Genomic DNA, 69,743 nt, shown 5'->3' with positions numbered 1-69,743 from the left:
ACAAAGGTTCCATCTCACAAAACATAATGGAATGTAAAAACTTTGAAGCTCAATATCTCTGAACTGCCCTAGACGGAGATAGAACCTTATCATTCTAAGCTCACGATATTTCTTCTTCTTCTTCTTCTTCTTCTTCTGTTGGGTTTTCAAAAAACATATTTCCTAATTGAAATCCATCTTAAGGAGAATCCCAACCAGAGGACTACCGTAACGCCGTGACCGTATCGCTACCATAACATTAATCATAACCATAAACTTAAAGTAATTGTCATCATTATGTTATTTATGTGCATCAAACTGCTTTTCCACTCTACTTTTTTACTTTTTTATTTGTTATAATGGGAAACATGATTTATGACTCAAATAACAATATACCGGTAATGATTATGAATATTACAAATTAATTCTGTGATCAAAACCGGGTAAGTGTTGAGTTATTATTATTATTTCCAGTGTTGAACATGTCACCTCTGTTTCAGCCACTAGTCGTCGCTGTTTCACACCTCTTGGTCAATATAGCCACTGTCATCAGTCTATCCAGAATAAATGGGAGAAAGAGAGAAGGTCCTGGGCCTTCATGCCTGTATGGCTAGATGTATGCAGCTGATTGCTAGACGCAGCTGAGCACAACTAAATATTTTGGTGATGATTAAGCATGTAGAATGACTCTTGAGAGTGGGCCTGTCGCCTAACGGTGTTTAATTAATTACAACTCCAGGTAAAACACATCCAGACTGAGGAGCTCATTAGAGGATCCATAAAAGTCTGGAAAATAAAATTTCAGAATAAAAGTCAGAAAAATTAAAAGATTTTGGGTGTATGGGTGATCTATGTATCTGAGAGCTCATGTAGTGGGGTCACAGTACAGTCAAGCGACCATCTTTGCTTGCTGCCGTTAAGGGCAGAGGCAATAGAAATCACTTGTACTAGTCTTTTCTAACAGACCAGTTATTTTGTATCTGAACAGGCACCAACATTAGGCTGTATCTTTTGACTTTTCAAGCTCTTTCGTTGAGGTAGAACCGTCCTCTTAGAGGTGGAACCTTTCTGTAATGTAAGAAAAAACTGGGAAAAGCAGGGAAGTTGGACGGATGCCGGTGGTATTCCGCCCTGCAGCTGTGCTGCAACTGCTTACAGTTATTGCTGTAGAACTTGTTACCTTTCAGAAGGACGCAACAAGGTGACCTCAACTGACAACTTACTGTAAATTGAGTACGCCTACAGGTGAATGATTGTAGATAATCATGATGAGACTCGTCATGCCGAGGGCTCTTGTGTGCAGCGCCGGTTCAGCCCGTGGATCAGTATAAGGTGTTTATCTTCCTAGTTTAGACACCGTGTAACCTGGGTATCTTAATATAAGGTGTTTATCTTTCTAGTTTAGACACCGTGTGTGGCAGACCCCTTCCATCCCGGCCACGGCCTCCTCACCCTGCTTCCCTCTGGAAGAAGGTTGCGGCTGCCTAAGGCACTGAAGGCCCGCCACAGGCTCAGCTTCTACCCCTCAGCCGCCAGGCTGATAAATGACTCTGGCTTCCCCCTCCCCCCCGCCCCCAAGTCTGCCCAGGACTGAACTGGACTCACTGTAAAAACTCTGCACTGCACTTTACTTTATACCGCACTATCCAATGCACTGTTGTCTGTCCTGTGTTGTTGTTGTTGTGTTGTCCTGTTTTTTGACATGTGAAAAAAGTATAAACGCACTTGCTGTGGTGACGAAGCAAATTCCTATATGTGTAATGCATAGTGGCAATAAACGTTATCTCAATCTCAATTATCTCAATCTCAGTGTAACCTGGGTATCTTAATATAAGGTGTTTATCTTGCTAGTTTAGACACCGTGTAACCTGGGTATCTTAATATAAGGTGTTTATCTTGCTAGTTTAGACACCGTGTAACCTGGGTATCTTAATATAATGGAATGGAATGGAATGGAATGGAATGGACTTTATTTGTCATTGCTACAGTACAGGTACCAAACAACGAAATTTAGGAGGGGTGGCTCCCCTGGTGTTAGGAAAGGGAAAAAAAAAACATTTTAGAAAAAGCATAGATGCATAAAATCACAAGGTAAGGAGCTGGTTTACATCAATAAAGGCTATGTACACAATCCACTGTACTATACTGCACAGATAGTCAACTAGGGTTGTCATATTGCACAAAGAGTATTTTTTCACATTATTTAAAAGTGTAGCATAAGGTGTTTATCTTGCTAGTTTAGACACTGTGTAACCTGGGTATCTTAATATAAGGTGTTTATCTTGCTAGTTTAGACACCGTGTAACCTGGGTATCTTAATATAAGGTGTTTATCTTGCTAGTTTAGACACTGTGTAACCTGGGTATCTTAATATAAGGTGTTTATCTTGCTAGTTTAGACACCGTGTAACCTGGGTATCTTAATATAAGGTGTTTATCTTGCTAGTTTAGACACTGTGTAACCTGGGTATCTTAATATAAGGTGTTTATCTTGCTAGTTTAGACACTGTGTAACCTGTGTATCTTAATATCCCAAATCACTATCATTCTCGTATCTCCTGTAAGAGCTAATAGTTCCTCTGCTGTTTATGGTTCTCTCAAAGTAAACAAGCTTTTAGAGAAACAAGTTTAGTTGACCCATGTCTACAGAACAAGCAAAGTCATAATTTGCCATCAATCCACACATAATACCCCAGAATGACAAAGTGAAAAAACATTTTTTGACATTTCAGGACATTTATTGATTTGCTCTGACAGTTATTTAAAATGCAAAAATTATCTAAACATTTTTAGGGTTAGTGTTAAGCCTAAGCCTAGTGTTAACCCTAAGCCTGCCAGCTTTGCTGTCCTTACTCTTTTCTCCATCTCTCCCTCCTCTTCTTTCCTGACTCTCTCTCTCTCCTCCTCTTCCCTGTTCATCACCTCCATCCTCTCTTTCACTTCATTCACCTCCTTTTCTTTATCCTCCAGGATTGTCTGACTCTCTCTCTTGACCTTTTCTAACTTCTTCAGCTCCATCTTGTTTCTCTTTACCTCCTCTTCTTTCCTGACTCTCTCTCTCTCCTCCTCTTCCCTTTTCATCACCTCCATCTTCTCTTTCACCTCCATTTTCATCTCTCTCTCCCTATCCTCCAACACTTTCTTCCTCCTCTCCAATTCATCTTGAAGATCCTGAACTATTTTCTTCTCCCTGTCCAGCTCTTCTCTGTCCTCATCTACCCTCTGTCTCTCTTCCTTCAGCCTCTTCTCTGCATCGCTGTGTTGCTTCTCCTTCTCCTCCCCTTCTTTCTTTATCTTCTCCTTCTCTGTCTTCCAGACCTCTTGCTCTACCTTTCTAGCTTTTTCCACTCTGGCCATCTCTTTCATTTGCCCGTCCTGAGCTTGCTCCACCTCTTTCTCTCTCTTCTCCGCCTCCCTCTTCAAGATCTTTCGCTCTCCCTTTCCTTCTGCCACTCGGGCCTTCTCTGCCATGTACCTGGCCTGGGCTTCCTCCATCTCCCTCTTCCAGACCCCTTGTTCTTCCTTTATTTCTTCTGCCACTCGGGCCTTCTCTGCCATGTAGAGCTCTTGCTCCGCCTTTCTTTGGTTTGCCTCCAACAGCAGGGCAACCTGGGCCTCTTTACACTCCTGTGGACATACAGTGAACACACTTAAGGTGCAATCTCAAATGTATTTGGCAAGAGGGGTCCCTTGTCTTTTCTGAGAATAAAACCAGTCAGTTGTCTCCCCTCATCTTTGTGTATTGTCTATTTTTAGCAATCCTAAATAGGGTGAGTGGGCAGTTATCAAATACAGTACCATAGTCCTTTGAAACTCCCCGATGGAGATAACAGAGCTATCACTCTGATAAACAATCCCCCCCTCCACATACCCCACTGAACTATTGCCCCCCTCTCAGTACCCCCCCCCCCGCCCCCCCACCTTAGGATACTATAGACAATGGAAAATGCCTACACTATGATGACAATGACAATACTTAATAATGGCTGCTCATCCCTGGTTAATGTGATCACTCTATAACTTTTGCACTACTGATGTACATTACTACCTTTGTACTACTGTATATTGCACATTACACATGTCTCCTGACATGGGGTGGGTCTTACCTTCTCCACAGAAGCATATGAAGCCTGGGCTGCCATGTACCTGGCCTGGACTTCCTCCATCTCCCTCTTCCAGACCCCTTGTTCTTCCTTTCTTTCTTCTGCCACTCGGGCCATCTCTCTCGTGTGCCTGGCCTCTGCTTGCTCCCGTTCTTTCTCTTTCTCCTCCATCTCCCTCTTCCAAACGTCTTTCTCTGCCTTTTTTTCGTTTGCCACTTTGACCATCACTCTCATGTGGCAGGCCCACATCACTCTCATGTGGCAGGCCCGTCCGTCTGTGCTCTGTGGGACTGGGGTGTCCTTCTGCACTGCCTCATTCTGCCGCACCTCCTTCTGCAGCACCTCCTCCTTCTGCAGCACCTCCTTATGCACTGCCTCCTTCTGCAGCACCTCCTTTTGCAGCACCTCCTTTTGCAGCACCTCCTTTTGCAGCACCTCCTTCTGCACCGCCTCTTTCTGCAGCCTCTTTTCCTCTAGCCTCTTTTCCTCTGCCAGGAGAGCTGTGGTGGTGCCGTCGTCTCCGATGAACTCAAAGAAGATGTTGACATCCTCCATCGCCAAACAACTCACCCGGTGCTCTTCTAGGCTGGATGCGTACTGGTCTGGGACACACTTCCCTACGGCGATGCCCACCAGAAAGGCGATGTTCCTGTAGGCACTGCCGTCACCTACTCCTCTCTTCAGCGCCTCCTTGCTGTAGGCCAGCTTCTTCAAATTGGAAATGACATTCCTGATGACTTCCCACTTGTCATTGTCTCGGAGGAGGACATTCGCCAGTTCCTCCACCTCTGTCACCTGGACCCATGGCAAGAAGGTTGCCATCGCCTTCACGTCATTGGTCAGAACACTGACCTTTGACTTGCTGCCCCGGCCAACAAAGGCCTCCTGGTTGAGCAGCAGGAGTACTACATTAAAGAGCTGCCTGAGTGTGGCATCCAGGACTATGATCTGCCTGGGGATCTGCGGCAGACGAGAGCCCACCCTCTTCACCCTCATGTCCATGTCCTGCACCGCGTCCATGGCGATGAGCCTGGCTTCGGACGACTGCCCAGCAAAGCTCAACAGGTGGAAGGTTTCAGCTCCTGCTTTGAGCTTTAGGGCGATGGCACGGATCATATCTTGGGCCATGCTGTTGGTGATGGCAGAGAGATGATCATTCCCAGATTCCACAATTCTCCCAGACTGGGAGAAAAAAGAGGCAATTGCATTCTCCATCAGCCCACTGATGTCCCTGGCAGCAGCAGCCTCCCATGTCTTCTCCATGGTGGAGGTCTTCAGTTTGGCCTCTGACCTGTTCTCTGTTAAGGATTCAGGGTTAGGGTTAGGGTTAGGACACTTCTATAAAATAAAAATAAAATATCTATAATAAATAATATTTAATAATATAATATATGCATGTATGTTGTCATCTAAAATCCTAACTGCAGTAATGTGATGCCTTGTTCTGTGATGCCATTCTTAAGTGAAATAAGATTTGACAGTATGGGGCGGCTGTGGCTCAGGAAGTAGAGCCGGCGTCTAATGATCGCAAAGTTGCCGGTTCAGAGATTTAATCTCTGATTGGCCACGTGTCGAGGTGTCCTTGGGCAAGACACTGAACCCCAAATCGCTCCCAATGAGCGGGCCAGCGCCTTGCATGGTACCTTGCCGCCATTGGTGTGTGAATGTGTGTGTGAATGGGTGAATGAGAGGCCATTGTAAAGCATTTTGGAATATGGCACTGTATAAGTGCAGTGCATTTACAGTAGGCATGATGCTTCTGTATTACCTACCCAGGAAATGTTCATAGGCCATCTCTACGATCTTTGGGGAGAGATCTCCAACCATTTGAAATACCCTGGAGGGAGCGACCTCCTTCAGGAGTAAGCGAATCACAGGAAGGAGGATCTTCTTGACCGCCTTCTCCGCAGCTCGTCGGGTCTTGCACAGGAACAGGTCCATCCCCTCCATGGTTACCTTCATGTGACAGACAGAGAGTTGACTCAAGCGAGCACTTTGAGGTTTGTCTCCAGGAAATAGCAGTGTGTTGTGTTGTCATACCGTTCTGCCCATCAGCAGTGAGAGGCGGTGCTCATCCTGGATCTCCCTGCGGACTTCCTCCTCCATCTTCTCCATTCCGAGGAGCCTCTCGGCTCTCCAGAGCTGTGCACAACATTACACATTATTTCTTGCAGGAGAGTCAGGGCACTAATATGTTAATAAAATGAATTGACTGTCTGTTATTGCTGGGTATGTCAGTAAACATGTTCATGTGTTGTCCTAGTAGGCTACTTACAAGTTCAAGGAGATGGAGCTGTAAGTTGGGCTCTTTCTCAGCCATGTCATTATACCTTCATGTGAATAAAATAATGTATCAGACTGCTATCCATAGAATAACCTATCTATACAGTTTGATAATGTATCAGACTGCTATCCATAGAATATATCAACCTATCTATACAGTTTGACAAAATCTCTCACTCATCTTTGACTATGCAGAGGTGGATCTTAGACTTCATAGACATAGCCAGCAGGTTTATGGGAATTGTGTATTTGTACTTGAATTTTGTCATTGTATTTCTCTCCTGTGTTTAAGTTTTTGTTACCACTCCCTTGTATTATTCCCTGAAATAATAATACAAAATTGATCACAAAAAAAGAAATCACTCACTCATGAATCAGGAAGGGCCTGTCCGTGTACAGCCAGTTCCTCATGTCCTTAGCTGTTATATAGGAGGGGACCTCCACCGGACGTTTCAGCAACATGAACGCCTTCATGAGCTTTTTCTGCAAAAGAGGGAGACACACATTAAAGTTGTAACAGTTTATCTCCTGAGCATTTGTGCCTGACTATTGTTTCAACTTACCTCCCCGTGGAATAGGGCTTTATAATCATAACCACCCTCCATATTAACTGTGGTCATGGTAACATAAGGGAGGGAGAAACATGAAAAACCAACGAGTTAAAACAGCAAGTAACTATAAAATATAGACACATATAAAAAATATTATACTGAATTTCTGATACATTGGAGGAATAAATACCGAATGAAGAACAATCAATAATGGTTATTGATCGTGAATACTTGTGAATACTAATAAAACGCAGTGACAAACGGATTTCGCTAGAGAGTCGAGTATATTCTGCCAGGTCAAAACTTCTGTGACTGAACCATGTGCGGAATGTTAAAACATTGTTTGTGACTACATTATTATACGTTCTGAGTCAGAACTTCTGATACATTATTGCGTCGGGTCGCTGAGAGATGTGTTCTCATTGGAGGGTGACAGCGCCACTCAGTGGTAGAAGAATGTTACTGCACCGTAACTGGACTGAGATGCCATCTGTTTGAGGGGGATAATAATGACCATGACTCTTGAGAGTGGGCCTGTCGCCTAACGGTGTTTAGTTAATTACAACTCCAGGTAAAACACATCCAGACTGATGAGCTCATTAGAGCATCCATAAAAGTCCGGAAAATAAAATTTCAGAATAAAAGTCAGAAAAATTAAATTTCAGAATAAAAGTCAGAAAAAAATGTTTCTGAATAAAAGTCAGAAAAATACAATTTCAGAATAAAAGTCAGAAAAATACAATTTCAGAATAAAAGTCAGAATAATTTAATTTCTGAATAAAAGTCAACATTTCAGAATAAAATACAGGAAAAGTTGCCTACAAGTTTGCTGATGAGGGCAAATGATAGCGATGAAAACAAATGGATTATTTCAGCTTTGCAAAATGTTCAGGCCCTGTATGTTTTCCTTGATACTGTTGCTCTACATGCTATTTGGTGTGACTAAGCTTGAGTTGTGGACTGTGGAGATTTTACAAAAGATGAAAAGTAATTTTCATGTTAAGATTATATTGAGTGATTAGAATGTTGAGTATTGACTACTGCAATTGTACCCTAGTTGATCGAGGCATACAGTTATTAATTTAAGTTATTAATTCCCACTCTGTATTATTTTATACAGAAGAGTGGAGCTTCCTCATGCTTTCTCTTATTCCCTCTCACTTTCTCTCTTTCTGAACTAGTTTTGACCCAGCCTCGGTGTACTGCTTTCTCACAGTCTTCAACCCCTTCATCATGGGAGGACTGATGATGTGGAAGGTACCCCCCCACACACACACACACACCTATCAAACCACACACATATCCAACCACACTTACGCTAACATCACATGAAAATAGGTTTAAAGAAAACAATGCTCTCCATCTTCAGTTGTGTCAGTGTGCGGCTAACCAATATGTATTTTTAAGGTTAGATTGGGGTAGGCCTACATACTGTGTTCTCATTATGGTAGGTATTGGAACCCAGTTACTTGTTGGTAGTGGTTCCAAAATGGCCTTAACTGACTTAATCGAAACATGTTGGAACTTTCGAACAAGCAGGGGGAAATATCAAATGTGTGACTGAAGATTCACAATGACAGCTCAATTTTGCAAAAGTTCATTAAGGCCTAGGAGTTTCCATTGTATCTTTGGTGGTAATGTATTGAAGACAGCTATGCAATGAGTCAAGTAACCTAATGTGCAATATTGTTAGTATTTAGGTGTATTAGTGTGTGTTTAGGTTGATGTGATGAATGTTGTTGAATGTGTTGTTTATTAAGCTACTTGTTGGATACTAAAAATGAAGAATATAGTTCTGAGTAGTTTAAGACTATTTATTGAAACAAAGTACAGGTACTGAGAGAGAGAGAGAGAGAGAGAGAGAGAGAGAGAGAGAGAGAGAGAGAGAGAGAGAGAGAGAGAGAGAGAGAGAGAGAGAGAGAGAGAGAGAGAGAGAGAGAGAGAGGGGGGGGGGAGAGAGAGAGAGACTACGGTAACTACTAACCAATGCGCTTGTGATCATGAAGCGGATGTTATCACGTTATCATTATAATCATGATTAATCATAGTCTATTATTGTGATTAACTTTATTACAAGTTTTATTCGATTGACAGCACCAGGGACGCGGGAAGGGGGGTGCTGAGGGTGCTGCAGCACCCCCTAGCGGCAAGCAGAAGGAGCTCCTCCTGCCTGAATTTTACAAATAAAAATATTATTCAAACAATAATTTAAAACAATATAATAACTATTGTTGCTTTTGGGAATAAAAATAAATGTGTTTTTTGTAATAAATGTAAAAATGTGTTTTAATGTTAGTGATCACATGGTCATATCTTGCTAGGGACTTGACATCCGAGTCTTGACACCCCCACCCCCACCCCCGTTTGACGAGCCGTGTCGACCAGACATACGTTTTCCTGGGAGGAAAATTGGAACAGAGACATTCGAGTTTCATTTCATTTAAAAAAAGCTGGTTTACCAGGTGGAAATGGTTGCATTATGTCACTGAAAGAGACCCTGTTCTTTGCTTCTCTTGCAGTAAAGCTATATAGAGAAGGGGTTAAGGCACCACGACAGAAAGACAAGTGCATTTACAGTAGGAGGCTTTTGTAAGTTTAGCCAACACGAGATGTCTGACATACATTCAGAATCGGTGAGATTGCTTGCTTCGCTTAACAACACTCCCATTAATGCTCTACTGTCGGACGTTGTTGAGAAAGAGCAACAGACGGCCAGAAACGTATTAGAACTGATATTCAGATCCATCCGATTATTCGGCAGCGAAGGGCTTCCGTTAAGATGCAATACCAATCGACATGGAGTGCTGTCTGTAATAATGGTCAACATCATGTTTGTGGACATTGTGGGACACTGTGAGCTGAGTGGAAATTACTGTAAATTCCAACACATTGTTGGTAAAATATTTAACGTTACGTCTTTGTAGTGTGTGGGTGCATGCGTGCGTGCTTAACTATTATTGCCCGTGCATTGGGGCCCGTCGTTATGCCACTGTGTGCGTGTGAGCGAACGAGCAATCAGCGAGAGGGAGGGAGAGAAATCGTTATAATTTTTTCCCTGGCAATTTTTTCCCCTGTAGCGTATATAGACAGCACCTCAGCACCCCCAGTCAAAATACCTTCCCGCGTGCCTGGACAGCACTCATTTTAATGTAAATCAGTGAACGTGAAATAACACTTCAGACTCTGTCTGAAAATGACCTGACACCATCATGATGATGGCTACAAAAACATAACGTTACTGAATAATTGTTAAAGCACTGCGTGTCTAGGGGGTAAACGTGATATTTACCTAACAATTACCTCATTGTTTGTGTCATTTACTTTATATGGATTTAGATGGAATGTGTTCATGCCTAAATTAACTAGATCTAGTAAACCACATTTATGCTGCTAGTTTAATGCACTGGCTGCACCATTCACCTACATGCCAGAAGTAATTCTGAGATGGCCTTGTTTTTGACAAAGGTTCCCAAAAGACCCTGGGCTAAGAAAAGCTTGGGTCATAGCTGTCAGATGGAAGGATTTTGAGCCCAATGATACTACAGTTCTCTGTAGCTGTTCTCAGGCAGTTATTGCATGCAAAGAATTATCGACCAAATACTAATCATGAGTCCTTAATTTGGACATTATAATGAATCTGTCTGTGGGGAGCATGCATGGCGCGTTCTGGCCTGCAGGTAGAGCCAGACGGTGGTGGAGTGGGGATGGTGGAGCTGATTGACGCAGGTGTCCTCGATCAGACTCATCATCCCAGCTGGTCTTTTTAACCTGTGTGTGTTTGTTCCCTCGAGGCAGTGACTGGCAAGTGAGACGCGGGCAGACGGTCGGCTGAAAAGCTGTAGCGGCGACACGGCAACGCCAGGACGTGTGGGATCACACGTTATTATTATTATCATTATTATTATTATTTGTCCCGTGCCGGGGACTATTGAATAAACGGGCAGTGCCCAGACCCAACCCTCGTGTCGACCTCCCTCTGTGCCTGAATCTGCTACACCACTGTCCCATTACCTTTGGTGCCCTGAAATAGGGAGACTGACAATAAAAGTGTTGTAATTTCTGAATGGTGAAACCAACCCTTACATAAAAGCTGACAATCTACACTCACCAAACACTTTATTAGGAACACCTGTACACCTTCTCATTTATTCAAGTGGTGCAATGGTGTGGGGAATGTTTTCTTGGTGCAATTTGGACCCATTAATACCAATAAATCATTGGTTGAATTCTACAGCCTATTTGAATATTGTGGCTGACCATGTGCATCCTTTCATGGCCAATGTACCGATCTTCTAATGGCTCCTTCCAGCATGGTAATGCACCATGTCACAAAGCAAAAGTCGTCTCAAACTGGTTTCATGAACATGACAATGAGTTCAGTGTTCCTCAGTGGCCTTCCCAGTCACAGGATCTGAATCCAGTAGAACACCTTTGGGATGTGTATAATGGGAGATTCACAGCTTGAAAGTGCACCTGATCTGCAGCAATTGTGTGACGCAATGATGTCATCATGGTCTAGAATCTCAAAGGAATGTTTCCAACATCTTGTGGAATCAATGCCGCGAAGAATTGAGGCTGTTTTGAGAGCAAAGGGAGTCCTACCCAGTATTAGTATAGTCTACCTAATACAGTGTGCAGTGAGTGTATACTTCAACCTCATAATATGTTTTTATTTCAAATCCAAAGTTTTGGAGAAACTTCACTGCTTCACTGTCCCATTACTTACGCAGGGAACTGTATGTGCAATCAATACATCTCTCAAATATATTAATGATTTATATCCTACCAGAGTCTACACATCGCGGCATATAGGGCTTTTCCTGATTCAGGTATAGGTGATATCAAGAAAACATACTTATGATTGGTCAATAAAGTGCCTCCCACTATAAAGGCACTTGCTGTTCGTGGAGGTGATGAGGAGCAACCTTTGGGCTGCACAACGCCTCGCTCTAAAAACTGACAGAGCATCGGTCTTAAAACTCTAAAAAACACATCTCAAACAGTCATGGCCCCCATCACCCAACAGTAAGTTACGCCATGTCAGTATATGATATGGTATGTGGTGGTGATTGCCGTTCGCAGCTCACATTCAACAATTAAATTGGTTTGTACATGCTGTTTCAAACGAGATGGTAAAACCAACATTGTGGAAATATTCTTTTAACATGATTTAGGCACAACAAAATGTGCATCTTCATGTAATGATCTCATTATGCAGAAGAAAGCCACTTGATAAAGCAGCAGTCAAATATGGGTTTAAAACACAAAAGGCTCTCCCAGTTCAAGATGCATAGACTGCAGTAAGTAAATCAAAGACATTTTTATTTCATAAAGTTTCACTTCTCCAAGAAATTATTTATTTGCCTATTCTGTTTTATTTTCCATTGTGCTTGTATGTCCATTGCTGGCTGCCCCACAGGTACACTTGTCGTATCCTAGGTTGTATCCTCGTCGTCACGGGTACAAGGGAAGGCCTGGACCACCTTTGCGATCTGATTGGCTACAGCAGAGCTGCTTGCGGCAATAACTTTCCTGGACATCATGTCAAACTCAGTGCCTGATAAGAAAAAGACAACATCCTCAATGTATGGTTTTAAACTAGTTAAGCAATGTGAAGTGCTTATGTTTGTCATTCACAATTTAAGATTCCATGCACAATATGCCTCTGGCACACATTCAGCGCTACTGAAAATACTTTTCAACCTATAGGACAAGGTGTGCTTTACAGGCAACATACCGTCGGTGTCAATGACAACTCCTCCGGATTCGCGGACTATGATAGCAGAGGCAGCGATGTCCCAGCAGTGCATACCGATGTGGTAGTAGGCATCAGCACCACCTGTTGCCACCAGACACATGTCCACCGCAGCGGTGCCCACCGCACGGATCCTGACCAACAGAGGGACAAAGTTCAGGGGGTGCATACGTTCATATGAGTTAAATGCAATGAGTAAGGCTAGTGGTTAGACCATGTAATCTGGCCAGGAAAAACGAAAGGCCTTTGCAATGAGGAAGAATAAGGAAGAAGGCAAAGGCTCTTGAGCAAATATGGTGCAGCACTGATTTGAGACACTTGCACTTAATCCGCCAATTGCACTTATTGTATCAGTGCATTGGAGAACACTTAAGATTTGCAGATACATTTGAGAAAATAGTGCACATGTCAACTTAGAAAAAAGACCTCAGGGCAAAGGTAGCTGGTAAAAGATTGCTCATATGTACTGGAATCGTACCAGTTACTCTTTATTCTGATGATACCAGTGGTGATCTCCTTACCCGTGAATGGGGAGCTTCAGAAGCCTGAGGATGTTTGAGGTCATGGTGGAGAGAGCCAGGTCATCTCGTTCAGATCCTATCTCTGTTACCACCAGGGACTTTGTAATGTCTGTTTGGAGAAGGTTGAATAGAGTTAGAGTTCTCATTGGAACAGATATTTCAATTGGTAGCAATGTTACGAGAATTGTGGACTGGCAGCCATAAACCCTTCATGGTGATGTTTGATTCACTTGACGGACAGAAGATTGATGAAGCATGAAGTGAGATTGTCTTACCTTCCTGACCAGAGGCATAAAGCGATACACCATTGAGGAAAGCCCCTTTGCCCTTTTGGGCACAGTAGAGTTTGTCTTCTACGCAGCTGTAGACAATCCCAAATTCAGTCTGAAGAATAAATGTGAAATGTTACAAAATAACACAACTTTGGTGACTGCTTTCTGAGTGCAATCTGCTCAAACGAGTGCAATCTGCTCAAAATCTGCACAAAAACTAGATGGAAACTGTGAATGACATAGGATAGATTCTCTAAATGCAATGGCAATTCCTGCTCAAATGATACATAAAAGAAAATATTAATACAATGATTGAACTTTGAGAGAACTTTTAGAAAATTCTCAAAGGAAAAAACATGTGTTATACAATACATAGTTCACCAGAATTACTGTTAATCTGGGCACTGTAATTAACAGCTAATTGTTAGCATTAAACAAACCCCAGTGCAAGTTAATTGACCCTAAGTTAGCAAATGTCATGCCCAAATCATGAAGAGACTCTATTACTTGATTTAAATTACTGAGATTAATTTACTTTTCTTTTCTTTTTTTAATTAAGGTCCATTGACTTAAACTGAGTTTAGGTATGCTAAATGCTAATAATTCGCTTTTAGTTACAGCGCTCAGATAAACAGAACCAAAGTGTGGATTGTAGCCTACTCCTTTCAGGGTAATGTACCAAATATGTGATTTTGTAATTTGGGTGAACTATTCCTTTACTGTAAATAATATGCCATGAGATAGTTTGTTGTTTCTTCAATCAAAAGTCATATCCTCTTATTTACCTCCTTGTTGACTGCAAAGGCAATGGAAATGGCTACAAAGGGGAACCTGTCGGAACAGGCAAACGTTACCTCATAACAATAAAGCATAAGTATAACATATAACAAGTACATATCTCATTACATTACCAGACCTGGGCCGAAGATACAGTATGTCAAATAGTTTCAAATGCTTCAGCTTCTCTTTATTTAGTTTGCCAAAACCAAGCATGCAGAAGAGTGTTTTGACAAAATGACCCAGATACCTAACACATATCACCTAATCAGCCAAGATGGACAGACTTATGTAATATGTACCTAATGAGGTCCTCACCTGTGCACAAAGTTGACAGTTCCATCAATAGGGTCAATAATCCATGTGGGGCTGTCTGTTAGCACTAGCCGCTCACCTGCAGCCACTGACTCCTCCCCGATGAACCTGAGAGGTCAGGATGAAAAAGGAAAAACTAAAAAGGGCAATTTTCACTCAAGTTGCACATTAAATGTCACATGACATGACCACACCTCTTCCCTCTCCCTGATCTGCGTCCTGACACAGTTTGAACTTGTTGACCTGAATAGGAGCCACAAAGTTCCACATTAGATTGTTCAGAGACTTTTGTGACATTTTACCAGGCTGTGTACACCATCTGTATTAAAATGATGTATTCTCATTGCAACTGATATCACAATCTACATTACAGACTTTAGGTTTGAGGCAGTTTGGCGATAACTGCCTCCCAAAATGTCTCCTTAGAGTTTTTTTAAATATGTTTATATTGACCTTTTGGCATACAGAAGGTGGTAGCATTACTCTTTTGAGATATCAGCCAGTCACAATAGATATGAGATAGTAATATTGAAGAATAAAATGATTTACTTGTGTGTAGGATATTTGTCTCTGATGGCTGAGATGAGCATCTTCTCTACCCTCAGGTCTGTCTCTGTCACCAGGTCAGCCGGAGAACTCTTCAACATCACCTCCTTCTTGGACTTGAAGGCATCCAAGACCACCTGAAATACATTGACTTGATCTTTATAGTGCATAATCTTTCAAACCACACATAATGGCACAGATAAATCTACTGTTTATGTCTTGGTGTGAAATACCAGATGGTTATTCATTGCAGCCCATCATGTAACAATTGAACTTCATCAACTCTGCTGAACATAATTCTTCATTTGAATTTCTGGATATTGAATATTGTGGACAAAAGGTAACTTGCAATGCTAGCTTGTCTGGCGATGGTGATCCCAAAATCCATGCATTCTGTCCATTCAGCCATGATGATTGATGATGATTGATGATGTTAGATGACGGAGATTTCACCTTGATCAATTTGAAAACGGTCACAGTTTAAAAAAAAAAAAACGTTATTTTGACACCAATGTTTAATTGTATCAATGTACACTACCCAAAAGTCAAAGTAAATATGCTACTACTGCTAATAGTGGCCTACTGTGTACAGTTCAAAGATTCACAACAAGACGAAACCGTTTTAGAAATTGCCGTTACCGTTGCTAGGCTTCTCAAAGGTCAAATGTCTACTCGGCACGTGCCGTTTTAGAACGTGAGACGGCCGTTATTTCTCTTCAGCCAATCAGGAAACAGCACAGACCGTACTAGTATTGCTGATATGGTGCGATAGCCTATAGGAAACAGTTAGGATATTTATAGCATAGCATAGAGTACAGCACAGTGTTTTATTGTATAGTATAGTAGTATAGTATAGTTGATAGTGTACATAGCCTTTATTTATGTCAACCAGCTCTTTTCTCTTTTTTATTTTACCCTTGGCTCTCTTGTTTTTAGTCTTTTTTTCCAAGCACCAGGGGAGCCCCCGCTCCTAAATGTCGTTGTATGGTACCTGTACTATATTAATGACAATAAAGACCATTCATGCATTCATTCATGCATTCATTCATTCATTCATATAATCTGTTTGGTCAAGTGGATCTTGTGTTGAGCGATCCGTTAGATTTCACAACAGAACGGCTTCCATAAACCCTGTCTCTGCCGCTGCAGTAGCCAAGACGACTTCCAGATCCTCGGTTTCCTGTCTTCGCCGTTTATTGACAACTTCTTGTATTAACACACTTCTATATTTAGCCTACTATATTATAACTTTAATCAGATGTGTTGAATTATGTATTATATTTATTTATATTTCAATTATAACCAAGCACGAGATCGACGCGACATGGGTGAGATAGAAAACATGCAGGATAAAAATATCTAACTGTATTTTGACTGGGGACACACAACCCAAAGCTCCAGGAGGTTCGTCTTGTGCAGTCATGCTGTGAGTCATTTCCAATGCGTCAGTTTTGGAACAAGTAGTTCTTTTTTGTGATCTTTGCCTTTATTTATTTATTTTATTTAGCCTATGTTTGCTGGTAAAAAAAAAAGCAATAAAAAGATCAGAGTGGCTGGTGAATGTTGGCAACGTTAATGTGATCCCCTTCTCCACACGGTCATCTGTGTCTGTACGCGTTGCATTGCGTTGCTTTGACGTGAACTGCCCTGTTTTAGAAAGTCTGTCGGTTGCAAGTTTCGTTGCGAATCTTTGATCTGATAGGCTGTGACGACATGATATTAACGGTAAATATAAAACTATATTAAACGAACACAGTGTTAAGCATGTAAATAAAAAGACATACTTTACCTCACAATGAAGATTTCCCGACGAGACTGGAGTGTAAATTCCAATAAATATACAATTCCACATTTATACAAAATGTTTCCACAAAAGTACATGCCCTTCTCAAACTATGGACCAATGAAAGAGTCTCATTATCATAATACTGTACCTTTACTGTTCCATTATATCAGATACAACACGTTATGAAATTGCCTCATCCCTGGCGTCCCAAAGTCATGGGAATCAAAAATAAAACATGCGACAGCCAGTCTGAGTCCACTTATCGCATTTGCCCGTCTAATAGACTGGTTTGGTTTTACAGAAACAAGATACGAGAACGAGATGAACACAGCGACACTGCGTATCTTAAAACAACATTCGCTAATTGATTTGATATTGTGCAGCAATATTTTTGTTTAAATTATCTCACGATTAACGTCTCTGACGTGCCACTATACATACAGTACTTTCAAGCGGATAGGTATCATCCTTCTCTGGGCACGTGCGCGCGTGAAATTGTCTCAGTGTGAGCTCTCCTCTCGTGGTCGTGGTGATCACGAGAATTCTAACGTCATTATTGATTTACTGCTGTACAAAATGTGAGACAAACGGCGTTTCACGTGATTATGCAATTATATTATGCTGCTGTATGCTATATTATATATATATATATATATACATATATTATATATACTATATCTGGAACAAATGATTGGTTATTGGTGTTCAGCATTTACACTGGCGGACTCATGGGGGGCGACCGCCCCTCCTGGTGCCCCCACGGTGCCCCCACGGTTGAATAACGTCTGTCTTAAGTGCCCTTTTGAGTGGCAAAAATGAGAGGACGTGCCCTATTGGTGCCCCTCCAATGGTCTAAACTTGACCATGTGCCCCCACAGTTGAAAAACGTCGCACTAAAGTGCCCTTTTGAGTGGCACAATTTGAGGATGTGCCCTATTGGCTGCCCTTCCAATGGTTTAACCTCATAGGAGCCAACGGACCCCGATGGGCATCCGAAGTGATATAAAGAGTTTACCTCGATCAATTCTCTTCATCGATATCACATTTTTTTCACAACTTTGCATGCTATACGATGCCACCATTTTTCCCCCAAGACGGTAAACACGGCCTAAGTCACATCCAGTTTTCTCCAACTGGAGAATGTGTCATGTCCGGTTTCAATGCCGAATTTCAATACCATTGGTCGGCCAACCCCAAAAAATCCCCCCCCCCCCCAAAAAAAGAAAAAAAAAAGAAATCTGATACATGAGAAAGGTCAAAGGTCAAAGATGGTGCCAAAATATCTCCAAATGGCCTAAACATATAGGTGTCCGCCTAAACATACCTGTACTAAAACAGGTACAAAGTTGCATTTGCTCACATTACTAGCATCGACTTTGGCACAAGTACTAATAAGACCCTGGAGTACTGATTCCTAGATGATGTGGGCTTCGTTATCAGGTTTCCAAGGTGATATTCACTGTAAAAGCTGTTGTTTTTTTAGGCGGAGACTGAATTTGAGATGTTTTATAATGTTCTAGCTCTATTTGCTCTGACACAGTAACATAGATTTTGATTCTGACACTTCTACAGCCACCCCACAGGTGTTAGCTTTCATTTGATAACAATATCATTATGAAGGCCCTTGTGATTGTGGAGATATTCTATTCACTGTGGGCATGTCATTTCGAGCAGAAAACCAGAAAAATGAGGTGGATAAGAAGAGGCTAAACTTGACCATGTGCACTGATGGGGTCCCATGTTGTGCAGTAGGTGCCCTTTTTTTCTTTTCGCCCCTGTCCTTCAAATAGCCTGAGTCCACCACTGTTCAGCAACATTCTTTCTTTCATTTCTGTGTAATTCGATTTTTTTGGGTGAATGAGTGTGACCTAATCATACTTACTCTTACAGATCATCAGGAAGCACGTCCGAAGCTGTGCACAGACCTTATGTCATGTACCTTAACACTTGATCTAGTGTACATTGATATGAGATTGAGAGTACACACACACACACGCACGCACACACACACACACACACACACACACACACACACACACACACACACACACACACACACACACACACACACACAGGGTCACCATGCATGACAAATCCTGGAGGGAAAAGATAGGGGCTCAAATCAGTGTTTTATGAGGTCATTCTTTCATTCAGGATGACCCTGAACACCATAGAGAGAGAACAAAACAAAACACCAGCAAAGACAACATCCGTCTTTTCATAGATCTTAAATCATTGCCTTTCCCAGTCATATATGGTTGTAACCATGTTATTAACAATCAAACTAACCGCTCTGCAGATTATTTATTCCAACTTCTGTCTATTTATTTAGTTTTATCTCCAGTACGGAAGAACATATATATGGTTATTCATTTATTGTTCTGACAAGTACACTTTTGTATGGGCTAGTAGGCCTACAAGTAGAACTGTAACATTGCAATATACTTCACGCACTTGGAAAGTCACACTGCCTCAAAATCACACCCCTCTGGTGGCCAAGAGAAATCATCTATGAGTTCAATTTAAAACAGGTTTGTATGAGGAATTCCCATGTTCTATAACCTTTATTTTGAAGGCAGTCCTTCTAAATAGTAAAATATAAATACTGAAATCTCATCATTATCATCATCATTAGGTTAGGGTTAGGGTTATGAATTGTGCTTGAGGGTGGTCTTCAAGGCAGTGCAACATGTGTGTGTCCTCTCTATCATTTCAAGGATCACAGGATTTCAATGAAATTGAAAAAAAAACAGAGGCACAGAAAGATGTATGTGCAAAATAATGTTTGGTCCATGGTGCTATCAATCAATCAATCAATCCAATTCATCCATGTCCATGACATTCATTCATGTTGCGAATAAGAATTTAACTGTACTGTCATAAACTCTCCTGTACCCCAGAACATACAGTAATATGGCCATACAACTTTGAACTGTATGTGTTCTATTATTCTTGGACCAGATTTCATCCATTCTTTTTAATTGGTAGGCTTAATGATATACATTAAGGCTATTTAATAGCAACTGACCCTGTCATGGTAGGCTAAATGACAAGACCACTAAAAGCAGTGTTATTTGCTATTTCAATGCTGCTACATATTTGTTTTTCAATTATTTTCAGTGTCATTTCAACAAATGGCCATGACATGAGCAGTGTTACATTACCTGCTTTGCAATTTATTTCAAACCCTGCCAATAGGGTTGCTGGACTTAATTCAGCTTCTCCAACGAGCAGGGAACATGGAGATTGTGCATGTAAAATATCATATGAGGATGCCTATCTATGATATTCATGAGACACACCTCTCAAATGTGAGTCTCTTGACCCAAATCTTCTGCAAATACAACCCCTCTGTTACAATTACGGATGAACAATTACTCCTTTGTTTATTACATACTCATCTTATTTTACAACTCTGAAGTACAATATTACGGAGTTCTGTCAGTCCCATCTCACCATTAAAACAAAGTAGAGTAACGGGCCACTAGAGAGGGCTGAAGTTAACAATAACAATCAGGAACAAAGCAGGAAGTGAAGAAAACCGGAAAGAGTGATCTTGTGCCTTTTCAAGTCAAACATTTTTATTCTCTTTGCTGAAAAGAACCACATACTGTGTTTGTTACAGATCTTTCACTATATGTCGGCAATAGCAACTGCTTGTTTATCTTGTAGGCTATGGGATTATGGACGAGATAGGGTGACGTCAGGCCGGGTAGAAGAGGGTGAGGTGAGGGTGGAGGGGAGAAGGAGAGAGGTGAGAGGCAGAGGGGGATGTGAGGGACAGAGAAGGGGGAACGGTGGGGGTGAGACAAGGGGCAGATTTTTTGTATTGTTGTGCACAGGAGACCTGAACCCCATCTGTCACTTAGCACATTCCTCAGTATACAATCAAATTAAGTCAGTCACTACCTAGAATAAAACAAGTTGGTACACATGAACCGTGTGAAATCATTTCCGCTGATGATTTCACTACCCTTGAAACAGCCTGTTGAGAAAAGGACTGAAACAGAGGCATGCTAGAATGCCTTTAGATTCAAATCTGAGTGGTATTTTCCAGCAGAAAACGTCAACGACATGTTTTGGGGACCCCAGAGACCTACATTAACTTGTGTAAAAAGAGCATAATAGGTTTTCTTTAAAGCTGGTGCTTTAAAGTTAATTTAGATGACATTTTAATGAGTTCATATTAATGTCTATCAAATCAGAGTACAATCAAAATTGAACACTGATATTCATTTACACATTACCCCTTTTCCCATTTCCAGCCTCCTTCCTGTCTATGCAACGTTCTGATGAAGGCAGCTTCACCATTGCACTACTGGACGGCAGCCATTCAGCGTCATAAGTGTTGCTATGCAGGGCCGGTCCTAGGCCTAGGCGAACTAGGCGGTCGCCTAGGGCGCCAAATGGCCAAATGCCTTTTTTATTTATAATTTTGTCTCTATGAATTTCATGTCTCTATGAGAATATGTCTCAGCCTACTGTCTATTTTTGTCTTGAAACCATTGTTGTCCATATTTTTACTGTTGAATGTGTGGGTGGTGATGAGGCAGTACTGGTGGCTTAATGTGGTGGTGGTGGTGGCGCCCCTACATTTTTTGGGGGGGGGCATCAAATCATACTCTCGCCTAGGGCACCTAAATGCCTAGGACCGGCCCTGTTGCTATGCATACAGTAGGGATACGTGGTAATACTTGGGGAGAGTATATCTTAAATCAGGTGACCTGGCCAACAAAAACTATAGGCTATCACTAGGAACCCAGGGTTTTTCCTTGTTGTGTGTGTGTGTGTGTGTGTGTGTGTGTGTGTGTGTGTGTGTGTGTGTGTGAGAGAGAGAGAGAGTGTGTGTGTAGTCATTGTGCACAAGTAACATTGTTACAAGTAACATGGTCCTTGCTCTCCTCCTCGTGGACTAATGTGTGTCACCTGTGTATGTTTGGCACTTATAAACTGTATTTATGTCCTCCTTTCCTGGCACTCCCTGCTGGTCGATGTCTGTTTGTTCTGTGTAAGTGTACGTGTGTGCCCCTGCTTGGTTATTTGTCTGCCTTGCACAGGGAGTTGTGAGCTGCTCTAGCCGTTGGTTCTGGGTAGAACCTGGTGTCAGTCCGGTCTACAGTATTCGCAGCGGTTTTGAGCAGCATTCTCCCTGTGGGGCTTCTGTCTGTTTTAGTAAAGTATCCGTAGTTGCGCCAACCACCGCCTGCTGTTGTCACTTTGTCCTGCACCGCACCTGGGTCCACCGCACACACCACCCTTGTTACAGTCCCTGAGGGTGGGGGTCTGTAGACATATACAAATTGATTTCGAACAATACACTTGCTGATACACACTACTATTATTTTCAGAGAGAGGCTTTCCGCATTTGATGATAAAAATACAAATGACAAAGACTACTATGCAGTGTTTGATGTCCAAACAGAGTTCAGCTTCGCAGAGAGTACCTCACACATTTTTTAAAAACAGTAAATGTATAAGTAATTTCCCATTACATCCATTATTTATTTCTTTTGCATGGGCTTATATAAAAGACAGACTCTGTAGTCATTTGTAGCTGTTTCTGAAACAATTTCACTCCAATGACCAATATAGTCTGACAGTAAACACACCATCATTATTTATTTATTATTTATTTTATTTCAATTGAATGTTTCTATGTACTTGTTCCAGTGATTGTCGAAGTAGGGTAAGAATGTGGTGGAACTCTATACATTACTTTCACAAAATGGCACTGAGCATTGAATTCAACACCCCCCCATAAAAAAGCATTTAAGAATGGGAGAATATGATGTAAACGTAAAATATTTTCATTTTCAATTGACAAGCCAACCATTTCAAACCTAATGGCTTAAGCACTGTTGCTGTTGGTACTATCGTACGAACACTGCTATGATTGGTTGAATGAGAGGCCGTCGTAAAGCGCTTTGGAATAAGGCGCTATATAAGTGCAGTCCATGACTGTACAGAGGAAAAGGAAAGTCTTTTCAGTGGAATGTTACATGTGAAACTTTGACACAAATAACATCGTCGTGGCATTCCATTTTAATTCCTTGGCGTAATGCAGTGAAACTGAGAAGGCTCCTATAGAGGTGCATTTCATGCGGTTATATTTTTCCTTTCAAGTGAAAAGATTAATACTGTGCAATTATATTATTATTGCTTTCCTCTGCTCAAAATGTATCCCTTTTGATTTTAAATATGCGCTTAAATGTTTTATTTTTTCTGGCGACAGGTGGTGAGGGAAGGAGAAAAGAAAATAACTTAATAACAGTCTTGTGTGAAATAATCCACCGCAATAAAAAGACATTCAGAATTTGAATGTGAATAGGTCCCCTACCCCTTACCCCTCCCTTGTCTCAGAAGAAGGCAGGATTTGTATGCTCGATAACGCAGCGCTTGCAGTGGCGCTTGACGAAGCGCAGTGCCTCCAGTGGTGCGTCGCAGTCTTGCACGTTGAGCAGTTGCAAGTCAAAACAATTCGCCGCCACCACCTGCAGCCCTCGGCCAGTGATGCTCTCGCACGACTTCAGACTGAGCCGCTTCAGGTTGAAGCAGTTTAGAGCCAGCAGCTCTAGGCCGGCATCCGACACCAGCGGGCACTTCCCTATATCCAGCGACTTCAGCTTGGGGCAGCTCTTTGCCAGATACTCCAAACCGTGGTCTGTGAGGCCCTCGCAGCCCCTCGCGTTCAGGTAGCGCAGCCGCGCGCAGTACTTAGCCACGTAGCGCACGCCGACATCCGTGATTCGGCTGCAGTGTGCCACGCTAAGATAGCGTAGCTTTCCTTCCAGCTTAGCGATCTCGCGTAAACCGAAATCGCTTATGTAGCGGCAGTCGCTGACGCTTAGCTCGCGCACGGAGGGGCAGTAAATGACCAGGTAACGCAGGCCCTCGTCGGTTAGCCGCATGCAGCGGCGCAGGTAGAGGTGGGTGAGCTGAGTGCAGTGGGCGGCGATGGTGTGCAGGCCCTCGTCTTCTAGGGCGAAGCAGTCTGTCATGTCTAGGTAGCGGATGGAGATCTGCTGGCCGTGCATGGGCGAGAGCTTGAGGGAGGCCTCCCGGGTCAGGCTGATGCAGGTCACTTTAGAACAGCCTTGTTGAGAGAGAGAGAGAGAGAGAGAGAGAGAGAGAGAGAGAGAGAGAGAGAGAGAGAGAGAGAGAGAGAGAGAGAGAGAAAATATGTTTAGGTCAAGCTACACATCTTCAGACAACTTTCAACCAAAAAGTGTGATATTTATTTACCACCTACTGTATATATAAACGTGAAAGGAAGCCCGACATTGAATCATACAACTACGAAGTGATGGAAGTTGTATTTATTTATTTAAAAAATATAAGGATCCAAACAATAATGCAGCATATACAGTACTGTATATGGACACAATTTCAGACTTCAAAGGGAGACCTTACTGCGCAGCTAACGTAGCTGGCTCTCTCTCAGACGAGCTGAATCACTTCTACGCCCGCGTTGAGAACAACAGCATGGACCTGCCTGAGAGGGCACACACCTGCTGGCCATTACCTGAGAGGGCACACACCTGCTGGCCATTACCGAAGCAGGCATGCTCAGGCAGCTCAGGGGCGTCAACATCCACAAACCGCTTGGGCCAGACGGCATCCCAGGCTGGGTGTTCAAACTGTACGCGTCACAGCTGACTGGCATATTCACGCACATACTCAAGCTCTCCCTCTCACCCACCTGGACAAGAGGAACTCCTTTGTGAGGATGCTGTTCGTAGACGACAGTTCAGCATTTAACACCATTGTCCCCTCCAGGCTTGACACCAAGCTCAGAGAACTAGGCATAAACCCCGGCCTATGCGACTGGATCTTGGACTTCCTGTCAGACAACGCCAGATGGTGAGAATGGGCTCAAAAGACCTCCGCCCCTCTAACCCTCAACACAGGTGCCCCCCCAAGACTGCGTCCTGAGTCCCCTCCTCTACTCCCTGTACACCCACGACTGAGTGGCCACACAACTCGCTGATGACACAACAGTGGTTGGCCTGATCACCGGCAACGACGAGATGGCCTACAGGAGAGAGGTCGACCGCCTGGCTCAGTTCAGCCAGGAGAACAATCTCTCTCTCAACAGTGACAAGATCAAGGAGCTGGTGGGGGACTTCAGGAAGAAAGGTCAGGAACAGGACCCCATCACCATCAATGGGTCAGCCGTAGAGAGGGTCAACAGTTTGAAGTGCCTCAGCGTCCACATCTCTGATGACCTCTCCTGGGACGTGCATGCCAAACAGATGGTGAAAAAAGCACAGCAGCACCTCTTTCACCTCAGGCGGTTGAAGAAATGTGGCATGGGGTCAAAGACCCTGCGGGCCTTCTACAGAGGCACAACCGAAGGTATACTGACTGGGTGTATCACTGCCTGTGCATGGCAACTGCACTGCACCGCAGAGCGCTACAGAGGGTGGTGTGGACAGCCGAGCGCATCACTGGATGTGAGCTTACCTCCATCCAGGATATATGCGACAAACGGTGTGTCAGCAAAGCCTGGAGGATCATCAAAGATCCTAGCCACCCCAACCACAGCCTGTTCGATCCGATGCCGTCCAAAAGGCAAGGCCTCTTCCGGAGCCTCAGGGCCAAAACTCAGAGGCTAACCAACAGCTACAGCCCCCAGGTGATTAGGCTCATGAACAAACCCACTGTCGACAATTGACCATCATCCCCAAGCACACCCCCAATAGGTATAGCATAGCATAGAGTACAGCACAGTGTTTTATTTGTACAGTATAGCATAGCATAGTGGATAGTGTACATAGCATTTATTTGTGTAAACCAGCTCCTTTCCCTTCTTTTTTTTTTTTTTTTTTTTTTTTTTCTTTCCTAGCACCAGGGGAGCCCCGCCTCCCAAATTTCGTTGTTTGGTACCTGTACTATATCAATGACAATAAAGACCATTCATTCATTCATTCATTCATTCATTCATGTATACGGACTTCGAAAACCTTAAGCTCACAGCCACTTTACTATTGAACTATCTATTATCACTAGTTGCACCACTAGTGTATCCTGTCTTACCTGTACTATTGTCACCTTTATCTTGTACTATGCCTATTGCCTTATTGTCTGCAAATTGTCTGGATACTGCTAACTATATCCTGTCTTATTATTCTTCATCACTTATGCCTGTACTACTGTCACAATTTTATTTTGAATTATGCCTATATAGGGGTAGTGGTGGTCTAGTGGATAGTGAGTTGGACTTGTGATCGGAAGGTTGTGAGTTCAAATCCCACCTGAAACCACACCACTACTAGTGTGCCCTTGAGTAAGGCACTTAGCCCTCAGTTACTCAGTTACTTATGTCCCTGTAATTCATAATTGTAAATCGCTTTGGATTAAAAGCGTCTGCTAAATGGCAAAATTATAAATGAAAATTATGTCTTGTGCTGCAATGCAATATCAGGAACCGAAGCCTAAGAGTGTTACTCTCGTACACTTGTGTAATGTAATGTAATAAACTTGAAACTTTTAAAGCAATCTGCCGACCACCGATTGTGCACATTTTTCAATGTCGGCTGATACCGATTGCTGGCCGATCAATTGGTGTATCCCTAATGTTAATGCCTGCATTAGTATGAAATCATTTCAACAAAAATGTTATTGAAACCTTTCCAATTTAGTAGTGTCCATTCAAACTCTTGTATCGCTGATTGTCTGGCTCCATGCACTTTTTTTCCAAGATACAGCAATAATGAAGCAAGTAGATGTAATACTGACCCATCGTTTGTTGGGTACATTAAAAGGGATTGTTTGTCTGTTGTGCTCTAATACCTGTATATGGGATGGATGAATGCATACGCTCATGTCTGCTCATTCTCTGCTTTTAAGCTTTTCTGTGTTAATGTTAATGCTGTTTTCCAATGTTTGTTGGCCTGTTTCGTGAGTGCTTATTGTTGTTGTTGTATTTTGTGGCTGTGTCTCAGTGGTTACTGTTGTATCGTATTTATGTTTGCTTGACTGTGTCTCAGTGTGTTGTTGTATTGGTTTGTTTACTGGCTGTCTTAGTGTCTATGTTGTATTGCTGTGTTGATTGGTCGTGTCCCAGCGCTTATTGTTGTATTGTTGTGTTTGCTTGGCTGTGTCCCAGTGCGTTTTGTTGTATTGTATTGTTTTGTGTTGCCTGTCTGCATTTGTGCTTACTGTTGTATTTTATTCTTGATGTCCGTTAGTGCTTTTGTTGTATTGTTTGTGTTACATGCATGTGTTTAATGCTTATTGTTGTTTTGTGGCATCTCATTTAATTGTCGATTTAATTGTGGTTTTAAGTGCTTGTTTGTTTTTAACATGTTTTATCTTTCAGCCCTCCTCCCCTTTCCCCTTATGAGGCAGGCCGGCATTGTAAATAAGATTTTTTTCTTCTTAATTGTCTCGCCTGGTAAAATAAAAAAAATAAAAATAAAAACTTCATTCAAGAGTTTCAAAAGAAACAAGTGTACAGTAATCATGTTGTCCCCCACAAATGATGTAGCACCCCACTATAAAAGGAGAGTGATGGAATGAATCCTGTCAGTGAATGAAGCAAGACGTTTATTTATTTATTTCTACTATGATACTCAGGTTGTCTCCATCTTATAATGTTGCGTCCCCGCGCACAGGGAGGTAAAATACTAAATATTTGCACAGGCAAATGATTTGGTTACAAATGCAACTGGCTATAAATCTAGGTTACACTCTGGTTTCCGTGTTGATATAGGCCATGTTTCGGTAATAAATTATACTGCATAACAGATGTATTCCCACATTTTTTTACCTATAGGCCTACTGCATTAGGCTACACTCCTAAGATGCATTTGTAGCTAGACTGAAAAGTTACCGGAATGTGTTGTGCTTATTTGATTAATTATCGGTCCTGCTTCTTACAGCTTTGAGTTGATTTCTCTAAATAGTATTCCCAAATGTGTAAGGCTACTGCATGCCTACTGCATTAAGGGCTGTGTCCACCGAACATGCTTTTGCCTAAAAAACAGTGGGGGACATTAAGGAGAGAGCAACAATGGTAAAATGTCCCAACAAATTCCTAAAGTATGACATATAGCTCTAGCTACAGTTCTCTAAGAACCAGAGGCTGAGAGTAATGAATCACCCTTACAACTGTCTCTCCCACTCCATTGACCCTTCCTAGTTCTGTCTGAGGTAAAACCATGTACATATCTATTATGTTGAGAGAAGCCAGTAACCCTTGATTCATAATCCATGCTGATTAAGCATCCCGGAATTTAATTGACCACACTGTCCCCCTGCGACCCCCTCCCTCCCACTGGGTATTGTCCTCAGAACACAAAGCTCTCTCTCTTTCTACCTTGCCCTTTATCTCTTTCTCTCCCTGAGTTTTGTGTTCAGAATAGTGTTTCTGATGGGACTATGGCGTGGGGAAAAGAGGGCAGCTTTGAAATGTGACTAATCAAAAAAGCGCCTCCTCCTCCTGCCTTATTTTAGTCCCTTTCCTGGTGTTTTATTTCCCACTTCCTGTGCTCCGCTTCCTGACAGAGCACATTGTTGTCGTCTCGGTGCATGTTGTAGTTCAGGAGGAGTTCCCTCTGCTGAACAAATCTGGGGCATATTCAGGAGCATGAAACGTTACAGAACGTTCAGACAGAAATGGGTTGTGTAGAGCAGATGTTATTGTCTGGGGCATGTAACAGGGAATTGTGTCATCTCTATACTCTATGTTGCATTCTTATCTGTAAAATGTGAAACCTACTCAATACCCCTGCCTACAATATACTAAACAAGACAAGATGATGCTCCCCTACTCCTTTCTAACCACCAAAATGCAACACTTGAATCAGATATCTCATAGAGATAGAGATTTGACCTATCATACCATTCCTAAAAGCAAGTGCCATCGACTAACCTTTTTGACAGTTCAGCATTTTCTGTGTGTTGAAATATGCCCCTGTTCATATCTTGAGTTGTGATAGTCTTGCGTAACCCTACCAAATCGTGAGAATTTTAGATTTAGCCGATCTGGCTTATCCTTGATGGAGTGATGGGAGAATGTGCTCACAATTGAATTGGATGTTACATTCCAAGAAAGCTCCGTCACATGTCTGTGGATGATTGCTTGTTATTATGTGGTCATCTTGACTGTTTTCCAACTGGGTAGGACTATTCTGCAGAGTTGTTGCTAGATGTTAGCTTGCAACAATGAATAAAAAACGCAAGAAAACCTGAAGGAAAAACTGAATTCTGTTTTGCCAGAAGTGCACTCTACACAACATCTAGTTGGAATTAGGTATTTGATAGGTTTGACGTCGTGTGGTGATTTCAAACAGGCTTTGTAGCTACTTTCTGCCAAGGATTTCACCAGGCTTTCAGAACTAGGAAGCATGATCTCAACAAGGTTATAGTTGTCATTACCTGTTTCTATTTTCTGTGAACAAGGCATGAACATGTCAGACAGTACAGAAAGACAGGAGGAAGAAAAGAGCTTCAATGTGAAGATAGAATGAGCCCGCATTGAGGATGTTGGCATAGGGTGACAATTAAAAACATCTGGCATGGTCTCATGAAAAATGTAAACAAAAAGGGAACCAGGAAGCCCAGCGGTCACCACTGCCAGTCATCATGTTTTCAGTTTCAATTTCCCTCAGGATGGGAGAACTAGAGGCTACGAATGTAACCCATGCTCTCTGAAGGAGATGAGGGAGACAACCTCACTATGTGGCACACACACTGTGTACCTATTCGCAAAAAATCCGATTCAAACATTTCTGTATAACAAATATTGTCCATATTCCATTTTATCTAATGTGCATATCCTGATACAGATACTGTACTGTATGTACTGTAAAAATCAGACTCAACTCAAAATGAATGGAAACCATGAATTCTAACTTTCCCACTATTTTGGAATAGAGGCTTGCAAAATGTCTCCCGCTAATGCATATGGCAGGATCTACTTAACAGGTAGTGTGGAAGTCGCCTGTCAATCTCTCGTTTTTAGATCAAATACCTATTGTATTTCCAGCAATTGCTTGGTTCCCGGACTCACTGAGACGTTTGTTTACCTGAGACATCCAGGTGCTCCAGGTTTGGGCAGCGTGATACAACATCAAACACGGCCTCGTTGGACACGTTGTAGCAGCCAGCCACCTCCAGACGCCGCAGTTCTGGGCAACACTGAGCCACCGTGTGCAGTCCCCGATCCGTCAGCCTCCAGCAGCCACTGGCCACCACAGTCTCCAGCATCAGGCACACGTTGGGCGTGTCCTGGCACAGTCTTCGCGTCAGCACCCGCAAGGCCCGGTCCGCGTGAAGGATTTCCCCCGTCAACCGGATGGTTTGCCATAAACGAGGATCCCAGGCTAGATTATACCATCTCAGGCACACCCGCGCACAGCGGCACAGCTGGTTGGTGGGCAGGTGGGCGAAGATCTGCAGGAAAAGGTGGTCTGGGAGCAGGTTGATGGGCACCCCCTGGTGGTCTTTGGGGAGGCGGCTGGCACTGCGACGTGAGTGTGTAAAGAAGACGCCGGGTGGGGAGTGCACCATGGCGATGGCCTCAGAAGAAGCGGTGGAGCACGGACCGTTGAGGATGGTGGAAGTGAGGAGGGGGGAGGAGAGGGAGTAGGGGGGGAGGATGAGTGCGGGGCTGGGTGTGCTCAATGTCCGCATGCTCAGGTCTGAGTCTGGGAGAGAGAGAGAGAGAGAGAGAGAGAGAGAGTGTCAATTCATGGCCACATTGGCCATTCTGTACTGTACATGTGCATGTATGCTTTGTGGCAGGAAATTGTCCATAAAGTGAAAAAATTTGTTTTTTCTTTAAACAAATTTTGCTAGAATTGTTTTTATCTGAGCTGATGAAATCGTATGTTCTTATGTTGCATTTGATTCACATCAGACAACTTGGCATTTCTGATGTACAGTATGAGTGGCAGGAGTTCATCAGCAATAAAAAAACAGCACAAGGCCCATTCATGACAAGACACCAAAACTCCCTCTTCTTCATTTGTCAAAGAGATTAGTGTTCCAGACCCTTCTGAGGTTATATCCCTCCCTACACAGTGATGTAGAAAACAGGCATAATGTCTGAGAAAATGTCCTAAAAATGACAAGCTTTCCAGACTAAAACAACAACATGGTAATTGAATTAGAATGTGCACAGCAGCGACGATAAGCTATTTATCTTTGTCAGCAACTGTAGGTTTTCATTCTTAATAGAAATACCTTGGTAAAGTGGAACGTCCCCTGTGACATGACACCCAAACAAGCACACAGTGCTGTAACACTTGACATGACAATGCTGATCTGGCTGATCATTACATTTCCCCATCATCCCAGAAATGTAGATAGTGTGGAAAAACTGTGCAGGTTACAAGATTTAAAAAGAAAATAAATAAAAAAGGTTTTCAGTTATATTAGCGACTGGTAACATTAACCTCATTACTTGTGCCAGTACACATGTCTCAAATATCAAATAAAAACACCACAGGTGGTGAAGTAAGCGGTGCAGGTTTATGAGCAATCATATTTGCAAATGGAATGTTCAAACCCACTCTAGCAGCAGCAGCAGCTGGTAATGTCCATTTCAAACCCACAACTTGTGACGACGACTACAGTTTTAAGTTACACAAAACATGTTATATACAGATGTGCATATGGTTCCCAGGATTCCTACAGTGTGAATATCTAAGCTGTGACATTTACAGTGATGCTTGAAAGTATGTGAACCCCTTGTGCAATCATAGGTTATTTTTTATTTTTTTTGCCATGAAATCTTTATTTAATCAGAACCAGTCATTTTTATCTGACATAACAGGTTTATATTTACCAATTGCATATGTTGGTTTAGAGGGAATCATGCGTGTAGTAAGAAAACTAAAATTATAAAGACATTAGTGCAGGTGCAAAAATAAGTGAACCCCAAGTTGCCTTGATTAAATCAAGTAGGTAAGTAGAATCAGGAGGGTAAATAATTGGGTCCCAAATGAACCAGTTGAAGAACAGATCTTTAGGAAAGAGTTTGGGTGAGACTCTGGTAAATAGAGGTAAGAAACCTGGTCAGTTTTGTGTTATCCATACAGGTAAATGCAAAACACACCATGAGGAAATGAGATCTCAGAGGACATCAGGAAGAGGTTAGTGAGAGCACATCAGTCTGCGGAAGGCTAGATTTGAATTCCATTAGTCCACTGTGAGCCAAATCATTTAATGAAGAGCATTTAACATAACAGCAACTCGGCCTAGAAGTGGACACCCTTCCAAAATATCCCCAAGAGCCACAAGAAAAAGAACAAATCAGGTAAAAACCAACCCAAACATAACATTTAAAGATTTGCAGACCTCCCTTGCTGCATCTCAGGTAACTGTGCATGCTTCGACAATAAGAAGAACACTGAATCAAAATGGCATTCGTGGGAGGGTTGCTAGGAAGAAGCCTCTGCTGTCAAAAAATAACCAAACTGCCCTTCTTAACTTTGCCGGAGACCATCTGGACATGATGAAAAATGTACCTTTTTGGTCACAATCAAATGTTTGGCAAAAAACCCAGTGTAGAAACACTGTCTACCACCAAAAGAACCTTATTATTAACAGTCAAGCATGGTGGTGGGAAAGTCATGATCTGGGGTTGCTTTTCCTCCGCTGGACCTGGCCTACTGAAAATGGGTCTTTCAACAAGACAAGGACCCAAAGTGAAATTACCAACTGAAAATTACCAACTGCTAAACATGTCATACATCCCAATGCAACTCTCGCAACATTTCATGCACCCTCTTGCTGGGTTTGGAATTCCATTGCTATTGTTCAAGTAATAACTGTCATCTTTCCCGTTTGTTATCAGAGTTGCTCATAAAGCTGCACCGCTTACTTCCCCACCTGGGTGTATTTTTTATTTTTATTTGACTGCTGTAGTTAACATCCGTTTCTGGTGAGGGTAGGCTTAGATCAATGCTTACATGAAGAACAAAGTGACGAACAAAGTGTTCCAAGCCAAGTTCTTAACAATACCAAATGCTTTAATGGCACCATTATGCAGGACTGCTATTATTTTCCTACCCTTGCTCAATGCAAACTGAAACAATGAATCTGTCAATCATGTTCATGTTTTTATCCAGCAAAAGGTTACACAACCTTGAAATTAGCTCAGGCAGTTGGTAGCCAAAGAGCAAATTTAAGGTTAGCCTATACGCCCACAGCAAGTAGTAGACACAGCAATGTCCCAAACATTTTGGAAAAGCAAATTCAGGCAGAAGGACCGGGTCTTGGCAGATGCACACACTGTCACAGACTGTCAATGCATCATAATGACTCAGCATGGTTATTTAGTGACACAGGTAAAAAGCTACATATTGCACCTTTAAGCATGACTTATGAACTACCAAAATTGGTCAAACTTTATTAACCGACCATTTTTTAAATCTAATTGTTTTCTTTTTTAATAAAAAAGCATTCATGCATGTCATGCATCTTGACCTGTCATACCATGTCATACATCTTTGGAAGGTGCTTACAGACGTTGAAAGCTGCTAAAGGCTTTGACAGACTGGACCCTTTGCTGCATTCTCTGTCCAGCATTGTTCCTCTTAGAAAGTCCAATATGAGATGCTCTGAGTATGGCCCAGTTTACACATTTTTGGTGGTCTCCTTGTGTCCTGCTGTGAAGGTGAGCAAGAGGTCAACTGCTCACATGTTGTTTACTCTCACTGGGGGTGATTCAAGGTGGTCAGAGAGAAATGGAGGGTCTAACATTAAAAGCAGGATAACTTTTAAGGCTTGATGTAAAAGCCTTCATAAACGTTTAGAACAAAGAATGTTTCAGAAAACAATAATACTGTACAGTAAGCAGACAACATGCCATATAAAGATTGTCAAAAGCCAGATGTAACAGCCTGTTATTACCCTATATGAGTACAGTGTATGACTTTGCTTATTAATGATTTGTAAAGCATCTTTTGTTTACCATGTCACTACCATTGACCTCTTCAGTTAACCTGTACTCGGGATGCTTCAGGAATGCCAAACCCCCGCTCAGAGCTACAGCCTTTTGTTTCAGCTTTGTACTTACACACTTGAATAGCTAAATGTAGGTCTTGATGGACATCATGAACGAGTCGGGCCAGTGCAGAAGCCTGAACACCCTATAGTGATAAAGGTCCTGGCTAGAAGCCACATAATCTCCAGTAGAGGAATCCTAACGCTGCCTTGTTCACACACATTTCCACATCTTTCACATCCATTAGTCTATCAAAAACCAAACGTTTGGGCATTGAATTACACTGACCTTTTGAGGAAAAAAAGCCTTCACACCCTGTAGCGCTCAGTAGTAAAACATGTCACTCTAGGGGTTGAAAAGGTATTCATGCTGGATTATCCTAGTTTTTGAAACCCTATACCTTAGATATATTAGGTATGATCTGCTTTAGGTTAAGAAATGGCTGTGTCTGTTCATGTGTTTCTCCCCCATTTACTTTGTAGTCACTTCATGTCAGGACTTATTTATCAGAATGTGAAAATTGCATTGTCTTCTTTATACTCCAACAATTTGCAACACATTTAGTCCTTGATGATGGGGAACAGGGAATGAGGCCGTGTCCATGGGCTGCCGGACGGAAGCACCAAGGAGTCGCCAAGGAAGCTGCGACCCCATCCGTAACATTCACCAGGGCTCTCAAGTCTCACGCATTGGCCGTGAGACAAGGTGTGGCGTGTGAGCGTGTGAACGGGTTGAAATGCGTGTGTCTCACGCCCAATGCGTGAGACTTGAGAGCCCTGATTCACCATTAGGAAGTACAACATGTTTTAAACATACTCCCCCTATTTCAGGGAAAATAAAGAAAGTCCAAAAAAAGTACTCATGTTTAGTAATTAGTCAACAATCCTTTGCATGCAATAACTGCCTGAAGTCTGCGACCCATTGACCCCACCAGATGCTGGGTATGTTCTATGATGCTGGGCCTGTACTGCAGCATCTTCAGTTGTTTGTTTTGAGGTGTTTTTGCTTGAAAACTCATCATCAGGAAATGAAATACATATTCAATTGCATTTACACAATGTTTCTGCACACTTCAAACCTAAACCATAGCACCGTCTCCGCCATGTTTCACAGATGAGATGGCATGCTTTAACGCAGATCCTTTTTTCTCCAAACTCTCCTCTTGCAATCTCTCTGGTACATGAACATGTGTCTTACCTATCCCCAAGACTGTTTTCTTGTTAAATGTAACCAAACCATCCTTTTTTAATGTTAATCAAACTGTTCTGTCTAGTCACCATAGGAACAATGGGGCCTCAGCGACACCTCTGAACCAGCTATCTGCTGCTTGAATGGTGGACAGGAAGGCTATTGTCAACCACTCCCACTTTCATGTCACCACACCTTTGGGGTCTCTTGTATAATTTAATGTGTGTCTCTCAAACATGTTGTTGTATTTGAGTTGCCTTTCTTTAAACAGTATACTCGGTGTACTGTACAATACAGGGACGTGCCGTCCATATAAGCAGGGTAAGCAGTGCTTACCCAACGAAAAAAGAAAAAAGGACCGTGAAAATATTAAAATAAAAGTGCATGTAACCGTTTGTTTGTTTTCATTAAAAGAGTCGTATTTTAGGTCCCAGGGCAGCAGGAGTCATTCCTTTTGACGTTGCATTTTTAGCGCCACCTGTAGGAGTAAAGCACTCCCTACTCTGCGTTGCATATAAGCACTCCTCTCTCTGCTTTCCCTCGCGTACATTCGAATGCGTGAAAATGTCTTTTTAATTTTTTTACGATGCCTCAGCCCGCGGTTTAATGTGACCAGGGTAAGCATGCTTACAGCCAATCAGAGTAGGTCTTTCATTCCGATAAGAGCTACTGATTGGCTCTTATCACTTTCAAGTTCACTTAACATTTCACCTCTCGCCCGGCAGAATAGCTTATGCCAGGTAGCTCAAACGATCTAAATAATAATAATCAATAAGGATAACTTGCTTGATTTTGTGAATATGGACATTACTGTCAGCGACCTAAAGGGATTTCGTAGACTGGACTGGACTGGAAAAACACAACTACTGGCTAAAGGCCGCCCGCTCACCGATGTTCACACTCAGAAAGGGAGAGTCGCCAGCGGCTACAGCAAGCCTGGTATGAGCGGTTTATATGATGTATATGATTCGCGAGGCTGGTGGCGATCTGTGCTTGTTTATATGGTTTGAGTACTTTGAGAGGGAGGGTCTGTGATGTGATGTCAAGTGCCTGTGTGACAAAGTGTGAAAAGAAAGTGTGTTGTGAGTTTTTTTACTATGGAGGATGGAAACGGTGTGTGTCTGTGTTGTGCGTGTGTGCGTGTGCGATGTTGAAACTGGTCCTGGACTTGTAGATTTCAGCAGGTTGGCTACTTGAAAAGATCTTTGAACAATGAGCACCCCTGATATAGTCGAAACTGGCAACTGTTTTTTTTTTTGGTAATCAAATCAAATCAAATCAAATTTTATTTGTATAGCGCATTTCTTACAAGATGCAACTCAATGCGCTTCACACAATGAAAATGTTCAGTCAATCAGTCAATCAATCAATACTGACAGAGCCGCGAGCAGGCAAAAGTAAAAACCTGTATACTATGTAGCCAGGAAAAAATTCCCTTGCAGCCCTCTACCAATAGAGCGACTACTAGCCAGTTTGCCTACCAGTACCCAGCGGTCCCCAAGGGGAGGCCAAGGACCACCGGCACAAAGCAAGCAAGCAAGGGCAAAAACCTGTACACCATGTATCAAGGAAAAATTCCTTGCATATTAAGTAATCTGATCACAAAGTGACACTACAGTTTATTAGCGGGTTCTAGGGCATCAAAATTGCATTTCCTTGAAACTGCGTTCACTGATAGCGTGTATGTGTAATTACGTGTATTTCTATATCTTATGCTTACCCAATCTAAAAGCTCACGGCACGTGCCTGGTACAATACTATTTAGACAATAAACGTGTTACTTGACAGAGCAATTCTTTTTAAAATGAAACTGTTGAATTTGGAGAGTCTATGGTTTTGGCTGTTTCTGATAGATTTTTCTGATATTTCAGCCTCACAACGTGATGGAACACACCTGACGAACCAGAAATCAGACAATTTTCTAATATTTTTGGTGCCCTGAAACAAGGACTATGTATACAAAGGGTTGTTATACTTTAATATTTTCCCCTCACACATTCAGTCAGACACACACACACACACACACACACACACACACACACACACACACACACACACACAGTGGAAGGAGTGCTATGGTTTGATTTTGAAGTGTACAGAAACATTGTCTGCTTGAGTACAAGCAAATGCCTCCAAATTCATTGGATGGTGCTTCGCGCGCACACACACACACACACACACACACACACACACACACACACACACACACACACACACACACACACACACACACACTAGATCTCATTTGGTGTTTTTGAAGCTGCTCCTCATAGACATCTGACAGTTGTGAATATATTACTCATGTCACTCAAGATCACTTTTCTTGCCAACTCCAAAAGCGTAAGAGGCCACGCTTTACTGAGTTTCACTAGAAATTCATCAAGAAGTCTGGGGTAAAAAAAACACAGAGTGATGTCACAGGTCGTTATTCATTCATAGCGACACATAGGCTTGACCATTGGTTTCCTAGGGTAACCTGAACTGATGTCAGATTTCACTCAAAGCACTTACTCAGGCTAGGGAGAAAAAAGACTTGGCCACTTTTAGAGACCTGCTTTCAGAAATGGACGTGTTCCATTTTACACAAGCACAAGTCTTTTAAAACATTTTTTTATTAGTTTTATTCATATTCTCATAAAGCACACTGTGTTGCATCTGTGGATGAAATGTGCTCTATAAATAAAGTTTGATTTGATTTGACAAGTCGCCATCTACAAAGGAAGGAGGAGGAGGAGGATGAAAATAGGCCAATTTTCATGTTTCTGTGAAATATCATCTTACCCTGAATGGTCCTCATAGGCCAGTAGTGAAAGCGTCTTCAGTTCTCCAGTCTCTACTTTTCTACCACAGCACATGCTAACAGTTAGCAGCTCCCTCTCAAAACAGACAGCATTCCAAGGCACTTAGTTTAGCATCATTTAAATTACATGGCAAAATCTCCTCAGTCAAACTACCAACTGTTAGCCTCCGCTACGGTAGCAAAGTGGGGAATGGACAAGCGGGAGAAAGCTTTCACTAATGGCCTATGAGGACAACTCAGTATAAGATGGTATTTCAACTAAACATGAAAATAGGATGAACCATCCCTTTAAAAGCTTCTCCGCTGAGCCCTCTTAAGCACCCCCGAGCTCCGCAGCCAGGGGAGCCTCGCATGAGAAGCACAGAAGGCATTTTAATTAGAGCAAGGTGCTCCGCTGGTGGACGCATAGCAATGGCAGCCCCCAGCTCCCTGAAGAAAAACGACCAGGCCTGCCAGCTACCCCGTCTGAGAGGGGAATGGAATAATGGGGGGGATGGATGAGAGCAGACAGAGGGAAAAGCCATCAGAGTCTGTGGGCAGAACAGCAGGCCAAAAAATTGCTTCTCCCTCTCCACCTTCTCTTTCGTGATCTCTCTCGGTCTCTTTCAGTCTTTTGCCCCTCAGCCAGTGAGGTCTGCAGGGAGGTGGATTGTTAGTATGAAGGGACAGAGTGAAAATCCACCTGAGCCTGGCTTGGTGTACAGTCTTGCAGCAGTTTCAAAACTAGTTCCTTTTCCCAGGTCATTTCTCCCCCAACTTCTATATACCCTGGCCTAGACCACTATTCATTCAATTCTGGTCCTGTGCTTTTCAGAATTTAAACTACTAACTGGGGACACCACATCATTTTGGAGGCATGAAGGTGCGTTACAATAGCTAGCTTAAGGAAGTTGGTATGACAGCTAATTAGTTTTTCTGTATCACTTTAACACTAACGTCGGAACCTCAAACACAATGACCAAAACCTGATACTGGTGTATTTTATCTCACACCAATTCTTCACAATGAACAAACACATTTCTTGCTTATCACTCATTTTGCAGCTCTAAACCACACAGTTAACAAAACACTAAATACAATTCTCTACATTTGGCACACTCTTCCTTGATAAAATCTCATGTTCACAAGGAAATCACTACCATTCAGAATGCTAAACTCAAACCACCAATCACACAATCACACTCCTCATATGGGCAAACACCTATTGCATTTGAATTAGCAATCATAGCTTTAGCAATAAAAGGGGCAAAGGTGAGCTCTCCTGTGTTGAAATATATCTGAAGTATATCAGGGCTGGATTCGTTATGCCAGGCGATACTTTCCCCTCTGCTTGGCCAGGGAGAACATTGCCTGTGATGATCATAGTGTTTTCCATTGCGCACATCAGTGTTCAATTGGTTGTTACAAGTGTCTATTCATTTGATGGTGTGTGTTTGTCATTTGACTAGACATAACATTATTATGAATGCAGTGTTTGCTTTTGCAGTGATCTGGATTCACTTGAAATGACATGCAAGTTAGGGTTGTTGAAGAGACCCATCTCTTCAAGCTACACCTTAACTGTCCCTCCTAAGACCTCTTCATCCCCTTTACCCCCCTGTACAGTTTCTCTACCGTAAAAAAAGAAAAAAATCTTCCTTCATCTAGCATTATGACTGCCAATGGCCCCTGGCCCTAGCATAGATTACTTGTTCTTGCTATGACTGACAGATACAGGATTCACTTACTTAGACAAATGTATTTGTTGTAAGTTGGTTTGGATAAAGGCGCCTGCTAAATCTTTTTTTAAGTAATGTATACATATATATACATACAGCAACCAGTTGTGTGCATATACTGAATCCTAACTTATGATTATTCAAGCTTGACATGTACTGTATGTGACATGCTAATTAAAGGGCCTTACCACTCCCATTGTTTTGTTATTAACAATGCTAATGCTAAGCTAACAAATCCAAATCATGCAGACTCTCCAGGTCCATAGACTACTGTGTTTCCATATGATGGTGTACATTTGTAATTTGGGTGAACTAAATAGGGTTGGCTTATGTGGTTCATCTTATTGAATCACCCTCTCTGACTAACCTCAACCCTTTCTGAAATCAACTATACAGCTGGGCATGGGGTTTTCTTTATTAAATCAAAAACATCACAGAGGAAATATTCCAACATCTGGCCGGCTTTGCCACAACAGAAAGGAAGAGAAAAGAGACACATTTCATGTTTCTAACCACTTTGGATAGCTTTCTCTTTTTTCCCTTTGAATGATGGTGCCTTGTGAGTGATCTATAAACCAGATAGGATCTGGAGAAATGTTCTCTGACCTTGGATGCTGTGTGTTCACTTGAAGAAGTAGAAATGAAGAAAAACATACACTACAAACAGGTTTAAAAAAAATAAAAAATAAAAGTGAACTGCTGTTGGACATGACAATTATTGTCCTTTTTCACAGAAGTATTTCACTTATTTTCACAGAACTATCTCTCAATTAAAAAGTAAATAACCGTTGGTTGGTAAAAACACAATCAGCACTGCCGTACCAAATAACCTGAGAGGAATTTCTGGCAGAGACCAATTCCAGGTCACAGTAAGTCCCAACAGCCAAGTAAGCTATACTACGAAGCAAGCATATTCACGCTTATCCAAAGTTAGCAGGCCTAAGTTATTGTCAAGTTCATATCCAGGCTTCCTAGATAACAAACAAAGATCCTGATTCAACATCTGCCACTAATTCAAGCCAGACTTGAACAGTGGTGCCCCTTATTTGATAGGCTACGTTTGGCAAATCGAACATATAATTTTCGGTGGCATATTCTCATTATTAAAAATCCCAACAGGGTCAGTGTAGTGCATGTCAAAAGTGCATGGGTGATGACAGCATGTGTGCTGTATGTGTTTGCACATATGCATGTGTGGGTACATGCACTTACAGTATGTGTGTTTGTATAAGTGTGTACTGTGCTTTGCCCTAGCTGCAGTTCCTCCCTACTACAACACACAGACCAAAGAACAACACAGACCGCCCATGTCTCTCAGCAAGTACTGTATAAGGATTTATGGCTACGGACATGCTACTTTAGGGCCCAGCAGTAAACCCACAATGGTCACGTGAATTGAAAACGTATATCTGAAAATGCCAGAATTGTAGTGTCTAAAAAGAGCCATTCTTACCTCCTTTACTCTCTCTTTTTCTTCTCTCTCATACACACCCTTTAAAGTGACAATCAAAAGGCAGTAAAAAGGAGTTTGCAATTTGAGTAAAAAGGTTACTGACGTTTGTCCAGTAATGTCAAGGAGACACTCGATCTGCAATTCAGGAACAGAAACTCTCCACGGAAAGAACTGGCACCAGAAGCAGTGGTCAACATTGAGCCACTAACCGCAAACCCATAATACTCTGGACCATCAGAAGGCACTAGACCAATACAGAAGCTGCTGCTTCTTTGAATTAAAATAAAATAAAGCCAAACACCAAATAAGGGTACAGAGAGTTTTTGGTATCTTGCTTTAAGACAGTAGCCCCAGGTAATGCCTCAATAATAACACTTTTTATGAGGCACACATATACAGTATATAACACATTATAGGAATGTGTGATGCCTTATACTTAGTCTCTGGTGGCTGCCTCTTCGTATCGTGTGCCGATACAGAAACACAACAGCTAATGTCCGACACGGCATGTCCATTTCAGGGCAGGTTATATTATTAACAAGGAGGATTTTGTAGTTTCGAATGGTGGCAAGGTAGCAGATTTATGACAAACTTACACCCTGCCCCTTTAGTTTTTCTCAATCGCTTTCATACTAAGATTGGAACTTGAGACACAATGACCAACATCTGAGACTTATCTCACACCAATTGTGCACAAATACAAACACATTTCCTGCTTTTCACTCAATTTGCAGTTCCAAACCACACTTTTTCCATAACATACAATTCTCTACATTTGGCACAATCTCCATTGATACAATCTCTTGTATTCACATGGAAAACACTATCATTCAGAATGCTAAACTCAAACCACCAATCAAACAATCACACTCCTCATATGGGCAAACACCTATAGCTTTTCAATTGGCAATAAAAGGCCCAAATGTGAGCTTTTCTGTGTTGGAGAACAATGGATGCAAACTTTGCAGAGAGAGGTAGAGCGACACGAGTGAGAGTCAGAAGAGGAGGAGGACGATGACGACGAGCAAGAGCAAGAGCAAGAGCAAGAGCAAGAGCAAGAGCAAGAGGACAACCAAAAGTACGACCTAGGAGAGCAAAAAGGCGGCAACGGGGAAGGAATGTCATTGGCCAGCGTGACATTGTTGAGGTTCCTGGCCAGTAGGGTTGGACGGTTTTTACGGTTACAGTTTTTCTCTATTGCTTTAACACATTTTCTCAAAGCATAGCTCATTTTCTCACACACAAAACCCTAAACTCCACAAATCTCTTGCAAAAGCTAACACTGCATTCAAAATAATGTTATCTTCTCAAAATGAAATGTTGTCGTCAAATGACACACACATACCATCACATGAATAGACACTTGTAACAACCAACTTGTAACACCACAATGGAAAACACTATGATCAGCGGAAAACAGTACTATGATAAGATTATCAGTAGGCCTTTTGCATTTTCAGTGTTACAGTACTTTAATGTACTGTAGCCTGTTATAAACTGTTACTCAAATACTCAAATATAAAACACACAAATACAAGAATAGAATGTTTTTTTTAATTCTGAAATACTGTACACATCTCAGCAATGACAGTTGGATTTGTAAAGTGTTCTTCATACAGACCAAACAATAGAAAAAAGAACATATCACTGCAGGCATTATCCTGGTTGGGCAGACTCCTGGTGCTGTGTTCTCGAAGCTGTCAAATCGTGACGTTAGAATTATAAGGTTCTATCTCCATTTTTGTCAAAATTTAGTTTTTTACATAATCTGATCCATTAGGTGTTTATTAATGCCTGTGTGGTGTTATTTTTAAAATGTTGACATTTTTTAGTTAGTAGTTAATAAAATACAAAGGTTCCATCTCACAAAACATAATGGAATGTAAAAACTTTGACGCTCAATATCTCTGAACTACACTAGACAGAGATAGAACCTTATAATTCTAACGTCCCGAAATAAGGAATCTCCGCTTTGTCTCTTTGAAGTTGCCCGCTGCGCTGCTGGTGTGAATATGATTTGCTGGTTGAATTTCCTTTATCTATGGATGTGTCTTAAATGCAAAATAATGTATTGAAAAGAAATCGTATTGCAGCAACCACTTATATTTGTGAAACTATGAAGTAGCCTAATTGTGTTGCGACTGTGCTTCCAGTGTTTTCACAGTGTTTTCGACATTAATGTATTGTAGTAGTATAGTATAGCCTATAGGGCTCCATTATTTAAAATTGGCGGCTCAACTTCCTTTACAACATCAGAAGGATATGTCCATTCCTCACCAGAGAAGCAGCACAACTCTTGACCCAGTCACTGGTCATCTCCCGCCTTGACTACTGCAACGAACTCCTGGCCGGGCTCCCCGCCTCCACCATCAGACCTCTGCAGCTCATCCAGAATGCTGCTGCCTGTCTGGTGTTCAACCTCCCTAAATGTTCTCATGTTACCCCCCTCCTTCGCACCCTGCACTGGCTCCCGATAGCAGCTCGCTTCAGATTCAAGACCCTGGTGCTTGCCTACCAGGCAGCAAAAGGGACAGCCCCTGCCTACCTGCAGGCAATGGTCACCCCTCAAACTTCAGCCCGTTCACTCTCCTCCACCTCTGCTGGCCCACTGGCCCCACCACCTCTATGCCAACGCGGCAGTCACGCTGCCCGGTCACATCTCTTCACTACACTCGCTCCCCGCTGGTGGAATGAGCTTCCCACGGCTGTCAGAACTGCAGAGTCAATCCCCATCTTCCGCCGGACACTGAAGACCTATCTCTTCAGGTTACACCTTGACTGCTCCTCCTGAGACATCTACTACCCCCCAGCATTGTGTCTCCTGAGACACCTGCTCCCCCATATACTGGGTCTCCTAAGATTTCTACTTCCCCCCTTGTCCAAACAGTATCTATTAAACATTTTTTTAATCTTTCTTTCTTCTTCTATCATGACTGACTATCACGCCAATGGCCCCATTTCCCCCAAAGTAACTCTCTAATTCCAACTCCGTCTATGAGATGATAACTGTGGGCTCTTGAAACCTAGTGGGTCTAGTGGGCGAGCCTTCCCCCATGACACTTTCACCAGAACCTAGATCCAGAACACAGAGTCAGAGTTCAGACTACACATCTAACCATTGCATTGCTAACCTGTGAACCTAAATTAACTGCTCTGAATGTTTTGTTTCACAGGCAGCAACATCATGTCCAGGGGGCAGTCGTAATATAAAAACATGCAAGATATCTCCCTCCAAAAATAACGTGGTTTCTTTCTTCTGGTTCTTCTTCTTGTTATGAAAGGCATATAACATAATGTCTAATAAAGTGAGGTCTATTGCAACAGGAATCTAACCAGAACTCTCTGGGTAATTTTCCACACTACACAGATTCCAAAGTACCCTCCTCACTCTCTGTTATAAATCATGGCTTTGAAGGGGTGGAGAGCCTAAGATGAATCGCATCTAACACCAGCGTTGAACCTCTGCAGGGCTACATGGAATGCATTAAACAAACACACTACAGTACTTTCTCCCCTTAATATCGACACTTATTGCCTCATGTCTGTGGTCTGTTCCAAAAAACATATTCAGAAGCTAGAGCTGCATACCTCCCACGTCATGTGACGGTTTTGCAGAAAATAACGAAGGGCTGTACGTTTCCAGTTACTGTGCTGGCCACCAATTGCTGCATCAAGGGTCTGTAGGTGCCCATTTAATTGACTCCCTTTTGGTAAGGTAGCGAGCGATTGGGGAGATATCCCTATAAATTGTAATTCTGTGAACTTGATTTCACTTTCAGTTCTGAACGCCCTCTCTAGACCAGTGTTTCTCAACCTTTTTTCAGTTATATCCTTGAAAGGTATGCAAAATCTCAAAGCACCCCAGTCTAAAATGTCTTAAAAAAACATACGTACTCTGCATCCCTCTGCATCCCACACACTCACACGCACTCACACACCATTAATGGTTATTGACTGAAGGGCGGGGGGGGGGGGGGTAAATGTGACTTACCATCAATAGGAAACCTGCGCCTGGGACGATGCACACAACTGTCCTATTCTGGCAGGGATGGATGAGAGGCAGACATGGAGCTCCTGGTCCACAGTCCTCAGTCGCTCCCTGTACTTGTTCTTGATGTAAGTTAGGCTGGAAAAGCTCAGTTTATACAAATGCGTTGTAGAGAAGGGTAACTCCTCCAATGGTATTCAAAACCTGTCCAAAGCCATGTCTTTAAATGTCATTTTTGATGTGCGATCTTCCCTGATCTCTGCCAGATGCTCAGTGGCATTTTTCTTTTGCTTTCTAGTGCACATGAACTCAGCAGGTCACGGACCAAGTCAAACTGTGCAAAAGACTCAAATGAAAAATAGTGACTAAATCTCTCCTCAAGAATTTTCAGATGCTGAGAGATAAGGTCAGAAAGTGTGCTGCTGTTTGAATGTTCACTGTAAAAGTGAAAGAAAAAATCTCAAGCCTGTCCTGTTCCACAAAGGAGCGCCAGAGTGTGAGCTAAGCTTCGATCTGAATTTGTCAGACGAGGTTAATGTGCTTACGTGCAAGTCAAAGATGACGTTCAAGTACTTTTTTTATAAATGAGGCCCCAGTGCCTGAAAGTCCTACTCAGGTTTTTAGTCTATCTATTAGAATGTTGTGGTAAGCTACAATAAGCCTGCTCATTTTCATTCATTCACTAATTTCACTAATATTCACTAATATTTTATTAGCCTATTAGTATTAGGCTATTATTTGATTGGTATCTGCAGATATTGCTCATAGATTATCGGTGATCGGTATCGGTGGCAAAAAAACTTGTCGGGGCATCACTAATCGGTATTCACTTAGGATTAGAGGTGGATAGTAATTACTACAAGGAGCAAAGTTAAATCTGGCACAATTCTGATCACTTGTTTGCAAACGAAAACAATGATTGGACATACCCTTGTAACATGACATTAACTAAAACAATAATAACACACTCACTAAACATTTTATTAGGAGCAATATACTAATACTGGGTAGGGCCTCACTTCGCTCTCAAAACAGCCTCAATTCTTCATGACATTGATTCTGCAAAATGTTGGAAACATTCCTTTGAGATTCTGGTCCATGATGACATGATTGCATCACGCAATCCATGCAGATGTTCAGGTGCACTTTCAAGCTGTGAATCTCCCGTTCTACCACATCCCAAAGGTGTTCTATTAGATTCAGATCTGCTGATTGGGAAGGCCACTGAAGAACACTGAACTCACTGTCATGTTCATGAAACCAGTTTGAGACAACTTTTGCTTTATAACATGGTGCATTATCATGCTGGATGTAGCCATTAGATGATGGGTACATTGTGGCCATGAAGAGATACACATGGTCAGCAACAATACTCAAATTGGCTGTGGCATTCAAGCAATGATTGTTTGGTATTAACAGGCCCAAAGTATGCCAAGAAAACATTCCCGACACCAATACACCATCTGAATGAATGAGAAGACATAATAACATATCCTAATAAAGTGTTCAGTTCGGCTTGCATTCAAATCACATTCTCAAAAAAAGCTAATAGACAATCTTCCTTTGTTAAGATGTTGGATGACAAAATATGATAGGATGTCTTGTCACTGAAGATGAGGGTTTATTGTATGTACACATCCAGTAGATCAAAGATTGTTATATTATCATTGTTATGTCTAAACTCAAATAATCTTCATCCAAAATGTATCTAGACTAATTGGCCCACAAAAGAAGTCCCTAAAAGTAGAGAAATATATTAAACGACAGAAAATCTTTTTAATTTACCAACTGTTGAGACAGACTGCACAAGGGTGCATTACAGAGCTTACAGGGCTTGAGCCAGGCCCTGGGGTGTAGAGGGAGATGGAGGGCTTGGTCCATCAACCTCCCCTGCATCAATTCATCACCCTAACCCAACCCCAATATGCCACCCCATCCCCACGCACCCCCCACGGTATGGTAGCATGTTGGTCTCTCCCTGTGAACTGTGGCTAACCCCAGTCTCTGTTGCAGTAGTCCAGTTCCAGACAGATCAAATTTCTTAGGCAGAGAGCTCTTTTTTCTTTGGAGCTGAGAAGACCAGCAACAAATAAGCCAGTGTTTGTCCTCACACTCTGTGTGTGTAGGTGTGTGTGTGTGTGTGTGTGTGTGTGTGTGTGTGTGTGTGTGTGTGTGTGTGTGTGTGTGTGTGTGTGTGGTGTTAGTGCGTGTGCGTGTGCGTGTGTGTGTGTGTGTGTGTGTGTGTGTGTATATATATAGCTTCTAGTGTGCCAGTGTGTGGAGTTCAAACTGAGTTGGTTATGGTTGGTTTACACATTGGCATGGTCCCACAGTCTTTCTTAAAATAATTTAAGAAGTATAATATATTACAGATTACATCATATATATTATAAAGGCTGTGTCCGGGATGTTGTGTGGGATGGACTCAGATTATTATTTTTTAAAGTTGATATGACTAATGATAATTGACTAGTCATTTCCCTTTACTCCTTTAAATGTACTGTAGTTTGGAATCCTAAATACTCAGACATAGGCTGTACACATCCTGTGCACTTTTATAAAAAGGTCATTATCAAGTACATGCAGTAAGCAGTGATTAGAATAACGTTCAGGAATAATGTTTTCTATACGAAAATGACTGTTGGTCAATGAGAACATGGTACTGACTTTCTACAGATTATAGCAATCAGGGCCGGTCCTAGGCATAGGCGAACTAGGCGGTCGCCTAGGGCGCCAAATGCCTGGAGGGCGCCAAATGGCCCCCCCCCCAAAAAATACATTTAAATAATTGTGTCTCTATGAATTTCATGTCTCTATGAAAACATGTCTCAGTCTACTGTCTACTTTTGTCTTGAAATCATTGTTTCATCCATCCAATATGTTGCATCCATATTTTTACTGTTGAATGTGTGGGTGGTGATGAGGCAGTACTGGTGGCTTAATGTGGTGGTGGGGGTGGCGCCCCTAAAATTTTGGGGGAGGGGGGGGCATCAAATCATACTCTCGCCTAGGGCACCTAAATGCCTAGGGCCGGCCCTGATAGCAATTGTCATGCAATCCTTGTGCATGCTCGAAGTGAGTCAGCACACACTCCTCTAATGTCCTCCACTCACTGCCAGGCATTCCTCCATACTGGGGTACTTAAAACTTCAAAGCACCTCATACCCTACAGTGGGTCTGCAAGGAAGAAACTACGGGATGTAATCAAAAGTTACACTGTGGGAACACGGATAATAAAGAAGATTTTTTTTGGGGCATTATATAGAGATACATGATAAGTATGGTGAAGAATGGTGAACCCAACCTGAAAACAAAAACCATTGAATTCAAGTTGAGAATCTCTTTGACCCCCATAGTGATTGTTTGATTTCAAATCCAAATTGTTGGAGAGTACAGAGCTAAAAGGAGATGAATTACCGGTACTCCCTCTTTCCAATAATTATGGAAACGGTATGCATACAGTGTTTACACTGATATCACAATTACTTTGCGTCCTCACAATCCATGATCCACTATCCATGTTGAGGGTCTCAAAGCACGTTCAAAATGTTTCCCTTTCTTGTAACACCACCAAAACCAAACAACAATTCAAATAACTAAATGACACAATGTCTTTGTTCCCTAAGAACCTCTCCTAACAACTGAACTAAAGAGCCTGACTCATTGTTTGGTAATGGGATGGGATGGGTCATAGCTCCCGCATAAGGCTTCCCAGGTTCATCATTAACTAAGTGTGTTTTTGTTTACACCAGGGGGATTACACTGGAAAACATATGTTCCTTTAAAGATGTGGAGAGCATGGAGGTAATGATTACTGTACTTACAACAGGGGTAGCAAATCCAACACAGCTCAGTGCAACTGATAAAATCAATCCAAAATTGCTTTGCTTTGTGTTTTTTTCTCTCTTTTCTTGAAGGCTGAAAAACAAACGAGTCACATGGACCCTAACCCAAGAACATACACACTCACTTAGACAAAAGTTCATGAGGCAAATTCCATCCCCTAGAGCACAAACATGGACTTTTGCGCACAAACGCATGCACGCACGCACACACACACACACACACAGGCCATCCTTGTCTTATTATCAGAATGTTTTAAGTTTAGTGTATTTGCAGCTTTGAAAACTATTATATTTGTTGAATGCATTAGCCATTTTCTGTCCTGTCCTTCTCAACAACGCTGTTCCAAAAACACTTTCAAGTGATTGAGTGGAAATTACAAGAACAATACAATGCTGCTTAATAATTCCACAACTGCATATGAGCATAGCTCGTTGTGTCCAAATACTCCTAATGGCTTTAAAAGGCCACGTGGCTACTATCTTTCCAAGGTCAAGAGTCACAGAAGCTGAGATTGATTCCTTAGATGTAAATTGCAAAATGTTATACTCTTTCTAAACAGAAATATGTGAAGAATGTGAATGAGATCATAACCCGGGGCTTTATAACGGACAACGAGTGCAGAAGTCTGGAGTAAGGTTTTCCTCAGTGATGAGAAAAAAAGTGGACTGACCACTAGCCACTGTCTAGAGAGTGTGCGTAAGCATGGTCAAGTTGTGGTGTTTCCTGGAATACTGTACAGTAGTGCATGCTCCAAGTTGACACTTAAGGGGAGGGAAAGATTATGTTATGAAGAAAACCATTATATGATTTAAAAGATTAGGATAGATATCAAATGTTATCAAACAAAATCAAGCACAGATTCAACTACTATTTATTTCAACTCAGGTCAGAAGGGTGCATGCGCACACACGCACGCACGCACGCACGCACGCACGCACGCACGGGGCACAGCCTTCACAGTTTATCACTACGGAAACCGTAGTAGGAGAGGCCCGATGCTAGGAACAATGTTATCTCACAACCCAGTAACCAAGACTCGACTGGTGGCAAATGATACACTAGCCAAATAGAGTATGTTACGTAGCCAGTCATGTCAATATTATATTGCAACATTATCAACAGATATAAATAAGCATTTCCACTGTAAGGCAAATCCATTCATTTCTCCATGATATTTATACTACCTCCACTACAGGTGTCACGTCACTGCTAACACACACACACGCGCACACCTTTTCACACTTTGAAACCTTTTCACTCTTCAACATGAGTGTGTGCACTGGCAATAAACTCCAGAAAAGAATGTAAGACTCAATTAATATATTTGTTCAAAAGTCACAAAACAAAATGATGTAAGTGTGTCTGATCTCTGTCTTAAGGGCTCTGCACACAGCGTGCGATTTCTGTTGCGCGTCAACGTTCCATTTTGAAGTTTGAATGGAAGTCTATGAGAACATACAACAGAAATGGCATCGCACGCTGTGTGCATTGGGATGCGATGTTTTACGATGTTCTCATAGACTTCCATTCAAACTTCAAAATGGAACGTTGACGCGCAACAGAAATCGCACGCTGTGTGCAGAGCCCTTTAAGGCCAATGCACACGGCATGCGATTTTGTCGCACGACAACATTCGATTCTCAATTCACACCAATGAATGAATGAATGTGAATGGAGAATCGAATGTTGTCGTGCGACAATATCGCATCGCACGCCGTGTGCATTGTCTCATTGAGATGCATTCAAAACAATGGAACTGAATTCGGCGGTGCGACAACATCGCATGCCGTGTGCATTGGGCTTTACACTCCCACAGAAATTCCTTAACTCAATGTCTGCAGTGGCACTTGATACGTGAAAGGGTGATTGGGTGAACAGTCCAATCTATTCCAACTCTCTGGCATACAGTATAAATGCAAATCCAATCCATTTAATATGTTTCATTGTTTACTACATTGCTAGTAGTTCTGCTGGCGCTCTGCAAAAGCAGCCATTTTGGGGTATGAAATGGAGATGACACCACAGACCAGCCGACTGCTAAAAGAGTGCACTTTTTAAAACAGGGCCCTCTGGCCTCGCTGCACTATTGTTATGATAGAGAAGACAGCCCTCCCTGCTATTATTTTGTAGGCGGTAAGTCCAAGAAGACAAATTATGGCGTGTATGTGTGTGTTTGTGTGTGTGTGTGTGTGTGTGTGTGTCACATTTTTGTAACTGAGTGGTTACAGTATGTTAGTACCCAAACGAGATATACGTATTCAACTAAACAACCATGAACATGAAGACTAGCCAAGATGGTGGTCACCTGCCATGAGATGCATGTGGCTCCTCCCGAAACCTCCAGCTATAACAGCACTCAATTGTGAGCTCACGAGGACACCTCTAATCTTCGGAAACAGTTCTCCTCCCTCCCCCCTCCCAGAGACACATTCTGTCAGGCAGCACCACAATTTTGGAGTCAGCCTTCTTCCTCTTCCTCTCTTAACTGGGGCCAGGCTTTTTACGAACCCAAGGATAAGGAAAACTCCACACACACACACACGGACACGGACACAGACACACACACACTCACGGACATACACACACACACTCATGGACATACACACATACTCACGGACATACACACACACACACACACAGACACACGTATCTCAGAAAATCTCTTGGTTTCTTCCAAAAATAGTCTGAACAAAAGGGAGACTGGGAAAGAATTCAACAGCCAAGAGTCATTTAATGAGGTCCAGATGCCCTTACCTTCGCTGGGAGCCACATTCTTGGGAGCTTTGGTGGACGTCTGGTCCGTGCTTGAACTCAGGTCGGAGGAAATGCTGGAGCTGCCTTTACCTAAAGAACAGAAAACACATCAGGACAAATCAGGACACACAACTGGTGTCATGTGAAATCTAGCTAGTGCTTTTCAATGTGAAAAGGTATTGGGTAAAATATACTAACATCGCCGTGAGCGCCAATGATCACACAATACTAGTCTCTGTAATCTTTTCAATCTCAAAAAGTGAGATTTCAATATAAATCTACAGTTCCCTGTTAATTAACAAGACAGCTAATATGTTTTTCTTCTTTTGGCTCTACACTCCAATTACTAAAGAAAAGAGCTTTCATTTGATGGTATTTGTGTACATATTGGTTTCCCCATTCTGAAATTCCAACACTTTTTATGCATAGTCCTACTATTTCAAGGTACACAAAAGTGATGGGACAAAAAGGGGACAATTACAGGTGTTTCTGGTTCGTTAGATGTGTTCCGTCACATCATGAGGACAAAAGAGACATCAATGAAAGTTAGGGAAGCCATTACGAGGCTGAAATATCTGAAACATAGCCCAAACCATAAACCTACAGTACCAAAATCAACAGTTTGGAACATCATTAAAAGGAAAGAAAGCACTGTTGAGTTCAGGAATTGCAAACAGCTTGGTGGGCCAAGGAAGACTCACCATGACCGAGGAATGCTCACCATGATTAAGAAGAACCCCAAAACAACTGTCCCACTGAGCAGGAACATTCTCCAGGAGGTAGGTGTGAATGTGTCAAGAGAATACCATCCACAGAAGACCAGTAAAACTACAAAGCTACACTGCAAGGTGCTAACCACTAGTTAGCCACAAAACAGGATGGCCAGGTTACAGTTTGCTAAGTACCTTAACGAGCCTGCAGAGTTTTAGAAAAACGTCTTGTGGACAGATGAGACAAAGATTAACATGTACCAGAGTGAGGGTAAGAGTAAAGTGTGGAGAAAAAAAGGAACTCCCCAGCACCTGTGAAATATGATATGATGGAGGGGTTGTTGGTTTGGACATGTAGGCTATTGCTTCCACTAGAACTGGCTCACCTGTCTTCATTGATGATGTAGTTAGAAGAAAAAATGCTTCACTGTCCCAATCCTTATGCAGTGCACTGTATAACATAACATATTATTATTTGAAAACTTAGCCTACATAGCGTTTTATAATTACATTCACAACTCAAAGGTGATTTCTCACTCTCTCTCTCTCTCTCTCTCTCTCTCTCTCTCTCTCTCTCTCTCTCTCTCTCTCTCTCTCTCTCTCTCTCTCTCTCTCTCTCTCTCTCTCTCTCTCTCTCTCTCTCTCTCTCGACATGTCACCATAAAAGGTCAAACGAATATTATCCAACATAATGAAACATAATGATTAATTCTGGTTTCCATTAGAAACAAGAGCATTGGCAGGGACCTTGAAATCATGTTTGTAGAGTGAATTCTATCCCAACTTCATTTAACTTTGAATCAAAGGTAGCATGGCAGTCAGCCCATGTGCATGATACTGATCCACAACACAGCTTCCTGTCTCATCATCATCATCATCATCATCATCTCTCATGTGTCATGACATCATCCTAATTGTTTATTGTCTATTGTCTCTCTCAGCTATGCGTAGGAGGAGGGGATTATTATCAAAACACACACATAGAAATGTATAAATCTGACAATCCTGGAATACCTATAGCATGTCAGTGATAATACCATGGGCTTCCTAACAGTTAAAGTTGATATTGGGACAATCTGATCCTGATCCACTACCTGGGGGTAGTGGTGGTCTAGTGGATAGTGAGTTGGACTTGTGATCAGAAGGTTGTGAGTTCAAATCCCGCCTGAAACCACACCACTACTAGTGTGCCCTTGAGTAAGGCACTTAGCCCTCAGTTACTCCAGGGGGAATGTCCCTGTAATTCGTAATTGTAAATCGCTTTGGATTAAAAGCGTCTGCTAAATGGCAAAATTATTAAATTAATTAATTATTAAATTAATTATCTGTGGTGAAGGACACCTTCTATCTCAAGTTATTTTCACCAGTGGAAAGTTTCTGTCATCTATGTGAGCCAGCTTGTAGGACAACTCAAACCATAACCTTATTAAAATAACCGTGCTAGTTTATTGGCTTGCTTATAACAGCGCCAAACAGTCACAATGTAGGAGAGAAGAATAAGGCAGAAACAAACATGAAATAGGAAAAGTTAAGAGGATATTCAAACTACAGTAAGAATATATAAACTGCTGTTCTTTTGTGTTTGACAATATGTATGATGCTAAAAGATAAAATGGGTCTTTACAGTTATATATGATGAATACCTGACTATGCAAAAAAACATCGGTGAGATGATCTATCTGACACATCTGTACATTAGGCGTGACTGGCTGGTTGTCGTGATGACCACATGGCATCTACAGGCTTAAAGAATGTCCATCTAAGCTCATGTTTATCCTACCTTGTTACACAGATAACAACGTTGGTCACCAGAGCTGTCATTTTCACTTTCAACCTGCAATTAATGACAAAAATAGCCACTGCTTTCAAACTTACAATAGGTTTTCTCTGAAACCCTTTGCTGTGTTAGTGGTAGAAATGGGTCATCCTTCTATAATCAAAACGTGTGCATGTGATGCTTCTGTTTGTTCAAAGTGTGCTTGCAGTGAAAATATGTTCTAAACAGATTGCTAAAGTGCAGTCTGGCCAAACATAATATAAGAAAAGACAAACAATCACGCTCCAATGTGAACTTGCTGATCATCAGCATGTGGTACAGCACTAATTACACCTCAATGTCAGCACATCTGTCATAATTCTCACAATATTCATCTCAAACAGATGTCAATGACAAGCACTGGCGGACTCAGGGGGGGGCAGGGGCCCCCACGGTTGAAAAACGTCTGACTTAAGTGCCCTTTTGAGTGTCAAAAATGCCCCTTTGAGTGGCGAAAATGAGAGGACGTGCCCTATTGGTGCCCCTCCAATGGTCTAAACTTGACCATGTGCCCCCACAGTTGAAAAATGTCGCACTAAAGTGCCCTTTTGAGTGGCAAAATTAGAAGATGTGCCCTATTGGCTGCCCTTCCAATGGTCTAAACTTGACCATGTGCACTGATGGGGTCCCATGTTGTGCAGTAGATGCCCTTTTTTTCTTTTCGCCCCTGCCCTTCAAACAGCCTGAGTCCACCACTGCTCCAATGTGAACTTGCTGATCAGCATGTGGTACAGCACTACTTACACCTCAATGTCAGCACATCTGTCTATCTATCACCTGAGAGAAAACAGTATCCATGCAAATAATTCCCACAATATTCATCTCAAACAGACCGTCAATGACAAATGTATAAGGTATAAGCAGGGTCAGGAGTTTCCCCTAACCACATGAATAACGTGGATAACGTATTCATGAACTGCACAAAGCCTGTCAAAGGAGAATTTCTGTCACTCTGTGACAGACAATAAAGCAATCTTGAAGGTGCTAGGGTGCTACCGCTACGGTTAGGGTTAGGGTTAGGGGTTAGACATGCCAGCATGTACCAAGTCGACGTAGCACCTAACCCTAACCCTAGTTTTCCCACATGTACCGTCTTCCCACATGTACCGTAACATATGTACAGTATATAGCCTAATATACTCAGGCAGGTGGTTCCAGAGTCTACAGGCCCTAATAGCAAAGGGACAGTCACCTTTTGTCTTCAGTCTAGACTCCAGAACAGTCTAGAAGGGCCCTGCCTGAGAATGTTAGACTGCGCTGAGGCTTGTAGGGGATTAAAAGATCAGAAATATAGTCTGTGCCAGACCTAGCCAAGCCTTAAAAGTTATTAGCATTGATATGATGACATGCCATACATTTAATTTAGCTGCGTTCACTTTTTGATGTGTCCTCAGTGCTCCTCACATGTGATTCAAACTGATAACCTATTTGAACACCCTCATGACTATGTATTGTTAAGACCACACATCAGAACTTTGCCAAAGTTGGCCTGAGTAGGCTACTGTTATCAAGTGTTTCAGTTAATCTACACCCCAGCCATTGATTTGATTGACTTCTACATGTTTTGGTTTTTTAGGCCATTTCTGCGTTTACACAGTACACAGTTTTACACAGTAGAGATTGACAGGAAGGATGGGTGAGAGAGAGGGGGATGACATGCAGGATATGTCGATGGCAGGAATCAAACCAGAGACCTTGCAATGATATGGTCTTGTGCTACGCCATTTACACGCCCGGCTTAGAAACATTTCTTGATCACAAATATTTAACCATGATATTGTTACTCACCCATTACTAAAATGTATATTAGGTTGTACTGAATGTGTCTCGAGCTGGTATTGTATGTATACCTATTTTTGTTTGATATTTTATGTTTTTGAATAAACACACATTCCTTAACAATAAGTCCGAATTTCATTTAATACATTTTCAATTTCTGATATATTATGAATGGGGCACCATGTATTACATTTCACCATGCCATTAAAATAATGTTTTGAAATTAGTAGGGTATTATTTGGATGTAATGAAGTCCCGACAATTTTTCCTATGCCTATGTCTGCTTTTGAACCATCTATCTCAATTACGTACCATCCTGGCACTCTATTATCATGAATGTCAACATAACTATGTACAAATAACCACTTCTGTGTGGGTAACCTTATATGAGAGGTGATTAATTAAGTTGATTCCCACAGGATGAGTTCTTCCTATAGTTCAGTGGGCTTAAGTGATTGATAGAAGTGTGGGCATTGACTGTATGGTTCAAATACTGATTGTGTACAAATGGAGCCCCTCAATTCTATTCCGATGGGTCTCTTTCTCATGGAAAAATGTGCCAGAGAATTGCCTATTCTCCCATGCAATGAGTGCTGAATATACAATTTGAATATCAGCACAACTCAATATTTCCAAAGCTCTGTAACTAGTAAAGTTGTAGAGTATGTGGGAGACTGAGGTTCAAATCAAGCGCAACATGCATAGATCAAATGTTAGAGGCCATTTAAGTTCCCTTCATCATACTTCAATGAATGTGAGGTTATGTTATATAATAACAATAATGTTATGGTAAAGATACTAATCTGGTACTGTATAGTACACACTCTTACTGCATAATACTGTATACAGTATATATTGTATAGGTTAGCTATTGTACAGTATGATTCTACAGAGAATGCACACATATTCCCATGTCGGCATGGATTCAAATCCGGCCCCTCATGCCCTGTTGACATGCCCCCTCCTCCTTACTTCCTGTGTTTCTCTAACTGTCTCCATCCAATACAAACATACTAGAGTGGGAGTTCTTTTATATCTGGATACCAATATATTCTATCAACGTACGATTTGGTCTATGTGATGAATGTTTGCTTGGGGACAACGATTGCTTAACTAAAATGCACATTTGTCACATGCTAATACAATGTTTCTAAGAATATGTCAGAACAATGGGGTATTAACAGTGGGTATTAATATTAAAACTGACATCTCTGGGACATTGCTGAAGTTGACTGTTTTCCATCATGACGGATACACAAAGATACAGCAAAAAAGCTATGTTAATGCAATGTCAGTTTTTAAAATGTCCATGGGATATAATGAGGCCATTGGGGGAAAAAAGCTGGTGCCAGTCCAGAGCCTTTAACTTCCCTTTTTAAAAATAAAAAAAAGCTGTTGTTTTTGTTTTTCCCCTGCACACAAGTAGAATGAGAATGCTTGAGAGGCTACTACTTTTGGCTTAAGATAAGGACCTATCCAGCATCTGGCAACTCTCCCTAAAACAGTAAACACCATCACAGATCACAGAACTGCCAGTTTCTCTCTCACAGTTAAATCCTCTCAGATCATTCCCCTGGTTTGTGGTCATCTTCTTAAATTGTCATTAGACAACAGTGGTATTCCAACCCTTCATAATGGAAATGTAAAGGCTGATTATGTTAATTGAATTAGATTTTTTTTTGATTTTTTTTTTAATGTGGAGAAGGGTTAACCCTAACCCATCCTCAGAAAAGAAGGTTGCTTGAACTGCCTTAATTTCCTTGTAATGATGATGTATTTGTTACCAAGTTCTTAAAACTAAAACAATACTATGTTGTATTATGTTCTATCAATTTTTTTTTCTTTTTTCGCCTGCCTGAACCATAAACAGTAGGCTATAACCAAAAGCCTGCCCGTAGCCATTCAAAAAGTCATTCAAATCCCCCCGTGTCTCACGTCTGTTAACGTGAACAAATATTTTAAGAGTTAAAAGCAGCAAACAATAGCCTATGCCATGAAAACGTTGACAGCATTGTTTTAAGTGTTGCCTGAACTTCATAATGCATGGTAACGGCAAAAGGTATGACGTTGCCACAATTATGGCTGCAAAATGTTAGGCTACTGCCTAAATATAAGCCAAACTTTTGAGGTGGAAAAAAAAGTTTACTGTAAAAATGCTCTGTTCTTTTTGAACACTTACCCTCGCTCCCACTCTGTTTCCCATTGTTCGCACCCATCCTGTGTTATGCATAATCTATTTGCAGAGCTCCGAGGTATCCATAAAATAAAAAAGCAATCCGGCAAGAATGCGTCCCGTCGAAAGAAAAATGCGTGTGGAAAAATTCTCACTGAATCGTTAACGAATGCATAAATCCCAAAATAGTCTGAAATGTATAAACGTGGATTGGTGTGTCACGCATTTATTTAGCCTAATAACCTATGTTGACCAAAAGTTTCGTTATTGTTTTTTTTTTATCACCGAGTGTTGAGAAAATTGAGAACTATTCACTACTACCAGACTCAGAAGCTGTAATATGTACTATATAAAAAACGATACTTATTGCGTCAAGAGCAAAGTATCCACTCCTGCCGAGTATGTAACGGTTACCATGTACAGTAGACATCCATCCAGCGTCTGCGAGAGGCAAGGCTCCCTCTCTCTACCCGAGGTTTGGAGGGCTGGAGTTTTAAAGAGACAGTGGAGTTGGAACAGTCCCAGTTCATTATAAACTCTACTGTAACCATAAAAGTATAGAAAAAGTGGACTTCGTAGGCTTGCAAAGTCTTAATTTGGTAATGGGAAAAAATATTGAAAGATTAAAGTTTAAAGATGATTTAGATGATAGATAAGTGAATCTTATGGTAGCGGATACAATTACAGTCCAGAAGATTCAATGTCAGTAGAGCTGTAATAATGGAGCTCTTATAATATTCTCCTAAATGAACATTCCACCATGTTACAAAAAGCTTCATAATTTAAAAGTGTAATTAATAGGAGAAAGCTGCCCAGCTTTTATCAGGGTTGAACATTTTGAGTTTTTGACACATTATACAGTTTAATTGGTGTGAGTGGCTTGAAAGATGTAAGGATAGCAGTGATCCAAACTTGCATATTTTGGTTTCCATAAACCTCAATGTTAAAATGTAAGTTTTAATAGTTAAAAGGCATAATGAGTTTCAAAAGGTTGAATACAATTAAGTGCCTTACTCAAGGGCACACTAGTGGTGGTATTTGAACTCATGACCTTCTGATCAGTACAACTCCCTATTCCCTAGGCCTCCACTACCCCGAAAAGTACCATGCCATAATTTTTTCAAACCGGACTTGCGTGAACATTGATGACAAGGCTGATTGTAATTCGAGGACTCATTTGAGGCTTGAATCCCAATCGAGAGTTGCTTGGAGAGTTGCTAATCAACGTATGTGGAATACCCCCCTGGGCCTTGTTTTAGTCCCATGTTATAAGCTTGGCTCATTTGATACCCATAAGTATCTGAGTTTCCTAGTAAAGTACCTAGGTTTTGGATTATTTCAAGCCTTGACTCTTGCATTATTGCTTTACTTGGGTACACACCACTCCACACTGTTACACTTTGATCTTACAGTCTAGCAACACACTACAACACTACTTATATTTGGGGGGGGTGTTACCTGTTTCCAAAAAAGGTTGGAAGGGCAGGCAGAAGACTTACCTAGATTGATCGCACGTTATCAAAAGCAGATTGTGAGGTCTATGGTCTACGGTCAGCTCAAAATGTTTAACTGAAATTGGAACTTGCCAATTTACAGGAAGTTCATGGTGGCCATTAAATTGTTTAGCAACCAGTTGTAGATTAAGAAGAAATTTATTTTATGAATTGAATTATGCAAATGTTCAGAAACATTGACTCACAGCCATTGTTAGACATGCAATAAAATTAAATCTTTGCCACCCAGTCCCTCTTTTTGATCATTATGAGCCCTTTTTGGATGGCAATCACTGAGTTGCATCATGTAAATAATACAGGAAACAGCTGATGTTTTTTCTTGTGCTATAGGGCTGTCTCTCCCACTTGGGCGTCTACTGTATGTGTAACCTGATAGAGGAGCGAAACAAGGTAATGGCTCACCAGATCGAAAACCTGAATTATGTCTCTTGCACATGTGTGTTTATAATGTAGGTTTTGTAAGTTGCTGTGGACCATGCTCAAACAAAAAAGGAAAGGAGAGATGAAGCCCAAGCGCTTGCAGGGGTCAGACACTTCACACTAATGTCAATTAATGGGGAAGTTACATAAAGTCTACACGCCCCCTGCAGTGGCTTGTCACGCATGAAGACATAAAAATACTAATTAGCACAACGCTCTCTATTTGGGACCCAACAAAACATTGAATGGTGTCTTTGTTCTGAATCAGCCAACGGATGTTTTCCCTTTGAGAGAAATAGCTTTAAACCCCTTCCGTATTAATGGGCTTGGGCAGTTGTAGTGCAAAGATAGAGGATCCAGAGGGTTAGCTCAGCATCTGTTTCCATCCGTAGTCGTTATGAGCTACATAAGATACCATAACTGTACATATTTCATAACTGTATATACTGTATATAGGCCCTACCTCGAAACCACCGTACCGTGCCATACTGTATCTATCACTATCATTGTCATGTTTTGTTTTTTTTAAGTTATTTTTTCTGAGTGGGGCAGTCCCACTCATAGTTCTCATTTTATTGACAGATACAGTAGAGATTTTTTTTTAGACAGGAAGGATGGGTGAGAGAGAGGAGGGATGACAAGCAGGTTATGTCCCCGGCCGGAATCGAACCGGGGACCCTGCAGTTACATGGTCAACGCTTAACCCACTACGCCACCTAAGTGCCCCATTGTCATGTTTTTTATATTATATTCTTGTATTACTATTTGTACTTCTGTACTCTGGAGATCTTTCCATAGTCTAAATATACAGGTATGTCCATACACTGTCAGGCAGACTAGTAATAACTGTTAAATGTGCAGAATAGTAATAACATAAAAATGGGCACATCTGTGCTAATAGATGTAGCATTAGTTTTGATGTCAACGCAGTTATGTGTAACAATTGATCTGCCAAGCAAAGTGTGCCACATCATTGAAGGTCACCCTCTATGCCGTCAGATGATCTGCGAAGCAAATTGCCTGATTTCCAACATCGAAGCCAAATGGCCTGCCTCTGTCCATGACTCACACATTTTTCGAGCATCATCAATGGCACAGAGGTTTGCACAAGGCAAGAGAATGTTATTACTATCCAAGTTTCACTGAATGTATTTGAAGCTGAAGAATGTCATGTATATGTAACTAATATTTCTATTCTATAGGGCAGTTTAATGGAATTCTGCTTGGGGACAGAGGCTATCCCTGTATCCCTGCCACACTTGCTGACACCCCTACCCAGAACCAAAAACCCAAGCAGAGATGGCCTTCAACCATGCCCACAACAAAACCAGGGCAAGAATTGAGATGTGCTTTGGGCAACCGAAGTCTAGTTTTCAGTGCCTGAAAAGCCTCAGGGTTACTCCCGCCAGGGCCTGTGACATCCTGCGCAGTCTTGCACAACATTGCCACCATACGCCGTGAGAGACTTCCCCCAATGTTGCCGGAGGAGCAATGGGAAGACACACTAGGCTTTGAACCCATAGATGGAAGAACTGTGCGGAACCATTATAAAGACAGCTATTTCAGTTAATCTCTGTTTTATTAATGGTCACCTTTGATTCTCCAGTAACTGGATTTCCAGCCGGAGCTTCTTTTTCTGCAATTCTTGAATGGCTATCTCTCCTTCCTCTCTTTTTATTCTAACAGATCGATATTTGCTATAAAGGGAACAGACATCCTGTGAAAGAGTAGCAGACTATCTAGATGTAATAGCAATATGAGTAGTTACTTACTTCCACCCAGTCTTAGATAGTAACATTCACAAGTTACAAACTGGATGTGTTAAGCTACTCATATACTGTATATCATGCATAGCCTATAGTGATCTGTAGATAGTAGAAGTGGAGAGTGAGAGAGATATATCTGACACATACATTTTTTCATAGGGGGTGTCATGACTTCACTCTAGACACAGGGTTTAGGGAGCTCTATCTAGCTGAAGTTGTAGGATTATAGCAGACCTGGGCATTGTCCGGCCCCCGGGCCGCATCCGGCCCTATGGCTGTCCCTGGCCGGCCCTGTGTGAGGTCCCAAAAAAAGAGATTTTTTTTTCATAATAATAGAAATAACATGTAAATAAGTGTAGGCAATGTGTCCAGTACAATTGCATTGCTTTTGTTTTGAAGGCGACAATTTTATTTTCAATTTACGTATGTGCGTGCGTGACTATGTTATGGTGCTTTTCCACTACCGTGCCGTACCCGTGCCGTACCGCGTGAGCCCGGTTTGTTTTGTTTTCTCCACTGCCAACCGAGCTGGGCCGAGCTGTTTTAGTTCTCGTTTCAGAGGGGTAGCGAGAGGTACTTTTTGCCAGGCAGAACGGATTCACACATCAAATATTTTTTCCCCAAAAATATGGTACGGGTAGGATACAAATGCATGCCGTACCGAACCGTACCATACTGGTAAAAATATTTCTGAATAAAAGTCTTGATTTTTTAAATTTCTGAATAAAAGTCGGGATAAAATTTTTTTTAAGAATAAAAGTCTGGATGAAAAAATATTTCAGAATAAAAGTCTGGATAAAAAAATATTTCAGAATAAAAGTCTGGAAATGTTTTTATTTCAGAATAAAAGTCTGGATACAAAAAAAATTCAGAATAAAAGTCTTGAAAAAAAAGTTTCAGAATAAAAGTCTGGATAAATAAATATTTCAGAATAAAAGTCTGGATAAAAAATATTTCAGAATAAAAGTCTGGATAAAAAATATTTCAGAATAAAAGTCTGGATTTTCTTTTATTTCAGAATAAAAGTCTGGATAAAAAAATATTTCAGAATAAAAGTCTTGAAAAAAGTTTCAGTATAAAAGTCTGGATAAAAAAATATTTCAGAATAAAAGTCTGGATAAAAAAATATTTCAGAATAAAAGTCTGGATGAAAAAATATTTCAGAATTAAAGTCTGGATAAAAAAATATTTCAGAATAAAAGTCTTGAAAAAAAAAGTTTCAGTATAAAAGTCTGGATAAAACATTTTTTCAGAATAAAAGTCTGGATAAAAAAATATTTCAGAATAAAAGTCTGGATGAAAAAATATTTCAGAATAAAAGTCTGGATAAAAAAAATATTTCTGAATAAAAGTCTGGATAAAAAAATATTTCTGAAAAAAAGTCTTAACATGTTTTTATTTCAGAATAAAAGTCTGGATAAAAAACTATAGCTGCATTTACTTCCCTGTGTTTAAATGAGTCCTCTTGCTCTTCTATATTTGACCTACTCCACATTTTCATAGCCTTATCGTAACATGTATTCTTACCAGTAGCAGCTAGTCAAAACCATAATATATGATATTATCATTTACTGCTTTTTATAAAGCGATAAAAGTAATATTGAGCAGAATTAAGTTCAGCCTACTGGTCCGGCCCTCCACAATAGTCCCGGTTTCTCATGTGGCCCATTGTGAAAATTAATTGCCCACCCCTGGATTATAGCATAGTAGGCCTACATACATATTCACTGAAAATGTAATGAGTTTTATGTTGTAGGGTAAGCAGTAACATTTACAATAGCAACATTTGTTAATTGATTAATTGTTTCTCTCTCTTCTGAAGTGGGACTGCAACTGTTCTTGGAGAAGCTACGCCTGGCAGCCGAGACGGCTGCTGGCAAAATCCTCCTCCCTGTCTTCTCTGTGTTGCCATGCCAACCTCCATCATGGCTGGGCCCAAGAGGGACAAGAGGCATGGGAAGAGAGGTCCTGTTAAACCAGTGAAGAGGGAGGAGCTATCTATAACTATGCAGAGCTTCCTCAGCTCTGCCAAGGATGACCTCATCCCAGAGGTGGTGAGGTAATTGCTAATTGGTAACACCTCTTAGAGGTCGGGCCAGGGCCAAATGGGAAAAAGGCAGTCTATGGTAATAAGGTCAAGATGGAGGACCAGGAGCTGCTGAAGAGATCAGTGGGCTGGTAGCCCAAGCTGTGGCCAAGTACCTGAGCCTGTGTCGGGAAGCCTTGATGGCATGTCTCACCACCCTTAGCAAGGATGTGTCACAGGAAGGTGAAACTGTCTTTAATTAACAAGTTTGAGGATGCATCAGAGACTTTCAGCCTCCTGAGCTTTGATGGCACCCTCTTCAGTGCCAGGGTAGTTGAGTGAGATGGCGTATAAGAAGTAGGGATGGGACAGAATAATCGATTAATCAATTAATCATTCATGAGGGTCAAAGCTGATTTTAAACATTTGGACGAGTAGGGTTGAGGAGCTCGTGATAGGGGGGGCTATGTATTGCGCTCACTCTTACTTTCATTAGATGTGTCATGTGTGTAGTGTGACAGGGTTTACATATTGTATGTGTGCAGTGGCTTGCAGTGATATTCTCTTAAGCAGTGATATACTCTTATTTGCAGTGGCTTGCAGTGATATTCTCTTAAGCAGTGATATACTCTTAATTGCAGTGGTGTGCTCCTACTCTCAGTGAGGTGCTGTTATTAGCTGAGATATGCTCTTATCCTGATGTGTTTTGCATCCTTTGATGGTGGTGTGTACATTATGTGACCAGTCCTGGGTTCCCCCTGGAAGGCAGCAATTCTTTCCACATTTTGAAGGCAGCAATTCTTTCCACACTTTGACCCCAAGCTCCCTGTTTTAAGTTGTACTTTAAATAAAGATTGTCATATTGGACTTGTACTCCTGGTGGTTGCGTGGTTGTTCTCCAGTACTGTCATTCTGATCCCACATCTAATGTTGGTATATCGGTAGCCTTGGCCGGCTTAAAGCTAATCCAAATAAATACTACAGTATTTTCTGATTTATGGAGTGATAAAAAGAGATATCCAAAATCCCCTGTGTAAAAACTGTTGACTAATGTGTCAACAAGATTAAACAATAATTTTTAACCTGGCTTTATCCAATGTTCAGTTTTCTGTTCTTGAATGCTATGCAAATGAATGCATATTTAATTAGATAAGGCCTAATTTGCATATTTAAACATAACATTTACACTGGACAATAAACTTAGTTTCGACCAACACACCACCGATATCTTTAAAACGGACATTGTAGGAGTTAACTAATTCCAGAAGATGGCAGTCATACAACACCAAGGATGCAAGCTGCCGTTAAACCCAAAAGAAGAAGAAGAGGAAGTAGAGAGCTCAAGAAGAAGAAGAAACAGTCAGTCACAGCTGACCTATCTACCTAGCAACAGGGCTGCTGAACACACCAAACGTTTGACTTGGCGACTTTTTCGTAAGTGATTTGGAATACATGTAGTGTTGCGTATGTCCATGTATTTGAATGGAACATAAATATAATTCCTATTTGACAGTAATGAACAGACAGAACAGCCAAACTTTGGCTAGCGTAGCTAATGTTGCTAGCTAGGCTCGTCTGGCCAATGACCAGTAAACGTCTATAATCGTCATTTCTGTGTACCGGCAAATGTTTCATGTTGGGCCGTTAAACAGAGTGACAACATTTCATATAAATGTCATGAGACAACCAAATGTTCCTTATTGAAGTTGCAGCTACTGTCAATGTTGTTGCGTTGCTATTTATAGTAGCATGACAGTGGTTGTTAAGTTGGCTGTCATTATGAATATCAAACATTCTAATATACAATAAATTAATCAACCTGTTGGGTTAGGAAGCTTGATTCCCCCGTGCCACCAATTGAAAGTGTTCTAGTATTTTTTTTTTTGAACACTTCTTTTTCCTCTTCGGTTAATTTCACAATCACATTCGCTCATAATGTTAAGGTTATGTTCACACAAGTCCTCTTTACATGAACCAAACCCAGTCTATCTAAACCTGATCTGAACTAAACAACTCAGTTATTTTTGTTTTAACACACACTGCCCTTCTGTTGGAATGATCACTCGTTCTCTTGCTGGTCCATTTCAGCAGTGATGATGTGTAGGCTATTACTCACACAGATATTTTCACACTTGGTCACATTCGAGACAATTTTGTGAACTCAGGCAGTCTTTACCAAAATGTTCATGCGATATGTGAATGCTCTAAATTGGGAGGTTGTCTGAGTTGAAATCACTTTAGAGGTCACTTTTGTTTTGGTTTGCTTTTTTGGGTGCAATGTGAACGCAAAGTAGTCACTGTCACTGGAAACCTGGGCTTGCTGGACAATTCATGTGGTCAATGAATGTGCAATTACCCAAGGTGCAAAGCAGTTAATTGGCCTGAGTTCCAATGACAAATGGTGCTGTGCAAGCAAATTAGACTGAGACATTATCACTGCTGAAATGGACCAGTAAGAAAAAAGAATATCAACACATAAACCTTTCTAATTAATCGTGACAGTGTGAACATCCAAATTGGGTTCTAAAATCATGTAGTTTCACTGACATGAGCCTGTCCCCTCTTTTTGTGTCCACAGGAATAATGCGCCAGCGATGGCCACACACTCCATGCTGCAAGAGCGGATTACGGTGGCCCAGGAGCTGCTGGAGCGAGTGGGGCAGCTTTGTGCCCGCCAGACATGTGTCGTGGAGGGTAGGGCCAAGCTCCTCAGCAAGCTGCGTGCTGAGCTCAAGTTCCTGACCAAGGTGAGGGAGGGCAAGGTCCTGATCAAAGAGTCCCACTTGCAGAGCACCAATCTCACCCACCTGAAGGCCATCGTGGAGTCGGCAGAGAGCCTGGAGGAGGTGGTGAGTGTGCTGCATGTCTTCGCTTACGAGGGCCCAGGCGGCGCAAAGCAGACACTCGTGGTGGATGTGGTGGCCAATGGGGGCCACACCTGGGTCAAAGCCATCGGGCGCAAGGCGGAAGCCCTGCACAACATCTGGCAGGGCCGCGGTCAGTATGGGGACAAGAGTGTGGTGCGGCAAGCAGACGACTTCCTCCAGGCCAGCCACCAGCAGCCTGTCCAGTACAGTAACCCTCACATCATCTTCGCTTTCTATAACGGCGTCTCCAGCCCCATGGCTGACCGTCTTCGGGAGATGGGCATCTCTGTGCGCGGGGACATCATTGCAGTGAACTCAGTAGGCGAAGTGGAGGATGAGGATGATGGCGGCAGCTGCGAAGAGGAAGAGCAAGGTGGCGAAAACGAGGCGGCGGATGACGAAGAAAATAACGACAATTCTGATGAAGACGAGGACTCTGATGAAGACGTTATGGACACACGGGTGGACAGGGACACCATCGTGGCTAGTCTGGCCTTCCCGACGGAGGTCAAGGTGGACGTGTGCAAGCGGGCCAATCTGGACATAACTACACTCATCACCTACGTGTCGTCACTCAGCCACGGCTGCTGCCACTTCACTTTCAAGGAGCAGGTGCTGACGGAGCAGGCGGCCCAGGAGCGGCACGAGAAGGTGCTGCCGGGTCTGGAGGAGTTCATGGTGGGCAAGGAGCTCTATGCTTGTCAATCAGCCGTGCAGGACTTCCGTGTCATTCTGGACACCCTGGGCGGTCCCGGTGAGAAGGCCCGCGCCGAGGAGCTATTGGCTCGCCTCCGGGTGGTTCCCGACCAGCCCTCGGAGCGCACCCAGCGCTTGACCACCAGCTCCAAGGTCAACTGCCGCTCGCTCATGATCTTTGGCACCGGAGACTCCCTCAGAGCCGTCACCATGACAGCCAACAGCGGCTTTGTGAGGGCAGCTGCCAATCAGGGTGTTCGGTATAGCGTGTTTATCCACCAACCCAGGGCACTCACTGAAGGCAAGGAGTGGAGGGCCACTCCCATATGAGATGAGAGAGAGTGCTTACGCCACCTAGGAAAAAAGGATGACTAAGGGTTAGGGTTAGGAGAGAGAAAATGTCTGTAAATGGAAATAGGACAGCAGAAGAAAGGAATGGAATGAAGGGCCATGGCTGGACAGTTGATTTTCAAGGGAAAATAGGAGAAGATAAGACAGTTCTGAGATTAAAACCCCAAGTTTGTGGAATATACCACTGAACTAACATGAAAGGGGTGTGGAGGACAGTGAAGGGTGTGTAACTAATGATAAAAATCAAATATATCTGCATTTTATTTTCTCCCAAGCTAATGCATCACTAACATGTACAAGAAAAGTATGTAACAATTCGCCATTGGACCACACTTGGATGAGTACATGATGTAAAAAGCTTCAACGCACACCCATTCCCTGGGTCTTGACGGCTTAGCATTTTTTGCCAATTCATCTGCTTTTGCACAATGTGCTGAAGATTAAAGTGCACTTGTTTTCTGTAATGCAAGTCTGAATTTGATGTGAATAAAACATCTTTAATCTAAAATGAACATGCTCCATATATTGAATGAAGAAATACAGAGGGACAGTGAAGCATTTTCTTCTTCTTTTGGCTCTATACCGTTTTTTTTTACAGTCCCCCCTGTTTTAGGTTACCTAAAAGTAGTAGTATGTTCCGTCGCATAATTTGTGCAGGCATAAAGAGGCTGTCAATATGTCATAATTATGGTGCTGATTAATTTTCATGTAGTGTGGTAATTTTGACGTGTGTACTTTTCGTTCTCAAACTTGTTAGGGATCGGTACGTACAGCTCAGTGACCTTGTGGTTAGAGTGTCTGCCCTGAAATTGGACGGTCGTGAGTTTGATCCCCGGCCGAGTCATACCAAAGACTATAAAAATGGTACCCGATCCCTCCCTGCTTGGCACTCAACATTAAGGGTTGGATTGGGGGTAAGATCCTGTGACATACCAGTGTCATGTCCAGGGGGTGTACTTGTACATCAAGCTGCTACGGAAACAGGAGATAGGCTCCTGTCCTATGGGCCATTATGCTCAAGAACCATCGATTCCCAAGGCTACTTACTTGCTTGCTTACATACTTCTTATGTATCAAGTTTCATGTCGATCAGACTTGCAGTATATTTTAAGAATATAATGTGTTTTTCACAAAATTCAATATAGGGTTAGATCTAATAGGACTATAGCTTTTTTGTTCGTCGTGATGAGGCTCTGCCAGTGTTGATTTGGTGCTCCACCAGACAAACGGTACAAAAGTTATGGCCTTTCAAAATGTTAAAATGCTGTAAATTGCTATATTCCTGAGGGTGTGGCCTGGAGTCCTGTACCTGCCTGCAAAAAAAAGATACCCAGCGTCTCATGGGGTCAATGGGCTGCAGACTTCAGGCAGTTAATGCATGCAAAGGATTGTCCACCAAATACCAAACATGAGTGCTTCTTTTGGTAACCCTGAAATAGGGGGGCATCGCATAAAATGTGGTGTAATTTTTGTAGTCTATACATAAATACCATCAAATAAAGGCGAATCCAAGATAATCTCTACTTCAACCTCATTTGAATGGTTTGATTTAAAATTCAAATGTTTGGTGTGTAGAGTCAAAAGAAGAAAAATGCTTCACTATCCCATTATTTATGCAGGACACTGTATTTGTGTACAACAGAAAAGCTTGAGTCTCAGTACGCACTACATGCTTGTTCATCATGAACCTCAGCCCAGGACACTCAGATTCAGATTCATTTATTTATTCAAGGGACAGTGCATATTAATAAAACAAAAATAAATTGTAAATACACCAGAGTTAGCCCGAAAGCTAGTTTTCATCCGCAGTCCCTATGCCATGATGTTTTATACGGCTCCCTGGAGGAAAAAAGTACATTTAAAAGATAAAATATAGGTAGACCTAGGCACAAAAAAGTAGACAGGACAAGCATTTAGCTTAAGGGCATAACATAGGGGGTTAAAAGAGCAAGCAACATATAAACACGGTAAGCAGACTAAAAACAAGCGACACAGACTGTACTAGTGATGTCACTGACTTCTCTCTTTCTCCCA

The 69,743-nt window shown here is 41.8% G+C and overlaps 3 protein-coding genes across 3 annotated transcripts; 1 reads left to right on the top strand and 2 right to left on the bottom strand.

The window, feature by feature from the left end:
• Window positions 1-12,350: 12,350 nt before the first annotated feature.
• On the bottom strand, window positions 12,351-15,510 carry LOC308168833 (inositol monophosphatase 1-like; the record flags this gene model as incomplete). The annotated part of the gene is made up of 8 exons (XM_080543477.1): window positions 12,351-12,472; window positions 12,653-12,804; window positions 13,192-13,300; window positions 13,467-13,575; window positions 14,249-14,294; window positions 14,559-14,663; window positions 15,105-15,238; window positions 15,451-15,510. The coding sequence occupies 8 exons, from the start codon at window positions 15,508-15,510 to the stop codon at window positions 12,351-12,353; spliced, it is 837 nt and encodes a 278-aa protein (XP_080399603.1).
• A 7,733-nt stretch (window positions 15,511-23,243) lies between these two features.
• Window positions 23,244-58,124, bottom strand: fbxl7 (F-box and leucine-rich repeat protein 7; the record flags this gene model as incomplete). The annotated part of the gene is made up of 4 exons (XM_080542771.1): window positions 58,076-58,124; window positions 51,592-51,681; window positions 29,919-30,539; window positions 23,244-23,980 (listed from the first exon to the last, which is right to left on the bottom strand). Exons 1-4 carry the CDS (start codon window positions 58,110-58,112, stop codon window positions 23,244-23,246), a joined length of 1,485 nt encoding a protein of 494 aa, XP_080398897.1. The 5' UTR covers window positions 58,113-58,124.
• Window positions 58,125-65,142: 7,018 nt separating this feature from the next.
• On the top strand, window positions 65,143-68,162 carry cUnh7orf25 (chromosome Un C7orf25 homolog). The gene is made up of 2 exons (XM_080542882.1): window positions 65,143-65,229; window positions 66,374-68,162. The coding sequence occupies exon 2, from the start codon at window positions 66,390-66,392 to the stop codon at window positions 67,686-67,688; it is 1,299 nt and encodes a 432-aa protein (XP_080399008.1). The 5' UTR covers window positions 65,143-65,229; window positions 66,374-66,389; the 3' UTR covers window positions 67,689-68,162.
• Window positions 68,163-69,743: the final 1,581 nt, after the last annotated feature.

The sequence above is a fragment of the Nansenia antarctica genome (assembly GCF_963989245.1).
Source record: "Nansenia antarctica genome assembly, chromosome: 12".
Classification (NCBI taxonomy): Eukaryota; Metazoa; Chordata; class Actinopteri; order Argentiniformes; family Microstomatidae; genus Nansenia; species Nansenia antarctica.
Note: the sequence above shows the minus strand (reverse complement) of the source record. Positions and strands in the feature narration are given on the sequence as shown.

What these genes read in the sequence shown, in the direction of transcription:
- cUnh7orf25 (XM_080542882.1), top strand. Translation starts at nt 66,390, where the DNA reads ATGGCCACACACTCCATGCTGCAAGAGCGGATTACGGTGGCCCAGGAG.